The sequence below is a fragment of the Urtica dioica genome, unplaced genomic scaffold, assembly GCF_054948205.1.
Source record: "Urtica dioica subsp. dioica isolate 48M unplaced genomic scaffold, U.dioica_male_clone48M_v1_H2 Urtica_dioica_male_H2_contig_30, whole genome shotgun sequence".
NCBI lineage: Eukaryota > Viridiplantae > Streptophyta > Magnoliopsida > Rosales > Urticaceae > Urtica > Urtica dioica.
In genome coordinates, this window is record NW_028297225.1 from 4341 (window position 1) to 76429 (window position 72089).

A 72089-nucleotide genomic window follows, 5' to 3' on the forward strand; every position below is an offset into this window, starting at 1 on the left:
CTTTCTTACTCTCTTAATGATCTTAATGACGTCCTTAATAACCGCGAGCAGTTATATCAGAATATTTTGTATTAAATGTTTTATTTTCAGCATGTTAATGGGTGGGAACGGTTGGGAGGTTATTTTGGTATTTTTATCTATGTAAATAAATTGGGCTGGTTATTAACACGAAATTAACCAAATGTTGGCTAAATCCAAAACTGTCTAAACTGAGAGGCTATTTAGTTATATAACCCTTAAAAAAAATGGGTGCTTTAACTAACTAGCTTTTTTGAAACATAAAATTTGTGAAGTAGCCAACGTTTTGTTAATACTTGTTAATTAGCCAGCCCGAACTATTACATATGCAATAAGACGCTCTTGCCCTCATTTTTAGTTCCCCGCTCATTTCTTGCCGATATAGAAATTACATGAAAAAAAAAATAAAAAATCAAAGCAATAAGTAAAAAAAAAAACAGTTTTTAATTCTTTCTTTCTTTCCTTCTTTCGTTCACATCAATATTTTTTATTCACTTACTGAAAAAATGTCATTCCTTCTTCTTTCTCGACAAAATCAACCCAGAAAACATAAAAAAATAATAATAATAATAATAATAAAAAAAGTAATAAAACCAAAACTCCATACAACCGATAATCTGCATTATTTATCATGGTTATTACTGGTAAATAGGTTCTGCGATAATAGCTATTAACGGGCTACTAACTATTCTTCTAGCGCCTCAAAAGTTTTTTCGACCAAATCATGCCAGAAAAGCAGAAAAAAATGAAGAACAAAACTCCATTCAATCGAATATCTGCTCCGATTTTCATGGCTAGTACTTCTTAATAGAATCTGCGTCAATAGGTATTAACAAATATTACTGCTATAATATATATTAACATATTATGACCTGAATTTTTTCTGTGACAAAGAACAAATCAAGGTTCAAAGAATTGATAAATTTTACAGTGATGATCTAGGGGTGTGTGTGTGTGTGTGTGTGTGTGAGAGAGAGAGAGAGAGAGAGAGAGAGAGAGAGAGAGAGAGAATTAATTCAAAAAAGGAATTGTATTGAAGATGTGGAGATGATTAAGGAAATAACTAACAGATGGAAACAAATAGAAAACGTAATATATTATTTATTAAGTGAAATTCTTTGAAAGAGCTGTGGATTTGGAACTGCCGTAACTTGAGCACAATTCCAGTAGGACTCCCAAACTCTCTTCAAGTTTTGAAGATCTCTTATTTTCCTTCGACGGAAAACGAAAATCTCAAGAAGCTGATCAGTAGATTGTCCTATAGTAAAAGATCTATAGAAACGATAATCTCAAAAAGCTTGTGGATTCGATACTTTATTTCGAAGTAGCATTAAAAACGACTAAGGTCTTAAAAAACGACATTGTTTGCTTAAAAAAAACCAAAAAAGTCTCGATTTAAAAAATATAAAACGACATTATTCGTTTCGAAAATTTAAAAACGACATCATTTCAGAAAATAGAAAATTAGTCTTAAAAAACTACATCTTTCTTTTTAGAAAATAAAAAACGACATAGTCTTGAGCAACGACATCGATCGTTATGGAAAATTGATAGAAAACGACATTAAGGAACAGAATATAGAAAACGACATCCTTCAGTAGAAAACGACATAATAAAGAAAAGGACATCGTTTGAGACAGAAAATAGAAAAACGACATCGTTTCAATTCAAACAACGATCTCTTTCGCCGCGACATTCTCTTCCGCCGCGAGCTCCAGACGATTTCCTTCGCCGCCGGACTGGTCTTCTCTCATATCGTCAAATCCTCAGTCTTGTCTTCTCCAGACAATTTATTTCTGAAATGAATACGATGTTCAGTCACAATATATGACACAGATATTGCACTCGTCTGTGGAAGAGAGCTTAGTAAAGCAGTCATTTAGTATTTTTTTTATTTTTTTTGCACGATCAATACTGTAAGCTTATTAATTGAGGCCACAGAGTTCTCCAAACTATCTCAGCTTTGATCCACCACCGAACAGCTCTTTTCCTGATCGACCTGTAAATCTTCCATCAGAGATAAGGTGTTTTCCGGAGGAAGGATGACCTGTCACTCTCTTGAAGAAACGACAACGACATTGTCTTAGAAACGACATCGCTTCTTTTAGAAAACACAAAAACAACATCGTTCACCTCAGAAAATGTAAAAAGACATTTTTTTCGCTTTAAAAAAACGACAAAGTCAATATAAACGACATCGTTCGTTATAAAAAAAATAAACAAACGACAGTTTTGAAAAACGACATTGTTCGTTTCAGAAAATTAAAAAACGACATTAGTCGTTTCAGTAAATAGAAAACGACAGGTTTCATGACAGAATAGAAAACGACAGCTTCCAGCCACTCTCGCGTGTATTAGTTCAAAAGAAAATTTTGAACATTTTCTGGCTGCGAAATGAAGTTTAACGCTGGTGAGATCAAGAAGAGAAAAGCGGAGAAGAAGCTCAATGGAAAAGGCAAACGAAAGTTGATGTCAAAGACATCCCATTTTCTTCTTCTTTTTTAATTTTACTCTATTGATGGCCTTTCATAGTACATTTCGAGTTTTTAATTACTCTATTCCTAAAAGTACGATCTCCCCATTAATTTTGGACCAAAATCCATAAAGTCCAAATTAATCCAAATCTATGACTATATAAATTGGGCAATTACATTTTTAACAATTTTTTCTCTCTTTACCCAAATCAACGGAAAAAAAAAACTCAAATCAACAGAGGAATACCACCTCCAGGAAGAGCGTCGTTCTGTGATTCATCGGTGTCGAATCCAAGCATCTCAATCCACGACCCAATCGTCCTCTCCGCCGCTCTGAAGATCCTCCGACGCTAGAGAATTTTGAAACCACCTTCATTACTCGCCGGAGACTTCCCTCTCGGCCGCGCTGCATCGCCGGAGTTCAGACGACGCTGAGAGTTCCGGCGGAAGACCTCAACGCCGAGGCCAATGTCAATAAATCTTCAAAGGAATTTTCCAGAATTATTGAAGATTTATTGACATTAATGTCAATAAAAATGCATATTTATTGACATTAATGTCAATAAATCTTCAACGAAAACCCATATATTTATCAAGAAACTGTTTCTGAAAATTTCTGGGTTTTCTTTGAAGATTTATTGACATTGATGTCAATAAAAATGCATATTTATTGACATCAATGTCAATAAATCTTCAACGAAAACCCAGATATTTATCAAGAAACTGTTTCTGAAAATTTCTGAGTTTTCGTTGAAGATTTATTGACATCGATGTCAATAAATATGCATTTTTATTGACATTAATGTCAATAAATCTTCAATAATTATGGAAAATTCCTTTGAAGATTTATTGACATTGGCCTCGGCGTTGAGGTCTTCTGCCAGAACTCTCAGCGTCGTCTGAACTCCGGCGATGCAGCGTGGCCGAGAGGGAAGTTTCCGGCGAGTAATGAAGGTGGTTTTCAAAATTCTCGAGCGTCGGGAGATCTTCAGAGCGGTGGAGAGGACGATTGGGTCGTGGATAATGTATGGATTGGTTTACATTTATACCCCATTTCAAGTTTATTTATTGTTTTTAGGTTACAAAGGCTCTATATATAAGCTAGGGGCTGATTTTCGGAATAATCTGGACTTTAAATGAAATCTAACTGTCCAGATTTGCTCAAAGCAGATAATTAACCCTTCTGAAATCGACATCAGGGAGCCACACCACTCTACAAAGCATAAGGTGAATTGCTGCGCTCTGTTACATCCGTTCATCGCAGCGCGCTTAATGCCGCCACGCCGCGATGAATGTTGACTCTTCGATTCCCAGTTTTGACTTTTCTCAAAATGTGCCGTTTTGACCAGTGGCGGATCCACGTTGTAGCCTCAAGAGGCCTGCCCCCCCCCAAAAAAAAAAATTCAGGCTTAAATTTTTTTTTTTTTTTTTTTTTCCAGCCAAAATTCAGTTTTGGACCCCCACCTCCCGCCTTCCGAGTCTGGATCCGCCACTGGTTTTGACACCCGTGAGCTCGATTATGCACCTGAAACCTAAAATCATCACAAAACCCTGGAAATAACCATCAAATCCATCTAAGAATAAGCTAGATTCAAGTCGAAAAAGGATAGATTCGTCCGTATAAAATGTACTCATCATTTCTTAATCAATATCATTTTTTTAGTGTAAAATTATATGTAAATGTGGGGCATTATTAGGAGAAAAACATAAAAAAGAAACAGAAACTTACCATAGTAGGAATAATTAATGCCTTTTTTATCTCTTATTTTCTTTTTCAAGTGGCCGACAATATCTCTGTATAGAGAGAGAGAGATGGATATATTGAGTTTGGACAAGATAAACAATGATTTTAAAGAGAAAAAGAAAAAGAGAAAAGGACAAAGATCATGTATGGATCGGTAAAAAAAATAGCGGGAATGTGAAACACGTTGTTTACAACTCTCAAGTGGGAAATGGACACGGTTCCCTTTTTTGGGCGATTTCAAGCTTGTTTCTAAATCAATGTCTTTTTGTTAGTGTAAAATTATATGTAAATGTGAGGCATTATTAGGAAAAAAACATAAAAAAATAGAAACTTATCATTTTCAAAGTAGGAATAATTAATGCCCATTTTTATCTCTTTTTTTTTTTCTTTCTCAGGTGACCGAACAATATTTATGTATATAGAGAGAGATGGATATATTGATAAAAAAAAAAAAAAAAAAGTGGCCCAACCATAAACGAATGGCCATAACGCCTACACGTTAAAGTAAGGAAGGTAATGAAAAAGAGCGGGAAAGCAAAACGACATCGTTTTCAGCTCCACGCAAATTTTCCCCAGCCTATATATAGAGTCGGATAAATCGAGTAGTTTGGACATGAACAAACAAACAAACACGAAGAAGACAGAAACAAAACAATAAAAGAGAAATGAAGATGAATATAACGATGATGATGATGATGGGAGTGGCAATAATGATGGTTTCACCGGCGAGTTGTGGGCGCGGCTACACGTTCACTCCCATTCCCAACGAGCGGTGCCGAGTTCCGACGGAGTATTGCACTTTTTGGCAAGACAAGAATTGCTGCGGAGGGCTGTATTGTGCTGGCCACGGAATCGGTGGCACGTGTCAGCCCATACCGGATTGCGTCCAACCAGGTCAGGGTTGTGCTTTACTCAGTGGCCAATGTTGCTACCCCTATAAGTGCAGCAAATTCTCTGACGGAACATGTGTGCATAAAGGGAGTGACATTTTGTCTGATAAACCAATGTTGTCTCTCTAATATGCAACTACCCTCCGCTCTCTCTGCGTGCTGGTTTGTTTGTTTGTTTTTTTTTTTTTTTATTAATGATAAATAAAATGTGGGGGTAATCCATCTAGGAATAATATTCCCACTCCATGTGTGATGTATGATATGCACCTCTTATCATTAGTGTGATGTATGATATGCACCTCTATCATCTGGTGTTTTACTTTCTTCCTTTGTCTTTCTACTATGTGTGAAAATTAATCAACTATATATATTTCCCAGTTAGGGTATGTTTTCATCTATTCATTTTCTCTTCTTATCTCTCTTCTTACATTTTTTTTTCTCCACTCGTAAAACTGGAGTTGCAATCCGGCCAACGTTTCAAGCATGTTTAAAAGCTAGCCGACATGACCTCGTTAATCATATAGCACTTCAAATAATGATCGTCTCTAGCATTTTCATACGTTAATTTTGGTAATGGATAATTTACAAAAATAAACAAAAACGTTGGATATTTCCTTAAAATCAAGTTTGAAATTGGCTATAAATAGCTACATTGCCCTTAGAAAAAGGCGTTCTAGCTAAGTAGGTTTTTTGAAACATGTCAAGTGGCCAACGTTTTGGTAATACTTGTTAATTAGCCGGCTGAAACTACGGCTCAAACTATTACCTGATGCAATAAGACGCTATTGCCCATATTTTTAGTTTCCCGCTCATTCCTTGCCAAAATAGAAATTAAATGAAAAAAAATCAAAGCCATAAATAAAAAATAAAAACACAGTTTTTAATTCCCTCTTTCTTTCTTTCTTTCTTTCTGTCTTCTTATTTCCTTCACGTCAACATTTTTTATTCACTTGCTAAAATAAAAACATCATTCCTTCTTCTTTCTCGACCAAATCAACCCAGAAAATATTAAAAAAATAAGCCCTAAACTCCATACAACAGATAATCTACATTGTTTAACATGGTTTTATATTGGTGAATAGGTTCTGCGATAATAGCTACTAACAGGCTATTAACTACTCTTCTAGCGTCCCAAATTTTTTTCTTGAGCAAATCATTCCAGAAAACAGAATAAATGAAGAAATGATACAAGAAATCTTACAGCACGGCATGAATGGTTGTTTTCTACCAACACGGCGTGATACATGGAATCTTAAAGCTCAGGATTCCGTAATTATTAGAAGTGTGGGCCTAATTCACACTCAAAAGCTAGCTCAAGAGTGGAGGGATGCCAAACACTTATAAGGAGCACATTGCTCAAATACCCAATCGATGTGGGACATTCTAATAGTAATTTACCCCGGTGTTGGAGTGATTAAATAAATGAAGGAAATGAAATATTCATAGATTTGACTCTTGATTAAATATACGTGACACAGAGAGAAACAAGATACAAAATCGATATATAACATGAATAAGCTGTCTAGGCTGAAATATATATTTCAAGTCGCAATTCCTAACATCAGCTTGTAAAGTGAAGTTGACTCAAAATATTAACCTTTCGATACCATATCACACAAATAACACCAAAAAAACTAGATTGAAATTACGTAATTTGTGCGTATGTCACAGAATATGTTGTGACGGATTCTGCGACAAACACTAAAATTCGAGTGATCAAACAGAGAAATGCTGTAATTGCGAAATTATAAAGAACACAGGGATTGGTAACCCAGTTCGGTAATTCGTGCCTATGTCTGGAGGGCCTTTGTCCGGTTGAAAGCAATTTACTATGATAACGTGGTACAATAAGGATTTACACTCAACGACTCCCTCGCTAGCTACCCAACCTACGTCTATCCTCTTCAACAGCAACTTAGACTCCCCCTAAGCTCTAGATCTCCTCGATTCCCATAGAATATCTCTCCCGAGACTTCTAAACGTGTTTCCCAACAAAAACAATTGAAAAACCTAACCTCTAGCTTCTAATACAATCACCCGTATATAGGCAACAAAGCAAAGGTAAAAGACACCTTAAAAGCTTGAACACAGGTCGTTCTAAACTCTGCTAAAATACTCAAATAAATCTCTCAAAAGGTGTAAAAGAGTTTATGAAAGGAGGACACCACTTATAGTCTTCGAGACGAATTAGGGCGTCACAATTCAGTTGCTGGCATCAGGGATATCATATCTTCTGACCCTTGGAAAATCTCACGGATATTCGATGACTCCGAGAATGTCGCAAAATACGTCGCTATAAAATCTGCTACAAATCAAATATTCTCTGTCGTGTGAAGACTCTACATCAGCAACAGATATCCTCCTTTTATGAGCAATTTTGCCAATTAAATATCGTCAATAATTGCAAAGTAGTTGCATTAACATAGATGTCTTGAAATATTTGTGAGACCAGTGATTCATTGCACTGCCATATTCATTTCACTCGCATATTTTAGAGTTGTAGTTCCAGCTTGAATTTGTGAGTGTGATGCACGAATATATAGCAAAAAAAAAAAAACATTTTGTTTCTAAGCAAAAGCTGTTGTTATCCAATCATAATCCAACAAAAGCTTCATTGATAGGAAGACTAGCTAATTAATGGCAGATATATAGCTAAATACATTGCTGAATATTCAACATAGTCACACTCAATAATAGTGCTGAGAAGAGTCATACAGTTGGCTCATGCTGTATGAAATATTAAAATCACTCCACTACCAAAAAGTTATTCCATCCACATAATTATTTGTTTCTTAAAGCTACTTTTACCTTATTTATTTATTTGTTTGGCACCTTTGCCTTTGCCTTTTATATGCTCGTATATCTTTAGTCAAATCACAATAGAATTATGTCACAATTAATTAATGTATAATTTGCTAGAAATCTGATGGAAGATTAGGCACCAACACTCAATCATCATAACTGGTCATTCGATCAAGTGCTTTTGGCTAGAATGTATTAATACTTTGTCCTTGATCTTCGATTTCGAATCGGATGGGTCCCACGTTCCTGATTTCCTTGTCTCCCGGCCATTGATTTGCTTTCATCGAACATCCTGATTCGGAACTGTGTGATATGACAAAGAAATCTGGCTCTGTTTAGCAGGGTATAATTATCGCCAAGTTCGTTATAACAAACTCTGCCAGCTTGGCAGAGCTAACAAACGACATAGTGAATAAACGACAACACCAATATTACTAAAACGACAAAAAAGAGTAAACGACAATAGGAGATAAAGCATCACTAAAAGCCTCCTCAAGCTTTTTGCAGAGCATGGAGAAACGGGAATGGAAAGGACTTTAGTGATATCGCTGGCTTGTCACTCAGAAGGGACAAGTTAAAATTTTCAAGTCCTTAGCAAGGACTTTCTCGCAAAAAAAAGTGAACATCGATTTCGATATGCTTTATCACCGGATTCGGATTGGAGGCTAGAGAAACAACACCAACATTGTCGCACCAAAGGATGGGACTATCCAAGTTCCTTGAGCAAACTTTGAAGCTAAAATGGCTCCGAAGTAGCAAGACAACATCAAACAATTTTTAGAGTTCATAGTCGTATTAATGTTTTTTTAGCTGTTAACGACTTGTCGTATTTTCTGTCCTTTTGATCTGTTTTAGCTTTTAATGACGTGTCGTGTTGACTATGGTCATATCAGCTCTAACGGTCTTATTACTGTTGTATTTAAAAAGGGAATTGCTATTCTCTTTTCCCCCAATTAATGAAAAACTTAGTTCTTTTCTTTTTCCCTGAAACTCTTCGATCAAGAAGCTCTCTGCTTCTCTTCTCTTCTTCTTCTTCTTCTTCTTCTTCTTCTTCTTCTTCTTCTTCTTCTTCTTCTTCTTCTTCTTCTTCTTCTTCCATTCTCAGTTCTCAGATTCAAAGAATCAATACTTCTTCTTCTTCTTCCATTCTCAGTTCTCAGATTCAAAGAATCAATAACAATACAGGGACTTGAGCTTTCTGAAACAAATCTCCTCTATCAATTGACCCTTTGCGAAGTCGTGCAGTACAAGTTTCCATAACTTAGCCTTGTCTCGGAGTAAATTTAATGAATAATTGAGATGTTAAATAATATGCCATGTTACTCAAATATAATAAGTAAACATCAGATTTCTTGTTACTCAAGGTATCTGTGATCTAATAAGAGAGCTTGAGGCAAGTTTCATAGGAATCACAATCCGTAGAAACCTGAATTATGGCTTTAGCACGGATAATAAAATAATTTATGAGTAAAATAAAACATACCGAGGAAGCCCTGTCATTGTTGTTTATGTTCGTTTCAAAATATGGACGAAATCATAAAGTGTTTATGTTTGTATCAATAACAACTGTAGCAAAATTAGTTTTCTTGGGTTTAATATTCTCCATCAGCACCACCAGCTTGTAAAATGAAGTTGATCTTCCATTTTATTGCAATAAATCATTAATCTCTCATTTCTTGGGTTTTAAGTTATTACTCACTCTACCAGCAAAGTCATTTTGACTCGAAATATCAACCTCTCAAAACCATAACACGGAAATAACACCAAGAGAGCTTGAAAAAATTTGTAAGATGTAAAACTCCTTTTCAAGAGAGTTGAAATAGTTGTGTGTGTGATATTTCTATACATTAATATTTGGAAGAAGAAAATTCTTATCTGTAGAAAAGCAATCGGTGACGTGGTGTTTTGATTAATTTCTTTCCTTCTTTCATTCACGTCAATATTTTTTATTCACTTACTAAAAAAACCGTCATTCCTTCTTCTTTCTCGACCAAATCAACCTAGAAAACATTTTAAAAAAAAAACTCCATACAATCGATGATCTATTGTTTATCATAGTTGTTACTGGTAAATAGGTTCTGCGATTATAGCTATTAACAGGCTATTAACTACTCTTCTAGCGTCCCGAATTTTTTCTCGACCAAGGCCTCTCTATAATCACATGTCCAAATTTGGTATCATTACCGAATTCTCTGCTCCCAAACTCAATTACCTTACAATTACAAGATGCGATAAGTTGAAGTGTTGGCCTGAACAAATGCGTACTCTCTTCCCATCATCGGATTATCTGTCGATTTCGGAATGTCCAGAGGTGAAGTTATTAGAATTGATGGCGTATGTTTGTATTTGTTAGCGTGTTTGATGTATCTTAGGTGATAAGTTAGTTTTTTGTTTTAAACCTTTGCTTTATCAGATTACTACTTTACCCTTTGGTTTTATTCTTAAGTGAGGGTAACTTAGTCTTTTCTGGAAAACTATCTTGTTTAAATATCCTCTAGTTCTTCGGTTATTTTCAATGAAACAGTATTTTTCATTCTTCGAAATACATCTCTTTCCCTTTCTCTCTCTGAATAAACTCAAGCTTCAAATCGTGAAAGAAGTCGTTTCCTCAAGCTGGTTTGCCATCTAATCCGCGCACAATCACTATCGAAAACTGCGAAACACTCATCGAATCTCGCACAAACTGGAACTTGACGAGACTCACAAAATTCGAAAATGTTTACATAGCAAAATCTTCAGAGACGAGGTATTTGCTGGAACAGAGTGATGAGCTCAAGAAGCAGATCAGGGAATGTCCCAACGAAATATTCCTTGAGATCAGTCAGTGTTCTGCTCATATCCTACTAAAGGTACTTTTGTTCAACTGAATTCATGTAACCATTTTCCTCATTATTATTTACTGATCTTATGAAAGTTTTGGTGCGTATGAAATTTATTTTCTTCTATGGTACTTTATTTGGAATCTTACGGTGAAAATTGATAGACAGGGCATGAGGATTTGGTAATATTGGGAGAGTCATCTTTGCAGATTTCTAAACATTCCTCATTTTTACAAGGGTGGGCATATAATTATTTCCCTATCTGTTTTAAAATATTTGATTTTTGTTACTGAAATTGGATTCCTATTATATATGAAAATCGCAGGCTTGCAAACTCTATGACATTGATGCATTTGACCTCTGAGAATTCGAACTACAAACCAGTTATACGTATGTTTCTACTTCTTTTTTTTTTTTTTTTTTTGTAGTCCTCTGAACCACGGGTGTATTTTCCTATTTTTTTTTTCTTCTTCTTTTTATATTTGTGCATATCATACCATAACCATAATTTGGATTGCTTTAATACTGCAACAGGCTCTGATATTGTATTGTAAATGTGCACCACATCTTGTTGGCTTGAGTTTCAAAATAATAAAAAAAAAGTTTTGAATACAGCATTGCTTGTTCAGCTCTTTGGTGTTTTTTTGGTGCTATGGTTTTGAAAGGTTAATATTTTGAGTCAAAATGACTCTGCTGCAGTGTAGATTGTCTGCTTGTAGAGTGAGTGGTAACTAGAACCTAATTTTGCTGCATTTGTTATATTTCTTATTCTCTGTAGTATCCTAACTTGAGTACCTTGTGATTTCGGATAGGGAATCAGATGACAAGTTATGCCGAGGGAAATCCAATAGCTTTGAATGTTTTGAGCTCTTTCCTCCGCAGAAAGAATCCAGAAAATTGGGAACCGGAGCAGAAAAAATTTAAGTAGTGTCCGGAGGCAAAAGAAAAGTTATAAACAATTTGGGGACAAGTTATGACGGACTTGACAAAATGAAGAAGCCTGTGTTCCTCGACATCGCATGTTGTTAAAAAAAAAAAAAAAAAAAAAAAAAATCAGAGACGATTTGGAGAGATTTTTTGAAGTGCGTGGCATGCACCCAAAAAACGGGCCTTGATGATCTTGTTGACAAGTCTCTCATATCTTTCAATGATTTGATTCAACAAACGGCTCTGAGCGTTGTGAATCCTGCTGTAGAGCTCGAGAGTCACAATTGCTTGTGGATTTCTCAAGATGGCATTCACATTTTGGAGACTAGCAGAGTAAGATGAAGCAAAAAATGGCATTAGCCTTCTGCAATTTTTTTAGAATATTATTAATCCTTTTTTTTTATCTTTCTTTCTTTTACAGGGGACAAAAAAGATTAAAGGAATATTTCTAGACATGTCTAAGGTTTGAAAAATTGGCTTCGACACAGCTGTTTTTCAGAACTACGGGACAAGATACAGGTACTTAAAAAAATCAAACGCTATCGAAATTTAAATTAATAGATCAATATTCTAACTTTATGATATATTAAACGCAGCCATTGGAGAGTTTGCTGAAAATCGATTTGAGCCACTCGAAAAACCTCACCAAACTTCCGAATCTCTCAAAGGCTTCAAAGTTGGAGCATGTTTATCTCGAACATTGTACAAGCTAAAGTGAAGTTCATTCTTCTCTTGAAAACTCTTAATCTCAATGGATGCTCATCGATATACAAGTTTCCAAATCCTCCGAAAAGTATAGTTTGTTTGGTGTTGAGCGGAACAAATGTACAGATTTTGCCTCAGTCGTCGATTCAATCACACGATCATCTCGAGAAAACTAACTTATGATTACGGACAGTGAAACCGGAGCTCCAATGGTTTGCCTCACAAAAGTTACTTCTGAGATCCAATATAAATCCGGGCAAACAAAACAAGGTCGCCGATGCCTTATCCCGGGTGGCTTCGAGCGCTGAGATCACGTGGGAATTGCGAGCCCATGAGTTTTGGATATTCTATTTGAATTTTAACTGAATTTTAAAATTTTACAATGGCCTATCGGAGGTACTTTTGTTCAACTGAATTCATGTCACCATTTTCCTCAGTATTATAATTCGAAAATTAGTCCTGTTGTATATATTTAATTTAATTTATTTATGTACTGATCTTATGAAAGTTTGGGCACATGTGAAATTTGATTTCTTCTTTGCTACTTAATTCGGATTCTTAAGCTGAAAATTGATGCATATTCCTCATTAACAATAAGGGCAGGTGTTTAATAATTTCCCTTTCTGTTTTTATATTTCATCTCTATACTGAATTTCGATTCATATTATGAAAATTACAGGCTTGCAAACTCTAGGACAATGATGACATCTTACCTCTCTGAGAGTTTGAAGGCTTGATTTATCGCTGAAACCACTTACGCTTATTTTCTACGTTTATTTTCTATAGAAGTCCTTTGTGAACCACTGGTTTTTTTTTTTTTTTTTTTTTTTTTTGCTATATATTTGTGCATCACACTCCAAACAAATTCCAGCTGGAACTACAACTCTAAAATATGCGAGTGAAATGAATATGGCAGTGCAATGAATCACTGGTCTCACAAATATTTCAAGACATCTAGTTTTTTTCATTTAATTTCTATTTTGGCAAGGAATGAGCGGGAAACTAAAAATATGGGAAATAGTGTCTTATTGCATCAGGTAGTTTGAGTCGGCTAATTAACAAGTATTACCAAAACGTTGACTACTTGACTTGTTTAAAAAAAAAAACCTTCTAAGCTAGAACGCCTTTTTTTAAGGGTGATATAGCTATTTAGTCAATTTTAAACTTGATTTCAAAGAAATAACCAACGTTTTGTTTATTTTTGTAAATTATCCATTTACAAAAATTAACGTATGAAAATGCTAGAGACAATAATTTGAAGTGCGGTATGATTAATGAGGTCATGTCACGAAACGTTGACTAGATTGCAAATCCAATACAAGTGACCTAGTACGTTAGACGATTTTATTTTTTTAATAGATCCCGAAGGTTATATGACGAGTGGTAAAAAAAAATGTAAGAAGAGAGAGATAACAAGAGAAAATGAATAGATAAAAACATACCCTAACTGGGAAATATATAGTTGGTTATTTTTCACACACAGTAGAAAGACAAGGAAGAAAGTAAAACACCAGACAATATATACCCTCGTACCCAATGTTCTGGCTGTTGGGGATCCAACAGCTGATCACATTAATGATAGAGGTGCATATCATACATCATATACATGGAGTGGGAATATTATTCCTAGATGGACTATCCCACATTTATTTATCATTAATAATAATAAACCAGCACACATATATATATAGAGAGTGGATGTTTTAGAGAGATAATATTGGATCAGAAGCAGGTAATTGCACAATGTCATTCGCTCTACGCACACATGTTCCCTGAGAGTTTTTGGTGCACACATAGGGGTAGCAACATTCGGTGAGTAAGGCACAATGACCACCTGGTTTGCCACAGTCCGGTTTGGGCTGACACGTGCCACCAATTCCTCCGCCAGCACAATACAACCCTCCGCAGCATATTTTGCTTTGCCAAATCGTACAATACTCCGTCGGAACTCGGCACCGGTCGTTGGGAATGGGAGTGAACGTGTAGCCGCGCCCACAACTCGCCGGTGAAACCAACAATCCCATCATTGTTGCCACTAATATTGCCACTCCGATCATCATCTTCATCTTCATCTTCGTTCTTGTTCGTGTTTCTTGTTCCTCTCCAACCTCAATTTATCCATCTCTATATATAGGATAAAAATTGCGTAGAGCTGAAAACGATGTTGTTTTGCTTTCCCGCTCTTTTGCATCAATGATATTATTGATTGTATTGTATCACCAATATCCATGCATCTTTACTTTTTTTTTTTTTTTAAATTATTGCACGTTATCCATTATTGCCACTCCCATCATCAATTCATCTTCATCTTCATCTTTCTTGTTCATGTTTCTTGTTCCAGTTTATCCATCTATATATGTATAGGAAAGAATGCGTAGACCTGAAAACGATGTTGTTTTTGCTTTCCCGCTCTTTTGCATCAATGATATTTTTTTGATTGTACTGTATCACCAATATCCATGCCTCTTTACCTATTTTTCTTTTTTGATCACACCTTATCTTCTATTATTACCTACCTTGTAGGCGTTATGGCCATTCGTTTATGGGAATGGGAAAGGTATATTACTTTTTTTATCTATCAAACATCTCATCATTACCTTCATTTTCATAATTCATTTTTCTTTTTCTCTTTATTATCTTGTTTGTTTATCTTGTGTAAACTCAGTGTATCCATCTCTCTCTATATACTGAAATATTGTCCGGTCACTTGAGAACGAAAAAAAGAGAGATAAAAGTGGCATTAATTATTCCTACTTTGATAATGGTAAGTTTCTATTTTTTCTATTTTTTATTTTTTATGTTTTTTTTTTCTAATAATGCCCCACAATTACAAATAATTTTACACTAAAAAATGACATTAATTTAGAAGCGAAATGGATACCGCTCACAAAAAGGGAAACCGTGTCCATTTCCCACTAGAGATTTTTAAACAACGTGTTTCACGTTATTACATTTCTAAGTTAGTATAGATAGAAATTGGATTTGAGAATTGGAGAAAAACTAACTCTCATCTTGAATGATTGAGAGTGAAAATGTTTATTCCAATCTTGATAAGAAATATACAAGTATAAGGCTTTATATAGCCATGAGACATAAAGAAAATAAAGGAAAATACAATGAAAATAAAGGAAAAATAACATGTCGTACTTATCGTTTAAGAGACATAAACGACACGTATGAAAAATATTTGATCTCTAATACACATTCCCGCTCTTTTGTATCACCAATCCATACATGATCTTTGTTCGTTGACATCCTTTTCTAATCTTAAAGTTAGAATTTAGCACTGCCACTTTTCCAGCAAATTGATGCTGAGTGGTACAGCTCATTTCACGCACTTATAAGAAAGTTAACCTGTACGTTGTCAGTTACATCGTCTTCAAGACTTTCCAGATGAGATGATTATAAGGTTTAAATGGTCACTCACTGTTGTTGGGATTTCACACCTAAATAATCCCTTTGAAATAAGAAGACGAAAGATAAAACAATAGGAAAGAGCAAACACAAGATTTATAGTTATTCAATCTCAACATGAGATTTGCGTCCACTTTACCGTTGCAAATATCATTATAGATCTAAAGGTATTGGTGTTTACAAACGTTCTCTCTTTCTCTCTCTGTATCGAATTATTCAATCACTTCTCCAAGACCACGGTAAGTTATGGAAACTTGAGCTGTAAGATTTCGTGTAGAAAACAACCATTTTCAAGGTTTCAAATTCAAGATATCTTGGTTTTGGCTCAAACCAGGGATCGATCAGCCAGTTCCAAGCAATGACTTGTCAGTGGGAATTGCGAGCCCATGAGTTCTGGATATTCTATTTGAATTTTAACTGAATTTTAAAATTTTAACATGGCCTATCACTACTACAAAATACTCCTTTAGAGTCGCTCAAAAGTCGGGTCGTCACATAAGGCGTGCGCAGAAGGCTTATCATGCGCACATGAAAATACAAGCGCGCACTAGTTTTCACACCAATGCGACGTGCTGAATGCCTGGCGCGGCGCGCCAAGGGCTTTTTGACCTTTTTGGCATTTTTCTTCATGGGCTCGTCTTGGGTGGAATTTTTAGCCTTTGTGAGCTCGAATCGGAATTTTTTGTAGGCCTCATTTGGACTTTTGCATGAGATTCCTTGTAAGTCACAAGGAATTTAATATTTCCAAAAACGACCGACAACATTAGGCCCCCAAGTTCGTTGCTTGGTGGACTTCGAGCAGTGACCTTTCAGAATCTTCCCGGCTGTTTGAGAGAATTTTGCTCTCTTGATCTTCGTCTTTTAGCGAGTGTATCGCGTTGCATCTCATTGAGGTGGACAGCTTTGTTGCGCCTAATAGCCATCTTTAATGCACCACTTAGATGTTTTTGATGCACCACTTTGCTTTTTCTATATGTCATGTGTTGGCTTGTTCAATAGTCATTGATTTGATTGTGTCTCGGATGACAGTCTTTATTGCACTTCATTAGTGTCTTGGTAGATGATTTTTGTGCGCCTTGTTGGCGGCTTTATCAAATAAGAAATGATCTGTTCCTCTTTATTGCACCTTGTTGGTGTCTTCCTCTTTTATCAAATAAGCAATGATGACTATTCATCAATAAAAAGGCCACTAATGGACTTAAAAAACAATTTTTTTTTTAAAAAGGCCACTAATCTAGTAGTATTATTATTTAAAACATATTTATCTCAAATAAAAAACGTGGCCCAACGACCTTTGATTTATTGCTATTATAAATAGAGCATGAAAGGAGCGGTGAAAAAACACACAAACATATAATCAATTGATTACACATATATAGACATGAATATGATGATGATGATGAAGAAGAAGAAGATGATGATGGTGGTATTGTCGTCGGCGTCCGGATCATCAGACGAGAGCATAGACTTTGCTGATATGAGGAATAGGGTCCATAAGTAATACCTGAGCTCGAGCACGAGTGTATGAATCGTTGAGTCCCATAAGAAATTGCATAACATATTCTGACTCCTCAAACTCACTAATCTTGGATTTTCCTCCACAATTGCATGGACAAATGCATTCCGGTTTGAAATCACAAAGATCTTGATGAACCGACTTCAATCTGGTGAAGTATACTCCAATGGTGTTCTGATCTTGAGAAAGATTCACATACTCTCTCCTCAGCTGAAAGATCCGCGGTCCATTGGATTGTTAAAAGCGATCTTTGAGGTCTTGCCAGATGTCTTTAGCTGTTCCTCCAAAAAGGATGCTCGCAGCTATTTCCTTGGATACAGAGTTCATGATCCAGGTGATGATGGTGGAATTATTTATGCTCCATAGGCGTAGGAGATCTGGATCTTCTGGCTTCACGATAGTCCCATCGATGAACCCTAGCTTGTTCTTGGCTTCAAGAACTATCAGCATCGATCGACTCCACGCCTGGTAATTGGTTCCGATCAAGACATTGGAGACTAGACTTCCTCCAGACGAATCATAATGGTGGAGATAATAAGGTGAGAACTGGTCTTCAATTGTCGATCGCGATCGAGAATTTCCGGTGATACCGGTTATTGGGAGCTCCATCGACTTCATTTCAGGATCCGCCATTGACCTCGACAGATACAGGATTAAGAAATCGAGAAAAGGAGAAACAAAAAAGAGAAACGAGATTCTCAGAAGCGGAATCGCTCTGATACCATATTGATTTTGAGAACTCGAATCAGAGAAAAGAAATCCGGAGAAGAAGAGAATAACAGAAAACTGAAAATTGTATTACTTCGAGGATAACAAAATCCTTTTTATACAGAAAACATATCAAACTAACGACAAGTCGTTTTATACTAAAAGGAAAATAAAAACGACAAAAAACTTAATAAGCCTCCTGATTACTTATACAACAAGTAATCAGCTAAAACAAATGACTCAACCAATATTCTAACTGCTAAGCTCCAATACAAAATGACATTAATTTAGAAGCGAAATGGATACCGCTAACAAAAAGGGAAACCGTGTCCATTTCCCACTAGAGAGTTTTAAACAACGTGTTTCATATTCCCGCTCTTTTGTATCACCAATCCACACATGATCTTTGTTCGTTGACATCCTTTTCTAATCTTAAAGTTAGAATTTAGCACTGCCACTTTTCCAGAAAATTGATGCTGAGTGGTACAGCTCATTTCACTCACTTATAAGAAAGTTAACCTGTACGTTGTCAGTTACATCGTCTTCAGGACTTTCCAGATGGGATGATTATAAGGTTTAAATGGTCACTCACTATTGTTGGGATTCCACACCTAAATCCCTTTTAAATCAGAAGACGAAAGATAAAACAATAGGAAAGAGCAAACACAAGATTTATAGTTATTCAATCTCAACGTGAGATTTGCGTCCACTTTGCCGATGCAAATATCACTATAGATCTAAAAGTATTGGTGTTTACTAATAGACTACAGTCTACCACGTCAGCAGACACGTCACCAACGCTAGCCGATGATGGAGTCACGTGACAAGTTGGTGAAGCGGTTAGGTGGTTAGGCAAGTTAGTTAGACGAAGCTGTTAGTCATAGCTGTATTGATCTGTATTTATACTTGTATGAACAATTCAGTTGAATCTAATGAAAATCTGAGAGAAGTGATTTACTCTCTCAATCCAAACAAATATCTCGTTATAGTTTCTTCTTCCAAAACTTATCTTTTACAAACGTTATCTCTTTCTCTCTCTGTATCGAATTTTTCAATCACTTCTCCAAGACCAGGGTAAGTTATGGAAACTTGAGCTGTAAGATATCTTGGTTTTGGCTCAAACCAGGGATCGATCGGCCAGTTCCAAGCGATGACTTGTCAGTCTATTGGAAAAGTAGTTTGAGGATTTCAAGGAGTGTTTGTTGGGTTTGATCCTTGATAAAAATACACCGAAACAAATTACCGAAACATAAACGAACACACTATGTGTTTTACTCACACGGTGAAATGGTGAGGAGATAAATATAACCAAGACAGTATTCGGGACAATTTTCTCATCTATAAATGTCCTTTGCTGGATAAGGATAATCTCAAGAAGCAGATCAGCGAATGCCCCAACGAAATAATGCTTGAGATCACCCAGTGAGCACCGTCTATTACAGGTACTTCCCATTTTGTATCATGTAAAACTCATTACATTCTCTTCTGTACTGATCGTAAAGAAAGTTTGGGTATGTGGGAAAATTATTTTTCTTCTGTGTCACTGTCATTTGAGTTTAATTCTGAAAAACATATATTCACAGGCTTGCAGATGTATTCCCTTCTGATCTTGAATTGAGACTTTGCTGGCTGGAAAATGAAGTTGAACATTGACGAGATCAAGAAGAGAAAAGGCAAACAAAAATTAATGACAAAGGCATGCCTCCCCTTTCTTCTTCTTTTTAATTTTACTCAATTGATTCCCATTCATAGTACATTTTGAATGTTGCAAAGAGAAAAAGAAAATGCTTGTATGCTTAGTCTTTTTTTTTTTTTTTTTTTTTTTTTTTTTTAATATATAATTTTACTTTCAATATTTGTTCTGCTCCACACATTCCTCAATATTTTTTCTTCTTTGTTTTCGAACTGGGATTCGCATGATGAAAATCGGAAGTCTGCGAATATTATCACTGATGACATCTGACCTATTGAAATTTATTTTCTTTGGTGTCACTGTCATTTGAGTTTAATTCTGAAAATATATTCACATGCTTGCAGATATATTCCCTTCTGGTCTTGAATTGGGACTTTGCTGGCTGGAAAATGAAGTTTAACGTTGACGAGATGAAGAAGAGAAAAGTGGAAAACCAGCTCAATGGAAAAGGCAAAAGGAATCCGATATTGATTTGTGTTTCCCTGTTCTAATTTTGACTGCTGCAGAAAGAAAAATAAATGTGTGAAAGCTGTGCCTCGTCATCATGACACCTCAGCACAAAGTTCTACCTCATGGACTGGAGTTAGTTAGGCTGTTACAATGTATCTGGACCTCTTTGTAACCAGAGCAGTGTGATTTATAAACACTAGCCTGGATTGTTTGTTAAGACTAGTTTTGTTGTTGTTGCGAGAAAAAGAATCCGAGAGAGAGTGTTAGAGATTTAGAAGAGGGCTTGATCTCTGGGGAAATACTCGAGTGAAACCTGTTGTGAGACGTGTTCAAGGGTGCTGGGTTTGTAACTTGAAGGTCAAGATCAAGGGTTTGATTGGATTGCTTTGTAACTCGAATTGAAGATAGTGGATCATCGAAATAGGACTCTCTCGAGGCTTGACTGGATTAGGATTCTCTTTGAATCTGAACCAGGATAAAATCAGCGTGTCTTTCTCTTGTTCTTCCTCAATTTCTTTCAGTTTTGTTCTTCGCGCTTAAAATTCGCAGATAACTTCCTGTGCAAGTTATTTCTGGTTTTTGGTTTTGATCTGCGTTTACTGTTGAAAGTCTGTAGAATTGTGTTTTTCCGCGTTCAATTCTTAACAAAATGCTTAGTCTTTTTTTGTTCTTTTTCTATTTTCTAATTTTACTTTCAATATTTGTTCTGCTCAACGCATTCCTCAATATATCTTCCTTCTATTTTTTTACTGAATTGGGATTCGTATCGTGGTTGAGTACGGCCGGGTATCGCAATCTAGCTCTGATACATGAAGAAACTGAATTGTAAGGAGTGATATTCTCGTTAACCTTACGGTAAAATCGATTAGAGTACTGATCTAACTATCCAAACACATTTCTAGGATCAACACACACACACACACACACACACACACATATATATATATATATATATATATATATGTGTGTGTGTGTGTATTTATCTCACTATAAGCAAGCTAGGCCTAGGGCCCAAATTAACATTATCATGCTCAGACAGTATAATCCCAAACCAAGTCGTAGTCATTTCAGTTCAGACAGTAGACTTATGTCACAATTAATGTATTTTGCTAGAAAATCTGATGGAAGATTAGGTACGGCCAACATTCAAAACTCATCATCATAACTGGTCATTCGGTCAAGTTCTTTTGGGTAGAATTTATTTTTTCCTTGATCTTCGATTTCGAATCTCACGGGTTCCATGTTCCTGATTTCCAAGTCCCTCGGTTAATGACTTGTTTTCGTCGAACATCCTGATACGTAAATACATTTGCTTCTGTTGAGTTAAGAGATTGAAGGAGAACGAAGGAGATTTTCATATTGATGAATCTCAACGTTTAAAGTACATAGTCGCAGGGTATACTTATCTCCCAAGTTCGTTATAACAAACCCTGCTAGCTCGGCAGAGTAATGAAGCTAACAAACGACATAGTGAATAAACGACAACACCAATATTAAAGCAAAGAGTAAAACGACAATAGAGACAAAGCAGCATCAACATTGTCTAGAGAAGCACCAAAATTTGATTATCCAAGTTAGTTGAGCAAACTTTGAAGCTAAACAGACTCAGAAGTAGCAAGACAACATCAAACAATGCAGGGATTTGAGCTTTCTGAAACAAAATTCCTCTGCCCATTGACGCTTTGAGAATCTTGCAGTACAAGTTTCCATAACTTAGCCCTTGTCTTGCAGTAAATTTAAAGAATAATTGAGATGTTAAATGTATATGGCATGTATTGGACATAGAAAGTGAGACCTCAAATACAATAAGTAAACATCTGATTTCTTGGTACTCAAGGTATCTCTGATCTACGAGAGCTTGGGCAAGTGGAATAACAGAAATATATATATTGGAAATCACAATCCCTAGAAACTTGAATTATGGCTTTAGAATGGATGATAAAAGAAATTAGGAATAAAATAAAAATACCGAGGAAGCCCTGTCATTATTGTTTATATTCGTTTCAAAATGTGAACGAAATCATAAGGTGTTTATGTTTGCTTCACTATCACAACTGTAGCAAAATTAGTTTTCTTGGGTTTAATGTTCTCTCTCAGCGCTAGATTGTAAAATGGAGTTGATCTCTCACTTCATTGCAATGAATAATTAATCTCTCATTTCTTGGGTTTTAAGTTACCACTCACTCTACAAGGAGAGTCATTTGACTCAAAATATACACCTTTGAAAACCATAGAAACATATATAACCCTGTCATCCTTTCTTCAAAACAAAAACAAAACTAGTTTCCCAACACAAACAACACCAAAAAACTCATATAATATGTTTTGGATTTTTGGTTTATAATTTGGTTATATCTTTTATTCATTTGATGTTGCCTTAAGTGTTTTGATATTACCGTATTATATAATAGTTTATCTATTTATTTTGATATCCATATTATAGTTGATTTATTAATCACCATATCAAATTAATTTTTTTTAGTATAAAATTAAAGTAAATTTAATACTCATAAAGTGATAATCTAATGCTTTTGAAATAAATTAAACATCAAATTTAGCAAAATTACACATCAATGCCCAAAGTAGAAATTATGCGAACTACAACTTAATTTTTTTGAAATAACAGAAAAATTATATGAAATTTTTGAAAAATATATTTTATGAAATCATTGAATATTTGAGATATTCAACGTATCACCGTCTCCAATTTTGAAGGTATTTGTGGAAGTTCCCAATCTCCAAATTTACGCCAACTACATCTTCTAATATGTCAGTGAATTACTGGTTTCTTTTATTTATTTATTTTTTTATCATCACTCTCCAAACTAATTGCAACCTATATAACTCTACAATATGTCAGTGTGATGAAAGACTAACTTAGCCTTATCTTAGAGTGATTAAAATACTAAGCATTGTAAAGTTTGCCATTGTATTGGACATAGAAATTAAGACTCCAAATATGACAAGTAAATAAACTTTCACTTTTACATACTGGAAACAGAATTCTTGTTCAGATCAGCATCCGAAACTTGGTATCAGCACCAGCTTATAAAATGGAGTTTAATGCTAAGCATATTTCATTGCAATGAATATTGATATCTCATTTCTTATGTTTTAAGTTACTACTCACTCTACAAGCAGAGTCACAATATCAAAACCTCTCAAAACCATATCACCAAAATTTCTTATTAGGTTGTCACAGTGAAGAGCGAAAGCTCAGAGGAATCCTCGCTATCGAGACTCAGACGGTTCATCGATTAGAAGGGAAAGCTTCTTCAGGAAGCCAAGACCGATGGTAGTGTACACAGCCCCGGAAGAAGCAAGTGATTCTAAACAAGGTCAACTAACAAATATATATATATATATATATATATATATATATATATATATATATATATATATGTATGTATATATTTTGGAAGATGAATTCGAACGGATTTAACACAAGAGCTCAGGAAAAGGCTTAATTAGCTCAAAATTGATACGGTGATGGTATTCATTCTTCTACCGCCTCTTAACAAGATCATATATGCAATCTGGGCTTGAGTTTTCCATTAATCACGTCGTCTATTAGTAATTATGTTATTAGAGGCAATATGCACTAGTCTGTGGGAAATGAATAAATAAATGAAGAAAATGAAATACTCACAGATTTGAATCTTGGTTAAACTTAAATGCATATGATACAGAGAGAAACAAGATCCACAACTTATTTATGAAATGAATACGATGTTCAGTCACAATATATGACACAGATTAGAGACAATATGCAGTCATTTAGTACTTTTTTTTTTTGTACGATCAATACTGTAAGCTTATTAATTGAGGGAGTTCACAGATTTCTCCAAACTATCTCAGCTTTGATCCACCACCGAACAGCTCTTTCCCTGATCGACCTGTAAATCGTCAATCAGAGATAAGGTGTTTTCGGGAGGAAGGACGACCTGTCACTCTCTTGAAAAAACGACAACGACATTTCTTAGAAACGACATCACTTCTTATAGAAAACAAAAAACGACATCGTTCACTTCAGAAAATGTAAAAACGACATAGTGTTAAAAACGACATTGTTAGCTTATAAAAACGACAAGTCAATAGAAACGACATCGTTCGTTTTAAAAAATAAACAAACGACAGGTTTGAAAAACGACATTGTTTGTTTCAGAAAATTAAAAAACGAAATTGTTTGTTCCAGAAAATAGAAAAGGATATGTAGGGAAACGATATCGTTCGTCGCGGTCTATCGTTATGGAAAATAGAAAACGTCATTGATGAGAAAACAGACATTAGTTGTTTCAATATATAGAAAACGACAGCTTTCATGGCAGAATAGAAAACGACAGCTTTCATGGCTGAATAGAAAACGACATTAATGAAAAAACGACATTAGTCGTTTCAGTAATTAGAAAACGACAGCTTTCATGGCAAAATAGAAAACGACATTAGTCGTTTCAGTAAATAGAAAACGACAGCTTTCATGACAGTAGAAAACGACATAATCTAAGAAAAGAATATTGTTTGTCTCACGGATGGCCTTCCAGCCACTCTCGCGTTTATCAGTTTATGAGTGTATCAGTTTAAAAGAAAAGTTTTAACCTTTTCTGTCTGTGAAATGAAGTTTAACGTTGGTGAGATCAAGAAGAGAGAAGCGGAGAAGAAGCTCAATGGAAAAGGCAACAAAATTTGATGTCAAAGGCATTCCCTTTTCTTCAGTTTTTTATTTTTATTTTTTTAAATAAATTGTACTCTATTGGTGCCCACTCATAGTAGATTTTGAATGTTGCAGAAAGAAAAGAAATTGCCTATAGTCTTTTCTCTAATTTTTATTTTTTTATTTTTGTAATTTTACTTTCAATATTTGTTCTTCATATTCCTCAATATTTCTTTCTTCCTTGATACTGAACTGGAATTCGTATATGCGAATATTATGACAATGATGATGTTTGACCTCTTGTGAATTTCTAAAGCCTGCTATTAATCATGATCAACATCATTTATGCTTATGGTTCCACTTTTTGTTTTCATTTGCATTAATAGGTATTGGTATTCGTACTTCCTCGGGACTTCTTTGTGTATTACTGGTGATTTTTTAATTTTTTTTTGCTTTGTTATCGTCACATTCCAAAGTAATTTGAACCACTGTAACTCTAAAATAGATCTTTGAGATGAATATATCAGTGGACAGCTTGTTAAATGGAATTGAGATAAAGCATAATTCAGTATAAGAATCACTGGTATAGCCTATATAATGAAGCAGAGCCACTTTGACTAAAAAGACTAGTCTTTCAAAACAAGAGAGAGCCTTGTCTTCGGAATGATTAAATGTAAAGCCTTAATCTGATGCCAAATGGCTATGGATTGAAAGGCTATGAAACCTCTTTCGGAAATAGAGAGCAGTGAAAGACCAGGAGAATCGAAAACTCTAGCGAAGAAGCCTTTCACAGCGCTTTGAACTGCTGGTAGTTCCCGACTCGGCACCATAGAATCTTAGCTTTTAAAGCATCAGTGGAGATCTCGTCCAAGAGATTCTCTGCATCAGTGGATCAAAATCTGTTTTGAGATGGATGAGGAAGATCCAAATGAACATGGTAACGTCACACTTGTGTGTGTGTGTAAATATATATAGACAGATTTCAGATTGATAGCAGTAACTGTGAGAGCTGTTCGGTGGTGGATCAAAGCTGAGATGATTGAAGCTGGACCTGCTTAGTCAACAAATGATTCAAGGATGATTCAAAGCCTTCTGAAAATTAATCAAATATACGTTGATAAATATATTTATTTTATGAACGTATTTGTTATTTACATATAGACAGATTTGCAATTAATAATAAATTGCTGGAAGATGTAAAAAATGAAATGATAAACATAGATGTGCAGATATGAACAATATGGATACCTTTGCAATTATGTGAGAGAATCATCCATCCACACATTATTTGTTCAAATAATTAGCTGTTTAGCCATCTAAAACACTAGCAATTTGGTTTTAGCCAACCTTTCCTTAATTTCCCCATAAATAGCCATCTTGCTTACGTGGCAGCTTATTAATTGAATTAGTTTTACCTTTTTGTCCTTAAGCTATTTTAATAGGCATTTTTTTTTTAAAATTTCGAATTAAATATTGAAACCGAATAGGGAAGTTTTCAAATTTGAAATTTGAATTTTGAGCAGATTTTGAAAGTTCTCAGCCATTAATTGTTATGTATTTGGAAATTTTCAGCGTTGAATTTAGTTAATTAGTTTCTATTTTCGTTGCAATTCATTAGGTAATTAATTTCGAATTAATTCTTCATTCATTGATATTATTTTGTCTTCCATATATTCATAATTTCCAGAATTTTCGTGCTCAAAATATTTCCAGAATTTTTTCAGTTTATTTACACGAGTATACTGTAAATTGGCTTTCTATTTACAGTGAATATACTGTAATTAAGCTTCGTATTTACACGAATATACTGTAAATAAGCTTCGTATTTACAGGAATATACTGTAAATATGATTTCTATTTACACGAACATACTGTGAATATGATATCTATTTACACGAACATACTGTATTAAAAAAAAAACCATAAACTTCTCTCAGCAAGAAGCTTGTTGCTCGTCGCCGCCACCTTTGTCGCCACCAGCAGCAGCCCCACGCCGCCCACCGCCGCGTACCCCAAAATGGCCCGCGCCTTCGTCGCCATCCACTGCGATCCCCGCGTCACCTCTTCCACAGCGTCCTTCTCAGACTCGATCCCGATGCAGATTCAAACAATTTTCTACAGCAGATCCAAAAAAATAACGCCACTCACTCAAACAATACTATTGATTTCAAAAACAATGCCATTCTCATATTAAAAATCCTTAATTAACATTCTTGAACAAAAACATTAGGATGCAAACACAATTTCTCGGTAAAGTAAGAACAGCCTTTTTTGGAAAAAAAAAAAATTAGAGCAGCCGTAAAAAAAATTTAGAACAGCCATTTTTGAAAAAAAAAAAAAAACTCGGGATATTACCTTTTCTTTGTTGTCGGGTTCGAGTGTTTATGATCTTCAATTGCATAAAAGCTTCCGAAAACTCTTTAATCGCCGAAAAGTTCCAGAACTTCTTCATTTGCCGAGTTTCGATCTGAGTTTTTTTTTTTTTTTTTTTGCTCTGAAATGGTTTGGGTTTTTTTGTTATGAAATTGTGTTCGAGTGATTTGTTGAGGCTGCGTGATTTGGTGTATTAATTAATGACGTTCCTTGAATAGTGGGAGTAGTTATTGGCTTAATATTTGGTTTTTAATTTTTTAATATCTAGAGTAAAAATGGGCGGGAGTTATTTAAGGTCATTCATGTCTTTTAACATGCTGTAAATAGATTGTTGTGACTATTAACAAAAAATTAACAGAAAGTTGGCTAAAACCAAAATCCTTATAACCGTGTGGCTTATATAGCTATATAACCCTTATTTGTTTGGTGGACCACACATTTGTTTTTTTAGTGTTACTTCACCATTTTGCTATTTCACCTTGACCTTTATTTGCTTAGAAAAGCTTTCATGCGATGTCATGAAATCAAACCAGTACCGTGAGTTCCTATTTCATACTAGATAAGCGTAAATCTTCTTTTTCCATAGATGGTGCTTGAGGACTTATCTTCCCATTTTTGAAGTGTGTCATTCAAAATTTTTTAAAAAAATCCCAATACTTGGACAGCACGATCCCTCTATGCTTGAATGTTCAGAATGTGATGTGAGAAAATACATAAACCCCAAAAATTAAAGATACAAAGTATAAACCAAAGAACAAAGTTTGGCCGAAAATATGTAAACAGATTTGCAGTTAATAATAAGTTGAGGAAGATGTAATAATGAAATGATAACCATGGATGGGCAGGCAGGTGGATCGATCCATACCTTTGGAGCATCAACAGATTGTTCTCGTTCCGGTAAAGAGAAACGACAAATCTGGCACTGAAGATTATTAGCTGTGATAGAATTATTCCATCCACATTAATAAGTTGGTGGACAACACATTAGATTTTTTGTTGTTGTTAAACTAAATAAGTAGATGATATGTAAATATACATTTATAAGTTGAACAAGAATCCATGCCGGTGAGGCTGTGATTCATATTAGTTCAAATTCATATTGTAGAATTATGTCACAGCTCTTCCAAAATTAAATCTGATGCAGGATTATGCACCTTCATGGATATTTCTTTAAGAAAAATTAGTCTAACCCACTTAAAACGTTGATATTGCAATCTAGCCAACGTTTTATCCAAGTTTCTATTTTAGTAAAAAATGATGACGTGGCTTAATCATGTACGGAGTTAATTACTATATTATCCTCTACTAGAATTTGGCTAACAAAACTTGTAGCCAATGTTCGATCAACTAAATTTTGAATTTAATACACGTGATCTACTTTTTTCATTTTGAAAAAAATATTTATTCGGTATCCTTCAAATATACACGTTATTCTTCCTATTGAATGATTTATTTTATTCCTATTAATATTTTTTTTTTGTTATAATTAATGTTGCCACTTTTACACGCATGTGATTAGGAGAATAAATAAATGTTTATTTTGTTTCCTATATTATATTCATTCTGGTTAAACAGTCAAATTTGAATCAACCTGTGATGACGTTGTTGACTTTTAAAATCAATTATTATTTCTTCGATCTGTGGAGTGACTAGCCAGAAATTCTCGACCTCGTCGTTCTCGGCATCGAAGACGAACCAATGCAAACATTCTGTTCGAGAATCGCTACACTGGTGTTGTTATTGAGGAGCGGTGGATGAGGCGTGGGAGTGGGCGGTGGTGATTTCTCCATTCTTCTTCTGGGGAACGGCGATGGTGGCGATGAAGGAGGTTCCTCAATCAGAGGAATTTTAGGATTTTTTTTTTCTTTTTTTGGTTTTTTATTTCGGGATTATGGTTAGGTTGAGGAGCTAACAAATTAATGACTTTTAATTTTCTTCCTCGAATAGTGCGACAGTTATGATGACCAAATATTTGTAATTATGTTTTATTATTCAGTTTAAAATGAGCGGGATAGTTATTGAGGTCTGTTTGGTCTTTTAATTAGTTGTTAATTGGTGAGCGTGGTTATTTACTGAAAATTAACAAAATGTTGGCTAAAAACAAAATCTCTATAACCAAATGGCTATACACCAATATAACCCTTTTTAGTTTTTATTTTTTTTATTTTAATTTTACTCTATTGATTCCCATTCATAGTACATTTTGAATGTTGCAGAGAGAAAAAGAAAATGCTTGTATGCTTAGTCTTTTTTTTTTTTCATTCTATTTTTTTTTTTATATATAATTTTACTTTCAATATTTGTTCTGGTCTACACGTTCCTCAATATTTTTCTTCTTTGTTTTCGAACTGGGTTCGCATGATGAAAATCGGAAGTCTGCGAATATTATCACTGATGACATCTGACCTATTGAAATCTATTTTCTTAGGTGTCACTGTCAGTTGAGTTTAATTCTGAAAATATATTCACATGCTTCCAGATATATTCGCTTCTGGTCTTGAATTGGGACTTTGGTGGCTGGAAAGTGAAGTTTAACGTTGAAGATGAAGAAGAGAAAAGTGGAAAACTAGCTCAATGGAAAAGGCAAAAGGAATCCGATATTGATTTGTGTTTCCACGTTCTAATTTTGACTGCAGGAGAAAGAAAAAGAAATGCTTAGTCTTTTTTTTTTTTTTTTTTTTTTTTTTTTGTATTTTTTGTTCTTTTTCTATTTTCTAATTTTACTTTCAATATTTGTTCTGCTCAACACATTCCTCAATATATCTTCCTTCTATTTTTTTTTACTGAATTGGGATTCGTATCGTGGTTGAGTACGACAGGGTATCGCAATCTAGCTCTGATACATGAAGAAACTGAATTGTAAGGAGTGATATTCTCGTTAACCTTACGGTAAAATCGATTAGAGTACTGATATCGTTCGTTATGCCATCGATCGTTAAGGAAAATAGAAAACGCCATTAATGAAAAAACGACATTAGTCGTTTCAGTAAATAGAAAACGACAGATTTCATGGCAGAATAGAAAACGACATGTCGTTTCAGTAAATAGAAAACGACAGCTTTCATGACAGAATAGAAAACGCCATTAATGAAAAAACGACATTAGTCGTTTCAGTAATTAGAAAACGACAGCTTTCATGGCAAAATAGAAAACGACATTAGTCGTCAGAGTAAATAGAAAACGACAGCTTTCATGACAGAATAGAAAACGACATAATCTAAGAAAAGAATATTGTTTGTGTCACGGATGGCCTTCCAGTCACTCTCGCGTTTATCAGTTTATGAGTGTATCAGTTTAAAAGAAAAGTTTTAACATTTTCTGTCTGTGAAATGAAGTTTAACGTTGGTGAGATCAAGAAGAGAAAAGCGGAGAAGAAGCTCAATGGAAAAGGCAAACGAAATTTGATGTCAAAGGCATTCCCTTTTTTCATTTTTTTACGCTAGTGAAACCCATTCACAGTAGATTTTGAATGTTGCAGAGAGAAAATAAATTGCCTATAGTATTTTTTTCTAATTTTTATTTTTATATTTATAATTTTACTTTCAATATTTGTTCTGTTCTCCAATATCACATTCCTCAATGTTTCTTTCTTCTTTGCTACTGAACTGGGATTCGTATATGATTCTGGTTCCACTTTTTTATTTCATTTGCAACCGCTGTTAATAGGTATTGGTATGATATTGGTATTCGTACTTCCTTGGGAATTCTTTGTGTATTACTGGTGATTTTTTTAATGAAATTTTTTTTTTGATTTCTTATCGTCACACTCCAAAGTAATTTGAATCACTATAACTCTAAAATATATCGTTGAGATGAATATATCAGTAGAGAGCTTGTCAAATGGTTGAGATAAAGCATAATTCAGTGTAATGAATCACTGGTATAGCCTATATAATGAAGCAGAGCCACTTTGACTAAAAAGACTACTCTTTCAAAACAAGAGCGCCTTGTCTTGGTAATGAGTAAATGTAAGGACTTAATCTGATGCCAAATGGCTATGGATTGAAAGGCTATGAAACCTCTTTCGGAAATAGAGAGCAGTGAAAGACCAAAGCAGGGAATATTGTGCTTCTGAAATAGTAAAGAGTTCAAATAGTCGTGTGATATTTCTATACATTAATATTTGGAATTTTATCTGTAGAAAAGCAATCTGTGGTGGTGGTCTGATTTCATAAAGTATGAGCTCACCGTAAGACTTTTATCAGCCATTATTATTGAGTCGACCATCAATAGTGTAAATCGATATATTCTCTCACATTATTGAAGCCAGACTTTATTATCATATTCATCTACTCGCTCCTCATTGAATCTGAAACCTTTTAGCTTTGATCTTCCACCGAACATGATGCATGACAAACTAGATTACAGTTTTTTGGAGATTTGCGATTTCTGTAACAGAAAAGGACCCAGTGCTTTGCACTGGGATCGGGAGATTTAAGCCAAATTATGACGTTTAAGCCTTCAAAATGGCCGTTTTGTATTTTGTCTGTTTTTTTGTTGTAATTTTCAGTTTCATTTTTAATTCGATGTGTTAATGTTAATTAGCTATTATTTTCTGTTTAGTTTGGTCAGTTTTGGTATGTGAAAAATCTCAAGATGTACTATAAATCGTAGTGACTTGTTTTATGTTGGAGACGTTGATGAATACAAAAAAATTGAAACTTGAGAGTTTCCCCCAAATTCGAGCGCCGTGAGCGAGCTTCGAGTTGATGCCAGAAAGCCGGCATTCGTGCGCGAATCAACGGTGATTGGATGCCCCAAGTCTAGAATTCGTGCGCGAATCAATAGGCGAAGGAAGATTCTTAGATCGGGTATTCGTGCACGAATCAATGTTCAAGTTCGACTATCTAGTAACGTTTTCCTTTTATTTTGGTTCTTAGATTGGTTTTTGATCTTTATATTCACTGCTGCATCAGAATAATAGCTGTCAATTTTTTTTTTTTTTTTTGGCGTCGCTCGATTTTATAAGCGACGTTTCCTTTTTGTAGCAGTGATAGTGATTGACCATTTAAATCTTATCATCTCATCTGGAAAGTCCTTAAAACGATATAAAGCTTAACTTTCTTATAAGTGTGTGAAATGAGCTGTACCACTCAGCATGAATTTGTTTGAGAAGTGGCAAATGGCCCTAGACTTGTGTGGTATAGTTGTTTAGAGGGCATAGATGCTCATTTATACACTGCTAAATTCTAACTTTAGGATTGGATGCCGGAAGGAAAAAAAAAAAAAAAAGAGAAAAAGCAAACGACAAGGATAATGTATGGATTGGTGATACAAAAGAGCGGAATGTGAAACACGTTGTTTACGACTCTCAAGTGGGAAATGGACACGGTTGCTTTTTTTTTTTTAGCGATTTGCATTTATACCCCATTTCAAGTTTATATCTTGTTTTTAGGTTACAAAGGCTCTATATATATAAGCTAGGGGCTGATTTTTGGAATAATCTGGACTTTAAATGAAATCTAACGGTTCAGATTTGCTCAAAGCAGATAATTAATCCTTCTGAAATCGACATCAGCGTGCCACGCCACTCTACACCGTGCCACGCCAAAAATCAATCGCGCCGCGATGCACAACGTGAATTGCTGCACTCTGTTGCATCTGTTCATCGCAGCGCGCTTAATTCCGCCACGCCGCGATGAATGTTGACTCGTCGATTCCTAGCTTTGACTTTTCTCAAAATGTGCCGTTTTGACTCCCGTGAGCTCGATCATGCACCAAAAACCTAAAATCATCACAAAACCCTGGAAATAACCATCAAATCCATCTAAGAATAAGCTAGATTCAAGTCGAAAAAGGATAGATTCGTCCGTATAAAATGTACTCATCATTTCTTAATGAGATTTGTAAGTAACTAGGCCATTTTAAACATGTGATTTTGGATCTAGCCTATGTTTGACAATTTTTAGGGATATAACCAAATGACTTATGTGGCAATAATTAAGGTCTGATTTGCCCTTATTTATTAGCCAATTCGTCACTTTCTCTCTCCTATTTTTTTCAAATAATTTTTTTTGCATCAAAACTTCAAAAATTCGTATTTTTCTCATACGAACTCGAAATTGAGTGATTTCAGATCCTACAAATTCGTGGCGTCGAGATCTTCAAAAATAGACCAATTGTGTTTGATGAAAAATTATGTTTAATGCATCATAGTTACGTTTCCATTTATTTTTTGATAATTTCAAAAATTTCCAGTTATTTCCATATTTAAGGTAGTAACGTGATTTTTCTACATCTATGGTATTAAACATGATTTTTCATCAAATACAATGGATCTATTTGTGAAGATCTCGTCGTCACGAATCCGTAGGATTTGGAATCACTCAATTTCGAGTTCATATGAGATAGATATGGTTTTTTGAAGTTTTTATGTAAAAAAAAGTGTAAGAAAAAAGTAGGAGAAAGAACGCGACGAATTTGTTAATAAATAAGGGTAAATCAGACCTTAATTATTGCCACATAAGTCTGTTGGCTATTTCCCTAAAAGTTGTGAAACATATGCTAAAAACAAATTTCATAGTTTTATTTTGACTATTTCGCTACACTACCCTTTCTTAATCAATATCATTTTTTTAGTGTAAAATTATACGTAAATGTGGGGCATTATTAGGAGAAAAACATGAAAAAGATACATAAACTTACCATAGTAGGAATAATTAATGCCTTTTTTTATCTCTTATTTTCTTTTTCAAGTGGCCGACAATATCTCTGTATAGAGAGAGAGAGAGAGAGATGGATATATTGAGTTTGGACTTTGGACAAGATAAACAATGATTTTAAGAGAAAAAGAAAAAGAGAAAAGGACAAAGATCATGTATGGATCGGTAAAAAAAATAGCGGGAATGTGAAACACGTTGTTTACAACTCTCAAGTGGGAAATGGACACGGTTCCCTTTTTTGGGCGATTCCAAGCTTGTTTCTAAATCAATGTCTTTTTGTTAGTGTAAAATTATATGTAAATGTGAGGCAGTATTAGGAAAAAAACATAAAAAAAATAGAAACTTATCATTTTCAAAGTAGGAATAATTAATGCCCATTTTTATCTCTTTTTTTTTTTTTTTTTTTCTTTCTCAGGTGACCGAACAATATTTATGTATATAGAGAGAGATGGATATATTGATAAAAAAAAAAAAAAAAAAAAAGTGGCCCAACCATAAAGGAATGGCCATAACGCCTACACGTTAAAGTAAGGAAAGGTAATGAAAAAGAGCGGGAAAGCAAAGCGACATCGTTTTCAGCTCCACGCAAAATTTTCCCCAGCCTATATATAGAGTCGGATAAATCGAGTAGTTTGGACATGAACAAACAAACAAACACGAAGAAGACAGAAACAAAACAATAAAAGAGAAATGAAGATGAATATAATGTTGATGATGATGGGAGCGGCGATAATGATGGTTTCACCGGCGAGTTGTGGGCGCGGCTACACGTTCACTCCCATTCCCAACGAGCGGTGCCGAGTTCCGACGGAGTATTGCACTTTTTGGCAAGACAAGTATTGCTGCGGAGGGCTGTATTGTGCTGGCCAAGGAATCGGTGGCACGTGTCAGCCCATACCGGATTGCGTCCAACCAGGTCAGGGTTGTGCTTTACTCAGTGGCCAATGTTGCTACCCCTATGTGTGCAGCAAATTCTCTGACGGAACATGTGTGCATAAAGGGAGTGACATTTTGTCTGATAAACCAATGTTGTCTCTCTAATATGCAACTACCCTCCGCTCTCTCTGCGTGCTGGTTTGTTTGTTTGTTTTTTTTTTTTTTTTATTAATGATAAATAAAATGTGGGGGTAATCCATCTAGGAATAATATTCCCACTCCATGTGTGATGTATGATATGCACCTCTTATCATTAGTGTGATGTATGATATGCACCTCTATCATCTGGTGTTTTACTTTCTTCCTTTGTCTTTCTACTATGTGTGAAAATTAATCAACTATATATATTTCCCAGTTAGGGTATGTTTTCATCTATTCATTTTCTCTTCTTATCTCTCTTCTTACATTTTTTTTTCTCCACTCGTAAAACTGGAGTTGCAATCCGGCCAACGTTTCAAGCATGTTTAAAAGCTAGCCGACATGACCTCGTTAATCATATAGCACTTCAAATAATGATCGTCTCTAGCATTTTCATACGTTAATTTTGGTAATGGATAATTTACAAAAATAAACAAAAACGTTGGATATTTCCTTAAAATCAAGTTTGAAATTGGCTATAAATAGCTACATTGCCCTTAGAAAAAGGCGTTCTAGCTAAGTAGGTTTTTTGAAACATGTCAAGTGGCCAACGTTTTGGTAATACTTGTTAATTAGCCGGCTGAAACTACGGCTCAAACTATTACCTGATGCAATAAGACGCTATTGCCCATATTTTTAGTTTCCCGCTCATTCCTTGCCAAAATAGAAATTAAATGAAAAAAAATCAAAGCCATAAATAAAAAATAAAAACACAGTTTTTAATTCCCTCTTTCTTTCTTTCTTTCTTTCTGTCTTCTTATTTCCTTCACGTCAACATTTTTTATTCACTTGCTAAAATAAAAACATCATTCCTTCTTCTTTCTCGACCAAATCAACCCAGAAAATATTAAAAAAATAAGCCCTAAACTCCATACAACAGATAATCTACATTGTTTAACATGGTTTTATATTGGTGAATAGGTTCTGCGATAATAGCTACTAACAGGCTATTAACTACTCTTCTAGCGTCCCAAATTTTTTTCTTGAGCAAATCATTCCAGAAAACAGAATAAATGAAGAAATGATACAAGAAATCTTACAGCACGGCATGAATGGTTGTTTTCTACCAACACGGCGTGATACATGGAATCTTAAAGCTCAGGATTCCGTAATTATTAGAAGTGTGGGCCTAATTCACACTCAAAAGCTAGCTCAAGAGTGGAGGGATGCCAAACACTTATAAGGAGCACATTGCTCAAATACCCAATCGATGTGGGACATTCTAATAGTAATTTACCCCGGTGTTGGAGTGATTAAATAAATGAAGGAAATGAAATATTCATAGATTTGACTCTTGATTAAATATACGTGACACAGAGAGAAACAAGATACAAAATCGATATATAACATGAATAAGCTGTCTAGGCTGAAATATATATTTCAAGTCGCAATTCCTAACATCAGCTTGTAAAGTGAAGTTGACTCAAAATATTAACCTTTCGATACCATATCACACAAATAACACCAAAAAAACTAGATTGAAATTACGTAATTTGTGCGTATGTCACAGAATATGTTGTGACGGATTCTGCGACAAACACTAAAATTCGAGTGATCAAACAGAGAAATGCTGTAATTGCGAAATTATAAAGAACACAGGGATTGGTAACCCAGTTCGGTAATTCGTGCCTATGTCTGGAGGGCCTTTGTCCGGTTGAAAGCAATTTACTATGATAACGTGGTACAATAAGGATTTACACTCAACGACTCCCTCGCTAGCTACCCAACCTACGTCTATCCTCTTCAACAGCAACTTAGACTCCCCCTAAGCTCTAGATCTCCTCGATTCCCATAGAATATCTCTCCCGAGACTTCTAAACGTGTTTCCCAACAAAAACAATTGAAAAACCTAACCTCTAGCTTCTAATACAATCACCCGTATATAGGCAACAAAGCAAAGGTAAAAGACACCTTAAAAGCTTGAACACAGGTCGTTCTAAACTCTGCTAAAATACTCAAATAAATCTCTCAAAAGGTGTAAAAGAGTTTATGAAAGGAGGACACCACTTATAGTCTTCGAGACGAATTAGGGCGTCACAATTCAGTTGCTGGCATCAGGGATATCATATCTTCTGACCCTTGGAAAATCTCACGGATATTCGATGACTCCGAGAATGTCGCAAAATACGTCGCTATAAAATCTGCTACAAATCAAATATTCTCTGTCGTGTGAAGACTCTACATCAGCAACAGATATCCTCCTTTTATGAGCAATTTTGCCAATTAAATATCGTCAATAATTGCAAAGTAGTTGCATTAACATAGATGTCTTGAAATATTTGTGAGACCAGTGATTCATTGCACTGCCATATTCATTTCACTCGCATATTTTAGAGTTGTAGTTCCAGCTTGAATTTGTGAGTGTGATGCACGAATATATAGCAAAAAAAAAAAAACATTTTGTTTCTAAGCAAAAGCTGTTGTTATCCAATCATAATCCAACAAAAGCTTCATTGATAGGAAGACTAGCTAATTAATGGCAGATATATAGCTAAATACATTGCTGAATATTCAACATAGTCACACTCAATAATAGTGCTGAGAAGAGTCATACAGTTGGCTCATGCTGTATGAAATATTAAAATCACTCCACTACCAAAAAGTTATTCCATCCACATAATTATTTGTTTCTTAAAGCTACTTTTACCTTATTTATTTATTTGTTTGGCACCTTTGCCTTTGCCTTTTATATGCTCGTATATCTTTAGTCAAATCACAATAGAATTATGTCACAATTAATTAATGTATAATTTGCTAGAAATCTGATGGAAGATTAGGCACCAACACTCAATCATCATAACTGGTCATTCGATCAAGTGCTTTTGGCTAGAATGTATTAATACTTTGTCCTTGATCTTCGATTTCGAATCGGATGGGTCCCACGTTCCTGATTTCCTTGTCTCCCGGCCATTGATTTGCTTTCATCGAACATCCTGATTCGGAACTGTGTGATATGACAAAGAAATCTGGCTCTGTTTAGCAGGGTATAATTATCGCCAAGTTCGTTATAACAAACTCTGCCAGCTTGGCAGAGCTAACAAACGACATAGTGAATAAACGACAACACCAATATTACTAAAACGACAAAAAAGAGTAAACGACAATAGGAGATAAAGCATCACTAAAAGCCTCCTCAAGCTTTTTGCAGAGCATGGAGAAACGGGAATGGAAAGGACTTTAGTGATATCGCTGGCTTGTCACTCAGAAGGGACAAGTTAAAATTTTCAAGTCCTTAGCAAGGACTTTCTCGCAAAAAAAAGTGAACATCGATTTCGATATGCTTTATCACCGGATTCGGATTGGAGGCTAGAGAAACAACACCAACATTGTCGCACCAAAGGATGGGACTATCCAAGTTCCTTGAGCAAACTTTGAAGCTAAAATGGCTCCGAAGTAGCAAGACAACATCAAACAATTTTTAGAGTTCATAGTCGTATTAATGTTTTTTTAGCTGTTAACGACTTGTCGTATTTTCTGTCCTTTTGATCTGTTTTAGCTTTTAATGACGTGTCGTGTTGACTATGGTCATATCAGCTCTAACGGTCTTATTACTGTTGTATTTAAAAAGGGAATTGCTATTCTCTTTTCCCCCAATTAATGAAAAACTTAGTTCTTTTCTTTTTCCCTGAAACTCTTCGATCAAGAAGCTCTCTGCTTCTCTTCTCTTCTTCTTCTTCTTCTTCTTCTTCTTCTTCTTCTTCTTCTTCTTCTTCTTCTTCTTCTTCTTCTTCCATTCTCAGTTCTCAGATTCAAAGAATCAATACTTCTTCTTCTTCTTCCATTCTCAGTTCTCAGATTCAAAGAATCAATAACAATACAGGGACTTGAGCTTTCTGAAACAAATCTCCTCTATCAATTGACCCTTTGCGAAGTCGTGCAGTACAAGTTTCCATAACTTAGCCTTGTCTCGGAGTAAATTTAATGAATAATTGAGATGTTAAATAATATGCCATGTTACTCAAATATAATAAGTAAACATCAGATTTCTTGTTACTCAAGGTATCTGTGATCTAATAAGAGAGCTTGAGGCAAGTTTCATAGGAATCACAATCCGTAGAAACCTGAATTATGGCTTTAGCACGGATAATAAAATAATTTATGAGTAAAATAAAACATACCGAGGAAGCCCTGTCATTGTTGTTTATGTTCGTTTCAAAATATGGACGAAATCATAAAGTGTTTATGTTTGTATCAATAACAACTGTAGCAAAATTAGTTTTCTTGGGTTTAATATTCTCCATCAGCACCACCAGCTTGTAAAATGAAGTTGATCTTCCATTTTATTGCAATAAATCATTAATCTCTCATTTCTTGGGTTTTAAGTTATTACTCACTCTACCAGCAAAGTCATTTTGACTCGAAATATCAACCTCTCAAAACCATAACACGGAAATAACACCAAGAGAGCTTGAAAAAATTTGTAAGATGTAAAACTCCTTTTCAAGAGAGTTGAAATAGTTGTGTGTGTGATATTTCTATACATTAATATTTGGAAGAAGAAAATTCTTATCTGTAGAAAAGCAATCGGTGACGTGGTGTTTTGATTAATTTCTTTCCTTCTTTCATTCACGTCAATATTTTTTATTCACTTACTAAAAAAACCGTCATTCCTTCTTCTTTCTCGACCAAATCAACCTAGAAAACATTTTAAAAAAAAAACTCCATACAATCGATGATCTATTGTTTATCATAGTTGTTACTGGTAAATAGGTTCTGCGATTATAGCTATTAACAGGCTATTAACTACTCTTCTAGCGTCCCGAATTTTTTCTCGACCAAGGCCTCTCTATAATCACATGTCCAAATTTGGTATCATTACCGAATTCTCTGCTCCCAAACTCAATTACCTTACAATTACAAGATGCGATAAGTTGAAGTGTTGGCCTGAACAAATGCGTACTCTCTTCCCATCATCGGATTATCTGTCGATTTCGGAATGTCCAGAGGTGAAGTTATTAGAATTGATGGCGTATGTTTGTATTTGTTAGCGTGTTTGATGTATCTTAGGTGATAAGTTAGTTTTTTGTTTTAAACCTTTGCTTTATCAGATTACTACTTTACCCTTTGGTTTTATTCTTAAGTGAGGGTAACTTAGTCTTTTCTGGAAAACTATCTTGTTTAAATATCCTCTAGTTCTTCGGTTATTTTCAATGAAACAGTATTTTTCATTCTTCGAAATACATCTCTTTCCCTTTCTCTCTCTGAATAAACTCAAGCTTCAAATCGTGAAAGAAGTCGTTTCCTCAAGCTGGTTTGCCATCTAATCCGCGCACAATCACTATCGAAAACTGCGAAACACTCATCGAATCTCGCACAAACTGGAACTTGACGAGACTCACAAAATTCGAAAATGTTTACATAGCAAAATCTTCAGAGACGAGGTATTTGCTGGAACAGAGTGATGAGCTCAAGAAGCAGATCAGGGAATGTCCCAACGAAATATTCCTTGAGATCAGTCAGTGTTCTGCTCATATCCTACTAAAGGTACTTTTGTTCAACTGAATTCATGTAACCATTTTCCTCATTATTATTTACTGATCTTATGAAAGTTTTGGTGCGTATGAAATTTATTTTCTTCTATGGTACTTTATTTGGAATCTTACGGTGAAAATTGATAGACAGGGCATGAGGATTTGGTAATATTGGGAGAGTCATCTTTGCAGATTTCTAAACATTCCTCATTTTTACAAGGGTGGGCATATAATTATTTCCCTATCTGTTTTAAAATATTTGATTTTTGTTACTGAAATTGGATTCCTATTATATATGAAAATCGCAGGCTTGCAAACTCTATGACATTGATGCATTTGACCTCTGAGAATTCGAACTACAAACCAGTTATACGTATGTTTCTACTTCTTTTTTTTTTTTTTTTTTTTGTAGTCCTCTGAACCACGGGTGTATTTTCCTATTTTTTTTTTCTTCTTCTTTTTATATTTGTGCATATCATACCATAACCATAATTTGGATTGCTTTAATACTGCAACAGGCTCTGATATTGTATTGTAAATGTGCACCACATCTTGTTGGCTTGAGTTTCAAAATAATAAAAAAAAAGTTTTGAATACAGCATTGCTTGTTCAGCTCTTTGGTGTTTTTTTGGTGCTATGGTTTTGAAAGGTTAATATTTTGAGTCAAAATGACTCTGCTGCAGTGTAGATTGTCTGCTTGTAGAGTGAGTGGTAACTAGAACCTAATTTTGCTGCATTTGTTATATTTCTTATTCTCTGTAGTATCCTAACTTGAGTACCTTGTGATTTCGGATAGGGAATCAGATGACAAGTTATGCCGAGGGAAATCCAATAGCTTTGAATGTTTTGAGCTCTTTCCTCCGCAGAAAGAATCCAGAAAATTGGGAACCGGAGCAGAAAAAATTTAAGTAGTGTCCGGAGGCAAAAGAAAAGTTATAAACAATTTGGGGACAAGTTATGACGGACTTGACAAAATGAAGAAGCCTGTGTTCCTCGACATCGCATGTTGTTAAAAAAAAAAAAAAAAAAAAAAAAAATCAGAGACGATTTGGAGAGATTTTTTGAAGTGCGTGGCATGCACCCAAAAAACGGGCCTTGATGATCTTGTTGACAAGTCTCTCATATCTTTCAATGATTTGATTCAACAAACGGCTCTGAGCGTTGTGAATCCTGCTGTAGAGCTCGAGAGTCACAATTGCTTGTGGATTTCTCAAGATGGCATTCACATTTTGGAGACTAGCAGAGTAAGATGAAGCAAAAAATGGCATTAGCCTTCTGCAATTTTTTTAGAATATTATTAATCCTTTTTTTTTATCTTTCTTTCTTTTACAGGGGACAAAAAAGATTAAAGGAATATTTCTAGACATGTCTAAGGTTTGAAAAATTGGCTTCGACACAGCTGTTTTTCAGAACTACGGGACAAGATACAGGTACTTAAAAAAATCAAACGCTATCGAAATTTAAATTAATAGATCAATATTCTAACTTTATGATATATTAAACGCAGCCATTGGAGAGTTTGCTGAAAATCGATTTGAGCCACTCGAAAAACCTCACCAAACTTCCGAATCTCTCAAAGGCTTCAAAGTTGGAGCATGTTTATCTCGAACATTGTACAAGCTAAAGTGAAGTTCATTCTTCTCTTGAAAACTCTTAATCTCAATGGATGCTCATCGATATACAAGTTTCCAAATCCTCCGAAAAGTATAGTTTGTTTGGTGTTGAGCGGAACAAATGTACAGATTTTGCCTCAGTCGTCGATTCAATCACACGATCATCTCGAGAAAACTAACTTATGATTACGGACAGTGAAACCGGAGCTCCAATGGTTTGCCTCACAAAAGTTACTTCTGAGATCCAATATAAATCCGGGCAAACAAAACAAGGTCGCCGATGCCTTATCCCGGGTGGCTTCGAGCGCTGAGATCACGTGGGAATTGCGAGCCCATGAGTTTTGGATATTCTATTTGAATTTTAACTGAATTTTAAAATTTTACAATGGCCTATCGGAGGTACTTTTGTTCAACTGAATTCATGTCACCATTTTCCTCAGTATTATAATTCGAAAATTAGTCCTGTTGTATATATTTAATTTAATTTATTTATGTACTGATCTTATGAAAGTTTGGGCACATGTGAAATTTGATTTCTTCTTTGCTACTTAATTCGGATTCTTAAGCTGAAAATTGATGCATATTCCTCATTAACAATAAGGGCAGGTGTTTAATAATTTCCCTTTCTGTTTTTATATTTCATCTCTATACTGAATTTCGATTCATATTATGAAAATTACAGGCTTGCAAACTCTAGGACAATGATGACATCTTACCTCTCTGAGAGTTTGAAGGCTTGATTTATCGCTGAAACCACTTACGCTTATTTTCTACGTTTATTTTCTATAGAAGTCCTTTGTGAACCACTGGTTTTTTTTTTTTTTTTTTTTTTTTTTGCTATATATTTGTGCATCACACTCCAAACAAATTCCAGCTGGAACTACAACTCTAAAATATGCGAGTGAAATGAATATGGCAGTGCAATGAATCACTGGTCTCACAAATATTTCAAGACATCTAGTTTTTTTCATTTAATTTCTATTTTGGCAAGGAATGAGCGGGAAACTAAAAATATGGGAAATAGTGTCTTATTGCATCAGGTAGTTTGAGTCGGCTAATTAACAAGTATTACCAAAACGTTGACTACTTGACTTGTTTAAAAAAAAAAACCTTCTAAGCTAGAACGCCTTTTTTTAAGGGTGATATAGCTATTTAGTCAATTTTAAACTTGATTTCAAAGAAATAACCAACGTTTTGTTTATTTTTGTAAATTATCCATTTACAAAAATTAACGTATGAAAATGCTAGAGACAATAATTTGAAGTGCGGTATGATTAATGAGGTCATGTCACGAAACGTTGACTAGATTGCAAATCCAATACAAGTGACCTAGTACGTTAGACGATTTTATTTTTTTAATAGATCCCGAAGGTTATATGACGAGTGGTAAAAAAAAATGTAAGAAGAGAGAGATAACAAGAGAAAATGAATAGATAAAAACATACCCTAACTGGGAAATATATAGTTGGTTATTTTTCACACACAGTAGAAAGACAAGGAAGAAAGTAAAACACCAGACAATATATACCCTCGTACCCAATGTTCTGGCTGTTGGGGATCCAACAGCTGATCACATTAATGATAGAGGTGCATATCATACATCATATACATGGAGTGGGAATATTATTCCTAGATGGACTATCCCACATTTATTTATCATTAATAATAATAAACCAGCACACATATATATATAGAGAGTGGATGTTTTAGAGAGATAATATTGGATCAGAAGCAGGTAATTGCACAATGTCATTCGCTCTACGCACACATGTTCCCTGAGAGTTTTTGGTGCACACATAGGGGTAGCAACATTCGGTGAGTAAGGCACAATGACCACCTGGTTTGCCACAGTCCGGTTTGGGCTGACACGTGCCACCAATTCCTCCGCCAGCACAATACAACCCTCCGCAGCATATTTTGCTTTGCCAAATCGTACAATACTCCGTCGGAACTCGGCACCGGTCGTTGGGAATGGGAGTGAACGTGTAGCCGCGCCCACAACTCGCCGGTGAAACCAACAATCCCATCATTGTTGCCACTAATATTGCCACTCCGATCATCATCTTCATCTTCATCTTCGTTCTTGTTCGTGTTTCTTGTTCCTCTCCAACCTCAATTTATCCATCTCTATATATAGGATAAAAATTGCGTAGAGCTGAAAACGATGTTGTTTTGCTTTCCCGCTCTTTTGCATCAATGATATTATTGATTGTATTGTATCACCAATATCCATGCATCTTTACTTTTTTTTTTTTTTTAAATTATTGCACGTTATCCATTATTGCCACTCCCATCATCAATTCATCTTCATCTTCATCTTTCTTGTTCATGTTTCTTGTTCCAGTTTATCCATCTATATATGTATAGGAAAGAATGCGTAGACCTGAAAACGATGTTGTTTTTGCTTTCCCGCTCTTTTGCATCAATGATATTTTTTTGATTGTACTGTATCACCAATATCCATGCCTCTTTACCTATTTTTCTTTTTTGATCACACCTTATCTTCTATTATTACCTACCTTGTAGGCGTTATGGCCATTCGTTTATGGGAATGGGAAAGGTATATTACTTTTTTTATCTATCAAACATCTCATCATTACCTTCATTTTCATAATTCATTTTTCTTTTTCTCTTTATTATCTTGTTTGTTTATCTTGTGTAAACTCAGTGTATCCATCTCTCTCTATATACTGAAATATTGTCCGGTCACTTGAGAACGAAAAAAAGAGAGATAAAAGTGGCATTAATTATTCCTACTTTGATAATGGTAAGTTTCTATTTTTTCTATTTTTTATTTTTTATGTTTTTTTTTTCTAATAATGCCCCACAATTACAAATAATTTTACACTAAAAAATGACATTAATTTAGAAGCGAAATGGATACCGCTCACAAAAAGGGAAACCGTGTCCATTTCCCACTAGAGATTTTTAAACAACGTGTTTCACGTTATTACATTTCTAAGTTAGTATAGATAGAAATTGGATTTGAGAATTGGAGAAAAACTAACTCTCATCTTGAATGATTGAGAGTGAAAATGTTTATTCCAATCTTGATAAGAAATATACAAGTATAAGGCTTTATATAGCCATGAGACATAAAGAAAATAAAGGAAAATACAATGAAAATAAAGGAAAAATAACATGTCGTACTTATCGTTTAAGAGACATAAACGACACGTATGAAAAATATTTGATCTCTAATACACATTCCCGCTCTTTTGTATCACCAATCCATACATGATCTTTGTTCGTTGACATCCTTTTCTAATCTTAAAGTTAGAATTTAGCACTGCCACTTTTCCAGCAAATTGATGCTGAGTGGTACAGCTCATTTCACGCACTTATAAGAAAGTTAACCTGTACGTTGTCAGTTACATCGTCTTCAAGACTTTCCAGATGAGATGATTATAAGGTTTAAATGGTCACTCACTGTTGTTGGGATTTCACACCTAAATAATCCCTTTGAAATAAGAAGACGAAAGATAAAACAATAGGAAAGAGCAAACACAAGATTTATAGTTATTCAATCTCAACATGAGATTTGCGTCCACTTTACCGTTGCAAATATCATTATAGATCTAAAGGTATTGGTGTTTACAAACGTTCTCTCTTTCTCTCTCTGTATCGAATTATTCAATCACTTCTCCAAGACCACGGTAAGTTATGGAAACTTGAGCTGTAAGATTTCGTGTAGAAAACAACCATTTTCAAGGTTTCAAATTCAAGATATCTTGGTTTTGGCTCAAACCAGGGATCGATCAGCCAGTTCCAAGCAATGACTTGTCAGTGGGAATTGCGAGCCCATGAGTTCTGGATATTCTATTTGAATTTTAACTGAATTTTAAAATTTTAACATGGCCTATCACTACTACAAAATACTCCTTTAGAGTCGCTCAAAAGTCGGGTCGTCACATAAGGCGTGCGCAGAAGGCTTATCATGCGCACATGAAAATACAAGCGCGCACTAGTTTTCACACCAATGCGACGTGCTGAATGCCTGGCGCGGCGCGCCAAGGGCTTTTTGACCTTTTTGGCATTTTTCTTCATGGGCTCGTCTTGGGTGGAATTTTTAGCCTTTGTGAGCTCGAATCGGAATTTTTTGTAGGCCTCATTTGGACTTTTGCATGAGATTCCTTGTAAGTCACAAGGAATTTAATATTTCCAAAAACGACCGACAACATTAGGCCCCCAAGTTCGTTGCTTGGTGGACTTCGAGCAGTGACCTTTCAGAATCTTCCCGGCTGTTTGAGAGAATTTTGCTCTCTTGATCTTCGTCTTTTAGCGAGTGTATCGCGTTGCATCTCATTGAGGTGGACAGCTTTGTTGCGCCTAATAGCCATCTTTAATGCACCACTTAGATGTTTTTGATGCACCACTTTGCTTTTTCTATATGTCATGTGTTGGCTTGTTCAATAGTCATTGATTTGATTGTGTCTCGGATGACAGTCTTTATTGCACTTCATTAGTGTCTTGGTAGATGATTTTTGTGCGCCTTGTTGGCGGCTTTATCAAATAAGAAATGATCTGTTCCTCTTTATTGCACCTTGTTGGTGTCTTCCTCTTTTATCAAATAAGCAATGATGACTATTCATCAATAAAAAGGCCACTAATGGACTTAAAAAACAATTTTTTTTTTAAAAAGGCCACTAATCTAGTAGTATTATTATTTAAAACATATTTATCTCAAATAAAAAACGTGGCCCAACGACCTTTGATTTATTGCTATTATAAATAGAGCATGAAAGGAGCGGTGAAAAAACACACAAACATATAATCAATTGATTACACATATATAGACATGAATATGATGATGATGATGAAGAAGAAGAAGATGATGATGGTGGTATTGTCGTCGGCGTCCGGATCATCAGACGAGAGCATAGACTTTGCTGATATGAGGAATAGGGTCCATAAGTAATACCTGAGCTCGAGCACGAGTGTATGAATCGTTGAGTCCCATAAGAAATTGCATAACATATTCTGACTCCTCAAACTCACTAATCTTGGATTTTCCTCCACAATTGCATGGACAAATGCATTCCGGTTTGAAATCACAAAGATCTTGATGAACCGACTTCAATCTGGTGAAGTATACTCCAATGGTGTTCTGATCTTGAGAAAGATTCACATACTCTCTCCTCAGCTGAAAGATCCGCGGTCCATTGGATTGTTAAAAGCGATCTTTGAGGTCTTGCCAGATGTCTTTAGCTGTTCCTCCAAAAAGGATGCTCGCAGCTATTTCCTTGGATACAGAGTTCATGATCCAGGTGATGATGGTGGAATTATTTATGCTCCATAGGCGTAGGAGATCTGGATCTTCTGGCTTCACGATAGTCCCATCGATGAACCCTAGCTTGTTCTTGGCTTCAAGAACTATCAGCATCGATCGACTCCACGCCTGGTAATTGGTTCCGATCAAGACATTGGAGACTAGACTTCCTCCAGACGAATCATAATGGTGGAGATAATAAGGTGAGAACTGGTCTTCAATTGTCGATCGCGATCGAGAATTTCCGGTGATACCGGTTATTGGGAGCTCCATCGACTTCATTTCAGGATCCGCCATTGACCTCGACAGATACAGGATTAAGAAATCGAGAAAAGGAGAAACAAAAAAGAGAAACGAGATTCTCAGAAGCGGAATCGCTCTGATACCATATTGATTTTGAGAACTCGAATCAGAGAAAAGAAATCCGGAGAAGAAGAGAATAACAGAAAACTGAAAATTGTATTACTTCGAGGATAACAAAATCCTTTTTATACAGAAAACATATCAAACTAACGACAAGTCGTTTTATACTAAAAGGAAAATAAAAACGACAAAAAACTTAATAAGCCTCCTGATTACTTATACAACAAGTAATCAGCTAAAACAAATGACTCAACCAATATTCTAACTGCTAAGCTCCAATACAAAATGACATTAATTTAGAAGCGAAATGGATACCGCTAACAAAAAGGGAAACCGTGTCCATTTCCCACTAGAGAGTTTTAAACAACGTGTTTCATATTCCCGCTCTTTTGTATCACCAATCCACACATGATCTTTGTTCGTTGACATCCTTTTCTAATCTTAAAGTTAGAATTTAGCACTGCCACTTTTCCAGAAAATTGATGCTGAGTGGTACAGCTCATTTCACTCACTTATAAGAAAGTTAACCTGTACGTTGTCAGTTACATCGTCTTCAGGACTTTCCAGATGGGATGATTATAAGGTTTAAATGGTCACTCACTATTGTTGGGATTCCACACCTAAATCCCTTTTAAATCAGAAGACGAAAGATAAAACAATAGGAAAGAGCAAACACAAGATTTATAGTTATTCAATCTCAACGTGAGATTTGCGTCCACTTTGCCGATGCAAATATCACTATAGATCTAAAAGTATTGGTGTTTACTAATAGACTACAGTCTACCACGTCAGCAGACACGTCACCAACGCTAGCCGATGATGGAGTCACGTGACAAGTTGGTGAAGCGGTTAGGTGGTTAGGCAAGTTAGTTAGACGAAGCTGTTAGTCATAGCTGTATTGATCTGTATTTATACTTGTATGAACAATTCAGTTGAATCTAATGAAAATCTGAGAGAAGTGATTTACTCTCTCAATCCAAACAAATATCTCGTTATAGTTTCTTCTTCCAAAACTTATCTTTTACAAACGTTATCTCTTTCTCTCTCTGTATCGAATTTTTCAATCACTTCTCCAAGACCAGGGTAAGTTATGGAAACTTGAGCTGTAAGATATCTTGGTTTTGGCTCAAACCAGGGATCGATCGGCCAGTTCCAAGCGATGACTTGTCAGTCTATTGGAAAAGTAGTTTGAGGATTTCAAGGAGTGTTTGTTGGGTTTGATCCTTGATAAAAATACACCGAAACAAATTACCGAAACATAAACGAACACACTATGTGTTTTACTCACACGGTGAAATGGTGAGGAGATAAATATAACCAAGACAGTATTCGGGACAATTTTCTCATCTATTTATTTCTAAATAAAAACGTACAAGTGATAAGCTATTTATAAGACTACCTCGGATAAAACTAACTCCACTCACACATTAACATATCTAATAAAACTACCTCGGATTCCTAAGCGACTTATTCTAATGTGCCACATGCACCCACTAACACACGTAATAAATTGCTACCACTAGCCACTAACTCACTAACCCACGTTTCTTTTTCTTTTTTCTTTTAGAAAATCCTAAGTCTAGATTAAAAATAACCCACAGTATTGGCCTTTGGAGCTATCTTATTTGAGAAGGCAAGGAATGAATTATTCCATGAAAATCCTCTCTTCCGAGCATCAACGCCTTGACAGATTCGTTTTTACATAAAAATAGCCAAAGCATTAAGGGAATTAACAGGATTTTTTGTTTTGCAAGTTATTTGATGATACTAATTATTTGATGTTTAAGTTAAAGGATAGCTAAGATAATATTTTTTTTTCTTTTTTCATGCTTATTGTTTAAGCATATGTATAGAAGTATTTATGTCACATGTTATATATGTATGTAACGTAAACTTCAAAGTGAAAAGATAAAGATAAACAAAGGAGTCGTACCGCCTCGAGAGCTATTAAGGAGAAATTTCTCAGGCCGAGGCCCAAATGAGAAAATTTATCGGGCCGAGGCTCTAAGAGTTATAAGTTTAAAAGATGGAACGAAACTATGGGAGGCCGCACACTCGTAGCTCGTTTCCAAAGTGTACACTGAAATAAGTACGACTACCCTAGGGACATCCCAATCTAAAAAAAAATAGAAGACAAAGCTTAAGTCACGATATGCATGGTTTGAAAATATTAAGAACGCAATCATGCATTGCATTATTCTTATTATTTTGTGAGCTTTATATTACTCTCGCTGAGCATAAGCTCATTTCTTCGAAAAACTTTACGTCTGTATTATAGGTAAACAACATACAAAGAACTGAGCAGGGTGGATTAGCGGCGTCGATAGCGAGAGGGATGGGTTGCGGTTGTCATTCACGAAATAAGTTTTTCGCTACGAGTAATTAAGAAATCAATTTTAAGGTTTTATCAACAGTTACTTTAAAGTTATGAAGTTTCTACGAGTTTTATAATTCTGTTGAGATTTATATTCTACATTATATATTTTATTATTTTGCTACTATGTTTGGTTTTAAACTGGTACTTCGTATTTTCAATTTTGGTTAAGTACTTCTCATGAAACATTTAAAATGCAATCTTCATATTTCTTTTATGTTTTGTTTCTTTTTAAATTATTAAAAATTTGGTTCGCCTTATATACGATGTGTTTTTTTTATTAGAAATCCTTGATTTTCTAAAGTTTAAAAGTAAGATAAATAAGACGGTTTGAAAAGTCGGGTCGTCACACAAGGCGCGCAGAAGGCTTATCGCGCACACATGAAAATACAAGTGCGCGCACCAGTTTTCACACCGGCGCGACGTGCTGAATGCCTGGCGCGGCTCGCCAAGGGCTTTTTGGCCTTTTTTTTGGCATTTTTCTTCATGGACTCGTCCTGTGTGGAATTTTTAGCCTTTGTGGGCTCGAATCGGCTTTGTTGCGCCTAATAGGCGTCTTTAATGCACCACTTAGATGTTTTTGATGCACCACTTTGCTTTTTCTGTATGTCATGTGTTGGCTTGTTCAATAGTCATTGATTTGATTGTGTCTCGGATGACAGTCTTTATTGCACTTCATTGGTGTCTTGGTAGATGATTTTTGTGCGCCGTGTGGGCGGCTTTATCAAATAAGAAATGATGACTCTTCCTCTCTATTGCACCTTGATGGCGTCTTCCTCTTTTATCAAATAAGAAATGATGACTCTTCATCTATAGAAAGGCCACTATAGCAAACAAATTGAAAAAAAAAGGCCACTAATCTAGTAGTATTATTATTTAAAACATATATATCTCAAATAAAAAAAACGTGTCCCAACAACCTTTGATTCATTGCTATTATAAATAGAGCGTGAAAGGAGCAATGAAAAAAACACACAAACATATAATCAATCAATAACACAGATAGACATGAATATGATGATGATGGTGATGAAGAAGAAGATGATGATGATGGTGTTGGTGGTGGTTCTGATGGCGGCGGCGTTGTCGTCGGCGTCTGGAACATCTGACGAGAGCTGGAACAGGAAGATGGGTGACATCATCATGATGGTGCGGGGCCCACAGCCCAACGTCGGCGAGAGCTGTATCCCTTATGGAAAGAGTTGCCAGCCTGAATGGGTGAAACCTCCGTCCGGCGGTCCTGACTGCTGTGAGGGCCTTAGCTGCGTTCCTTTGATTATAGGAATTGGAGGATGGTGCTGGTGATCACTCACTCACTCACTCCTAGCCCTAAAATGCATGCATGCTTTGTACCTACAAATATCTCTTTTCTACGTACGTATTGTTGGCCATTTTATATGTTGGAAAATAAGGCCATATATATGCACCTACCTACTCTCTGTACTCTACTCCTTCACTTGAATATCCCATCTCGCTTTTAATATATAAAATATTTTCTTTCTTCTCTTCATCTCTCTCTCTCTCACTGTCTCTGGAATGCTTTCTTAATCTGTATTAAGACTATTATTATTTATTTTAATCATTTTATTATTACTGGTAAATGGTAATACTATATTGTTATATTTTGTACGTACGGAATAGTAGTTTTTGCAATTAGTGATAATGAGTTATTTTTTAACTGAACTTATGTTTCATAGGAATGCTTTCTTAATCTGTATTATTAAGAATTTCTTATTACTGTTATTATTTATATTACTAATTTTAGTATCACTGCCACTTGTAATACCATACTGTTATATTTTGTATGGTTGCTTTTCCCAAATACTCCAATTGACAATGAGTTTACGACAGAACAGCTTCAGACTGTTGTCTACTTTTGTATTATTTTTCAGTATTTTCAATTACTTTTATATAATATTGTACACAAGGATTAACTATTGTATTATTGAAGTCCTTGCAAGTCGAACAAGCAATACAAATGGTGTTATAAAGATTTTATAAACCAGCAACGTAGAAAAGATATAATATTATTTTGGAATTTGTAACTGACTAAACCTATTCAAATTTGAGAATTTCATTTTGTCATACGTTTTAGAATTTTTATTTTTTATTTTTAGCCATTCTACTTATATGGCACAATGTTTATACCATTTTTACCCTATTAATTAGTTCATATAATTTACTTTCGTAATTAATAAAACCTAATTTATTATTCAAAATTCCTAATTATTAGGATCTCAATTATCTCTCTTTCTATTTTTATGTTTACTCTCTCTCTCTCTCGTCAAATTTTTTAATCATGAACAAAGGTCAAAAACATTAAAAGCGCAATTGATAATCGTTAATAAATGTTAATAGGTTTTTGCTTCAACTAATAATCGGTAATAACTGTTAACAAGTTTATACCAGAAACCTATTATCAGTTATTACCGACTATTAACTGCGATGCTGTTGTTTTTTTACTTGCGTCATGGCTAAAAATGTAACGAAGAGAGAGAGAGAGAGTGAGGAAGAGAGAGATAGAGAGTATTTAGGTATAGATAAATTATTTTCATTTAATTTATTTTTGACAAAGAATGAGGAGAAAAAAAATACGGGTAAGTTTGTCTTATTGCATTAAAGATTGGTTAATTACCAAATATTACTACAACATTGGCTATTTAACAATTCTAAGTTTTAAAAAGGCTAGTACGCTAGAGCGCCCTATTATTTTTCATATGTCTTCTGTCTTTGTTTTGTGATTTCGAGTTTTACCAAAACAAACAAAATAGTATTAAAGGTTTTTTTTTTTCAAGCCTAAACTTCTTTATGTATTTTATTTTTTTTCCATACAGTCTAGCTGGTCATATGGGACCCACGAGATCCAATTTCCCATATTATTGATACAATGTGAAAAAAAACCATATTATGAAATGCGGTACCGGGACTTTTGTCCCTGAACCATCCGAGAAATGGGACGGAACATGGATCCCCTTTTAGCACCATGTAGTACCATGTTTTTAAGTTGTACTTATTTAAATTTTAAACAGAGGAATTTTTTCTTTTTTCAATTGCATTCATGATTAAAGTAAAAAAATATGGAAAATATGGAAATCCTGGAACCGCAAAATATGGTACTGGAAAAATTCCCGGTACCGTGAAAAATAGTTCCGAGATTTCTCTGTACCGTGTTTTACGGTTCCGAGGGTCCCATTTCCTGGGTTCCACATGGCCAGCTTGACGGTACAGTAGCTACAAAAATATCAAGCATAAGTTTTTAACTTGAGAGAGAGAGAGAGAGAGAGAGAGAGAGAGAGAGAGAGATGCTAGGCCGCGTATAATAAAGAGAGGGGAAACTTGAGATACTAAGTTTAATGTTACTTCACATTTGAAAATCAATCTCCATATTGAACATTTTAGGAAAATAAAGCTTTTGGGTAGGTAAAGGGAAACTTGAGAAATCAAGCTTGATGTTACCTCACATTTGAAAATCAAGCTCTATATATGTTGAACTCCTTAAAAAAAAAAACTAAAGCTTTTGGGTAGGTAAAGCGTCCAAAATACTCTTGTTAAAAAACTTCGAAACGATTAGAAAAATGAAGACAAAAACTTTGAAATAACTATAAAAATTAAGGCAAAACTTTCAAAGATAAAATAAAAATGAACGCAAAACTTCGAAATAAATTATTATGATACCACTGACTTCGTGATTTGCCTTCAATTTTTTAATCGTTTTACCAGAAAAATCAATAGAAAATACTCTAAACCCTAAATACAAAATACTTTTTTTAAATAATTTCGAAATCACTAGAAATACGAAGGTAAAAATATTGAAATCACTAGAAAAATAAAGGCAGAACTTTCGAAACGATTAAAAGATCAAGACAAAAAACAAAAGATCACGACAAAAGGTAAGGAAAAATATGTTGCGAAGGGCTATATTGTGGTGGTGACGGAATTGGTGGGACGTACGTGTCAGTACTTATGGAATGTGCCCAATCAGATGCTCATTGCGGCATACAGGGAATAATGACTATGTGAAATTAGCTGCTTCATCTTCTTCTCATCCAATATCATCTCTCTAGTGCTCCACTGATCTATGCGTGCTCGTTTTTTATTATTATTGATAAATAAATGTGGGGTACGTAATCCATCTAGGAATAATATTCCCACTCCATGGGTGATGTATGATATGCACCTCTTATCATTAATGTGATCAGCTGTTGGATCCCCAACAGCCAGAACATATTGGAACGAGGCTATAGTCTGGTATTTTACTTTCTTCATTGTCTTTCTTCTATGTGTGAAAAATAATCAACTATATATTTCCCAGTTAGGTTAGGGTATGTTTTCAACTTTTCATTTTCTCTTGTTATCTCTCTTCTTACATTTTTTTTTTCACCACTCGTCCTATAACCTTCGGGATCTATTAAAAAAAAAAAATCTAACATACTAAGTCACTTGTAACATTGGATCCCCAACAGCCAGAACATTGGCATGAGGGTATATATATATATATAGTGTGTGGTATTTTACTTTCTTCTTTGTGTGAAATCAACTATATCCCGGTTAGCGTATGTTTTCATTGTTTTGATCTATTGGTTTTCTCTTATCATCACTCTTCTTATATGTTTTACCACTCGTCATATAACCGTTGGGATCAATTAAAAAAACAAATAATTAGCTGTTTAGCCATCTAAAACACTAGCAATTTGGTTTTAGCCAACCTTTCGTTAATTTTCCGTAAATAGTCATCTTGCTTACGTGGCAGTTTATTAATTGAATTAGTTTTACCTTTTTGTCCTCACGCTATTTTAATTAGCCAGTTTTTTTTTTAAATTTTGAATTAAATATTGAAACCGAATAGGGAAGTTTTCAAATTTATTTTGAGCAGATTTTGAAAGTTCTCAGTCCATTAATTGTTATGTATTTGGAAATTTTCAGCGTTGACTTTAGGTAATTAGTTTCTATTTTCGTTGCAATTCATTATGGATAAAATCTATATATATATTCTTCATTCATTGATATTATTTTGTCTTCCATATATTCATAATTTCCAGAATTTTCGTGCCCAAAATATTTCCAGAATTTTTTCAATTTATTTATACGAATATACTGTAAATAGGCTTTGTATTTACAGTCAATATACTGTAAATAAGCTTCGTATTTACACGAATATACTGTAAATATGATTTCTATTTACACGAACATACTGTAAATATGATATCTATTTACACGAACATATTGTATTAAAAAAAAACATAAACTTCTCTCAGCAAGAAGCTTGTCGATTTGCACATGCGTTCCAGGAACAAGAATGAACTTGATTCCCAGGTTATAAAGGAAAACAAAATTCCTGAGAACCAAAATTAGTCGAGAGAAAAACAAAATCATAGATCGTTGCCTTGAGACACGGGATCGTCGCCACCAGCAGCAGCCCCACGCCGCCCACCGCCGCGTACCCCAAAATGGCCCGCGCCTTCATCGCCATCCACCGCGATCCCCGCGTCACCTCTTCCACAGCGTCCTTCTCAGATTCGAAATCGCCGGCGGGATCGAGACCAAGCGCGCCGGTGGTGGGATCGATGTGGATCACCTGCGTGTCGCGGCGCCCCACTCCCTCGATCTCTCTTTCTCGGCTCTCTCTCTCTCTCTCTCTCTCGGCTCTCTTTCTTCTTTCCTCTTTCTTACTCTCTTAATGATCTTAATGACGTCCTTAATAACCACGAGCAGTTATATCAGAATATTTTGTATTAAATGTTTTATTTTCAGCATGTTAATGGGCGGGAACGGTTGGGAGGTTATTTTGGTATTTTTATCTATGTAAATAAATTGGGCTGGCTATTAACACGAAATTGACCAAATGTTGGCTAAATCCAAAACTGTCTAAACTGGGAGGCTATTTAGCTATATAACCCTTAAAAAAATGGGTGCTTTAACTAACTAGCTTTTTTGAAACATAAAATTTGTGAAGTAGCCAACGTTTTGGTAATACTTGTTAATTAGCCAGCCCGAACTATTACATATGCAATAAGACGCTCTTGCCCTCATTTTTAGTTCCCCGCTCATTTCTTGCCGATATAGAAATTAAATGAAAAAAAAAAAATCAAAGCAATAAGTAAAAAAAAAAAAGCAGTTTTTAATTCATTCTTTCTTTCCTTCTTTCGTTCACATCAATATTTTTTATTCACTTACTGAAAAAATGTCATTCCTTCTTCTTTCTCGACAAAATCAACCCAGAAAACATAAAAAAATAATAATAATAATAATAATAAAAAAAAAAAAGTAATAAAACCAAAACTCCATACAACCGATAATCTGCATTATTTATCATGGTTATTACTGGTAAATAGGTTCTGCGATAATAGCTATTAACGGACTATTCTTCTAGCGCCTCAAAAAAATTTTCGACCAAATCATGCCAGAAAAACAGAAAAAAATGAAGAAAAAGAAGAACAAAACTCCATTCAATCGAATATCTGCTCCGATTTTCATGGCTAGTACTTCTTAATAGAATCTGCGTCAATAGGTATTAACAAATATTACTGCTATAATATATATTAACATATTATGACCTGAATTTTTTCTGTGACAAAGAACAAATCAAGGTTCAAAGAATTGATTAATTTTACAGTGATGATCTATGTGTGTGTGTGTGTGTGTGTGTGTGTGTGTGTGAGAGAGAGAGAGAGAGAGAGAGAGAGAGAGAGAGAGAGAGAATTAATTCAAAAAAGGAATTGTATTGAAGATGTGGAGATGATTAAGAAAATAACTAACAGATGGAAACAAATAGAAAACATAATATATCATTTATTAAGTGAAATTCTTTGAAAGAGCTGTGGATTTGGAACTGCCGTAACTTGAGCACAATTCCAGTAGGACTCCCAAACTCTCTTCAAGTTTTGAAGATCTCTTATTTTCCTTCGATGGAATACGAAGATCTCAAGAAGCTGATCAGTAGATTGTCCTATAGTAAAAGATCTATAGAAACGATAATCTCAAAAAGCTTGTGGATTCGATACTTTATTTCGAAGTAGCATTAAAAACGACTAAGGTCTTAAAAAACGACATTGTTTGCTTAAAAAAAACCAAAAAAGTCTCGATTTAAAAAATATAAAACGACATTATTCGTTTCGAAAATTTAAAAACGACATCATTTCAGAAAATAGAAAATTAGTCTTAAAAAACTACATCTTTCTTTTTAGAAAATAAAAAACGACATAGTCTTGAGCAACGACATCGATCGTTATGGAAAATTGATAGAAAACGACATTAAGGAACAGAATATAGAAAACGACATCCTTCAGTAGAAAACGACATAATAAAGAAAAGGACATCGTTTTAGACAGATAATAGAAAAACGACATCGTTTCAATTCAATCAACGACGTTCTCTTTCGCCGCGACATTCTCTTCCGCCGCGAGCTCCAGACGACTTCCTTCGCCGCCGGACTGGTCTTCTCTCAGATCGTCAAATCCTCAGTCTTGTCTTCTCCAGACAATTTATTTCTGAAATGAATACGATATTCAGTCACAATATATGACACAGATATTGCACTAGTCTGTGGAAGAGAGCTTAGTAAAGCAGTCATTAAGAACTTTTTTTTTTTTCGGTACGACCAATACTGTAAGCTTATTAATTGAGGCCACAGACTTGTCCAAACTATCTCAGCTTTGATCCACCACCGAACAGCTCTTTTCCTGATCGACCTGTAAATCTTCCATCAGAGATAAGGTGTTTTCCGGAGGAAGGATGACCTGTCACTCTCTTGAAGAAACGACAACGACATTGTCTTAGAAACGACATCGCTTCTTTTAGTAAACACAAAAACAACATCGTTCACCTCAGAAAATGTAAAACGACATTTTGTTCGCTTTAAAAAAACGACAAAGTCAATAGAAACGACATCGTTCGTTATAAAAAAAATAAACAAACGACAGTTTTGAAAAACGACATTCTTCGTTTCAGAAAATTAAAAAACGACATTAGTCGTTTCAGTAAATAGAAAACGACAGGTTTCATGACAGAATAGAAAACGACAGCTTCCAGCCACTCTCGCGTGTATCAGTTCAAAAGAAAATTTTGAACATTTTCTGGCAGCGAAATGAAGTTTAACGCTGGTGAGATCAAGAAGAGAAAACCGGAGAAGAAGCTCAATGGAAAAGGCAAACGAAATTTGATGTCAAAGACATCCCCTTTTCTTCTTCTTTTTTAATTTTACTCTATTGATGCCCTTTCATAGTACATTTCGAGTTTTGCAGAGAGAAATAGAAAATGCCTAAATGCTTTGAGTCTTTTTTTATATATATATATATATATATACTAGAAAGTAACACATGCTACGCACGTGATTATTATAGTTTTATTTGAAAAGAAAGAATTTAAAATTAATCCGTTTTTTCTTAACTAACATACATTAAAGAGATAATAAGAAATATAAAGCAAGTATTGTATTCACAAACAAATAAATAAAACTAATATTTCTCATAGTTTTTCAATCAACACACGCAATCCCAGAATGTAACGATAATGTGTGGAAGAAAAAAAGAAAAGCATAGAAAATGCATGATGTTTTTTTGAAATAAAATAAAAAATAGTTCAATCAAAGTCTAGGTTTTTTGTTGGAGGTGGATGTTGTAGGGGAGAGATCATCATCTTTGTTCTCCAATTCTTGGTCGATACAATTAATTAAGCTCGGAGAGGTTGTAAACTTGGCTAACGGTGAGTTGGTGTTGCATTCCTCTTGAATTTAGAATTCTCGTGTCTTGAACATAGAATGCTTTTGTGATAGTTTATTTGGCCTTGAATATTGATTTCAAGGAATCTTTTTGCGTACCCTGTTTTAGCAAATGTGAATTAGTTTTGTAAATTATTCAAAATAATTTAGATAAGCAATACACATTTCCATTTATTGATTAACATGCTCCAAAATTTTGGATATTTGTGAAGCCTTGCATGAAAAGATCTTTTCACCAGTGTAACCAAAGCATGCAGCTTCGAACTTCTCTGAGTCATCCGTCAAAATGAACTGAATGGGTAACCTACAAAGTACTTACATGCATGTGAGAGATATTGTTTCAAATTTTGAGTTCCACAATTAAAAAATTCTATGCATAGAACATACCACGGCACGACTTTGCTCTTTTCAGTTCTACAATTTTGGCATGTGAAACGTTTATTGATCGGAAAGGTTGTTCCTTTCTTGCAATTCGAACATGCATTGTAGTAGAAACGCTGTTCATAATTTACGACCGACGCCGTTGCTTTGACCCAATAATTTCCAGATTTATTCTTAGACAATGAAAATTTTAATTTAACAAATATAACGTAATAGTTTTCTTTGATACCTTCATCTTGGTATTTATGAATTCAGCAAGCAACAGTAAATCTTGTTCTTTGGGTAGTGGTATAGGTTGCGACGTTGGGTTCTTCTTTTGTTCTTTTGCCAACTTTTTTAGAGTTGATGCATTTTCCATATTCCTAGATTTAGAAAAGAAAAAAAAAGGTTAGTGTTAGCGAAAAAATAAAGATTCGCAATTTGAAGTCACATGAAACAACATGCATGTATATACCACAGAGAAAGAGATTTGGCAATGGAGAATTTAGGGTCGATATAAATTGTGCTCGACCCTTTCGTCGATAAGACGATGCCACCTAGGAAAAAAAAGCAAAAAATTAGTAAGCGATAATTCGTCATATGATATTAGAAATAGTTCCAAACAATTATTGAGTAACCATTATTAACAATCCTCAACCAATAGTATAGATTTATAGCAATTCACCCTAATCCTAATTATTACTTGTGTAAAATGTGTGTATACATATATATAGTTCGGTTTTGTGTCGAAATAGTAATAGCCGTTGAAACTTGTTTTGAATCTTGTTCATGCCGTAATCCAATCTGTTGTGGCCATATTCAACAATTATTTGTATTTCGTAATCACTAATCTACGTAAGCTATATTATAATATTTTATGCCATACACATATGATGTAAGAAAGATGGACCTACGAGCCATTCAAAACAGAAGTAATGGAACTAATTACGCAATTATAGTTTACCTTATTTTCCAAACATAAACCAATATTTAAAAGTTTTAAAAGTTAAATACTTAATTATATATGTGTGTTATTGGTGAAAATCTACATATTTTTACGTACAACAAGGAAAGTTTACCTTTTTTTTCTTTCTTTTCTTTTGCTATTTCACCTTTAACTTTATTCGCTGAGAAAAGCTTTCATACTATGTCATGAAATCAAACCAGTACCATGAGTTTCTATTTCATACTAGATAAGCGTACATCTTCTTTTTCCATAGATGGTGCTTGAGGACTTCTCTTCCCATTTTTGAAGTGTGTCATTCAAAATCATCTAAAAAAAATCCCAATACTTGGACAGCACGTTCCATCTATGCTTGATTGTTCAGAATGTGATGTGAGAAAATACATAAACCCCAAAATTAAAGATACAAAGGATAAACCAAAGAACAAAGTTTGGCCGAAAATATTTAAACAGATTTGCAGCTAATAATAAGTTGAGGAAGATGTAATAATGAAATGATAACCATGGATGGGCAGGCAGGTGGATCGATCCATACCTTTGGAGCATCAACAGATCGTTCTCGTTCTGGTAAAGAGAAACGACAAATCTGGCACTGAAGATTATTAGCTGTGATAGAATTATTCCATCCAAATTAATAAGTTGGTGGAGAACACATTAGACTTTCAAATAATTGGCTGCGTAGCCATCTAAAACACTAGCAATTTCGTTTTAACCAACCTTTCGTTAATTTCCCATAAATAGTCATCTTGCTTACGTTGCAGCTTATTAATTGAATTAGTTTTACATTTTTGCCCTTACGCTATTTTAAATAGGCAGTTTTTTTTTTTAAATTTCGAATTAAATATTGAAACCGAATAGGGAAGTTTTCAAATTTGAAATTTAAATTTTGAGCAGATTTTGAAAGTTCTCAGCCCATTAATTGTTATGTATTTGGAACTTTTCAGCGTTGACTTTAGGTAATTAGTTTCTATTTTCGTTGCAATTCATTATGGATAAAATCTGTAAATATATTCTTCATTCATTGATATTATTTTGTCTTTCATATATTCATAATTTCCAGAATTTTCGTGCCCAAAATATTTTCAGAATTTTTTTCAGTTTATTTACACGATTATACTGAAAATATGCTTTGTATTTACAGTGAATATAATGTAAATATGCTTTGTATTTACAATAAATATACTGTAAATAAGCTTTGTATTTACACGAATATACTGTAAATATGATTTTTATTTACACGAACATACTGTAAAAAAAAAAAAAAAAAAAAAAAAAAAAAAAAAAAAAAAACTGTTCTTCGCGGAGTCCATAATATCGATCGGGACCTTTGGACACATATTCTTCTCTTCTCGGAAAATTCAAACAGGGAGCACTAGAGAAAAAAAAATCAGAGCCTGCGATTGAAATTAAGCCTTCAATTTTAACTAACAAAAATCAATTTAACAACTTCAATTCATCCAAACCCATCAGACCAAACAGGGAGCACGAGAGAAAAAAAATCAAGGACAAAGCTTAACCAAGCAAGAACGATACAATCATTATCGAGAAAGCCCCAATTTTATTGTAATTCGGAACCCAAACCCTTGGGTTCAAGAGATTCACGGGAAATGCCTTCTCAATTTGATGAATTCCGACGGCTCTCTTTGATTCCAGCCGAACTCCTCGTCAATCTTTTCTCGGCAACTCCCGGCGACTCTCCGGTCCGAGCGCGCGCGGGTTTTGGGTCTGCTCATGACGGGGTGTTTGGTGGTGGTCCGGTCGAGCGTTCTCTTCTTCCTCGAGCTCTCACTCCCTCGATCTCTCTCTCGGCTCTCTTTCATCTTTTTTTTTTTAAAACAATAAATGAGAGCGGTTGCGTGTGAAGTGTGAACGCATCTATATGGTTTTAATTACCTCCTCGATTTGCGCGAGCATTAATGACGAAATCTTTGAGCTTATTATGTGTAAATGCGCTGATACAAAATGGGCGGGAATAACAAAGGGCAGTCTCGTCCTATTTTCGCTGTAAATAAATCCTCATGGCTATTTACCATTAATTAACAAAATGTGGTCTAAAAATAAATTGCTTATTTTCAGGAGGCTATTTAGCTTAATTACCCTTAGATTTTTTTTGTTGTTGTTAAATTAAAAAAGTTGAAGATGATATGTAAATATAAAATTATAAGTTGAACAAGAATCCATGCTGGTGAGGCTGTGATTCAGTTTAGTTCAAATTCATATTGTAAATTAGGTCACAGCTCTTCCAAAAATATATCTGATGCAATATTATGCACCTTCATGGATATTTATCTAACATTACTAAATTTATTTTGTTTTCCATATCTATCATTCAAGATACTATTTAATTTTTTTCTCTCTTAAAACGTCAAATAGTTCTGCAGGAAAATCATTTTGTTTCTAAGCAAAAGCAGTTTTCATCCAACCATAATACAATAAAAGCTCATTGATAGGAAGACTAGCTAATTAATGGCAGTTATATAGCTAAATACATTGCTGAATATTCAACATAGTCACACTCAATAATAGTGCTGAGAAGAGTTTTACAGTTGGCTCATGCTGTATGAAATATGGAAATCACACCACTACCAAAAAGTTAATCCATCCACATTATTTGTTTCTTAAAGCTACTATTACCTTCTTCTTTTTTTCTTTTTTTTGGCAATCTTTACCTTTGCCTTTATTTGCTTGTCCCATGTTCCTGATTTCCATGTCTCCCGGCCATTGATTTGTTTTCATCGAACATCCTGATTCGGAACTCTGTAATATGAGGAAGAAATCTGGTTCTGTTGAGCAGGGTATATAATTATCCCCAAGTTCGTTATAACAAACTCTGCAGAGCTAACAAACGACAACACCAATATTACTAAAACGATAATAAAGAGTAAACGGCAATAGAGATAAAGCATCACTAAAAGCCTCCTCAAGCTTGTTGCAGTGCATGGAGAAACGGGAATGGAAAGGACGTTAGTGAAACTATCGCCGGCTTGACACTCAGAAGAGACAAGTTAAAATTTCCAAGTCCTTAGCTAGGACTTTCTCTCGCGAAAAAAAGTGAACATCGATTTTGCTTTATCACCGGATTCGGATTGGAGGCTAGAGAAACAACACCAACATTGTCGCACCAAAGGATGGGACAATCCAAATATCTTGAGCAAAATTTGAAGCCAAATTAACAGGCTCCGAAGTAGCAAGCAACATCAAACAATACAGGGACTTGAGCTTTCTAAAACAAATTTCCTCAATCAATTGACCCTTTGGGAAGTCTTGCAGTACAAGTTTCCATAACTTAGCCTTGTCTCGGAGTAAATTTAATGAATAATTGAGATGTTACTCAAATATAGTAAGTAAACATCAGATTTCTTGTTACTCAAGGTATCTCTGATCTAATAAGAGAGCTTGAGGCAAGTTTCATAACAGAATGATACATATTAGAAATCACAATCCGTAGAAACCTGAATTATGGCTTTAGCACGGATAATAAAATAATTTATGAGAGAAATAAAACATACGGAAGCCCTGTCATTGTTGTTTATGTTCGTTTCAAAATATGGACGAAATCATAAGGTGTTTATGTTTGTTTCAATATCACAACTGTAGCAAAATTAGTTTTTTTGGGTTTAATATTCTACATCAGCACCAGCTTGTAAAATGAAGTTGATCTCCCATTTCAGTGCAATGAATCATTAATATCTCATTTCTTGGGTTTTAAGTTATCACTCACTCTACTAGCAGAGTCATTTTGACTCAAAATATCAACCTCTCAAAACCATAGCACGGAAATAACACCAAGAGAGAGCTTGAAGGATGTGTAAGACGTAAAACTCCTTTTCAAGAGAGTTGAAATAGAGTTGTGTGATATTTCTATACATTAATATTTGGAAGAAGAAAATTCTAATCTGTAGAAAAGCAATCTGTGGTGTTGTGGTTTGATTAATTTCATAAAGTATGAGCCCACCACAAGACTATTTTATCAGCCATTATTATTGAGCCAACCATCAATAGTGTGGATCGATTCAATATCTCACATTATTGAAGCCAGACTTTATAATCATATTCATCAGCTCGCTCCTCAATCGAATCTGAATCATCTCAGCTTTGATCTTCCACCGAACTGATTTTTCCCGTAACGACCTGTAAATCGTCCACAAGTACTATTAAGATTTGACAAGGATGTCGGATGAAAAAAAAAAAAAAAAAAAAAAGCAAACGACAAAGATCATGTATGGATTGGTGATACAAAAGAGCGGAAATGTGAAACACGTTGTTTACAACTCTCAAGTGGGAAATGGACACGGTTGCCCTTTTTTTAGCTGTATCAGTATGCATATATGCCCAATTTCAAGTTTGTTTCTAAATCAATGACATTTTGTTAGTGTAAAATTATATGTAATTAATGCGGTACATTATTAAGAGAAAAACATAAAAATAAATTATCGAAACTTACCATTCTCAAAGTCTTCTTTTATTCTTTCTCAAGTGACCGGACAACATTTCAGTATATAGAGAGAGATGGATACATTGAGTTTGGACAAGATAATAAAGAGAAAAAGAAAAAAAAAATGAATTATGAAAATGAAAGTGATGATGAGATGTTTGATAAAAAAATAAAAAAAAGTACCTTTCCCATTCCCATATACGAATGGCCATAACGCCTGCAAGTTAACGTAAAAAAAAGGTAATAATTGAATATAACGTGCAATAAAAAAAAAAAAATACAATCAATAATATCATTGATGCAAAAGAGCGGGAAAGCAAAACAACATCGTTTTCAGCTCTACGCAATTTTTATCCTCTATATAGAGATGGATAGATTGAGGTTGGAGAGGAACAAGAAACACGAACAAGAACGAAGATGAAGATGAAGATGATGATGATGGGAGTGGCAATATTAGTGGCAACAATGATGGGATTGTTGGTTTCACCGGCGAGTTGTGGGCGCGGCTACACGTTCACTCCCATTCCCAACGACCGGTGCCGAGTTCCGACGGAGTATTGCACGATTTGGCAAGGCAAAATATGCTGCGGAGGGTTGTATTGTGCTGGCGAAGGAATTGGTGGCACGTGTCAGCCCATACCGAACTGCGCTCAACCAGGTGGTCATTGTGCCTTACTAACCGAATGTTGCTACCCCTATGTGTGCACCAAAAACTCTCAGGGAACATGTGTGCGTAGAGCGAATGACATTGTGCAATTACCTGCTTCTGATCCAATATTATCTCTCTAAAACATCCACTCTATATATATATATATATATATATATATATATATATATATATATATATGCGTGCTGGTTTATTATTATTAATGATAAATAAATGTGGGATAATCCATCTAGGAATAATATTTCCACTCCATGTATATGATGTATGATATGCACCTCTATCATTAATGTGATCAGCTGTTGGATCCCCAACAGCCAGAACATTGGGTACGAGGGTATATATTGTCTGGTATTTTACTTTCTTCCTTGTCTTTCTACTGTGTGAAAAATAATCAACTATATATTTCCCAGTTAGGGTTATGTTTTTATCTATTCATATTCTCTTGTTATCTCTCTTCTTACATTTTTTTTTACCACTCGTCATATAACCTTCGGGATCTATTAAAATAAAATCTAACGTACTAGGTCACTTGTATTGGATTTGTAATCTAGTCAACGTTTCAAGCATGTTTAAAACCTAGTCACATTTAGTGACATGACTAATCATATAGCACTTCAAATTATTGTCTCTAGCATTTTCATACGTTAATTTTTGTAAATGGATCATTTACAAAAAATAAACAAAACGTTGGTTATTTCTTTGAAATCAAGTTTAAAATTGACTAAATAGCTACATCACCCTTAAAAAAAGGCGTTCTAGCTTAGAAGGTTTTTTTTTAAACATGTCAAGTAGCCAACGTTTTGGTAATACTTGTTAATTAGCCGGCTCAAACTACTGTTGCGAATTTTCTCGCACACGCAAGTGCACGTGGTCGCAATAGTAATAAATCGTAAGAACGAGTCGATCCCTCGAGGATTAGCTAAATAAGGAATCCGATAATCACAATCTAATATAGCACTAAATATAGTTGATGGAAATGTTGTCACAAAAAATTCAATAACACGTCACAAAATTAAACAACTAAATGCACAAAAATTCTATTGGATAAAAGGAAGGACTATGGTTCACGGGTTCACAAAACAACTTGGATTCGCTGAGTTAAGAAAAGAAACAAGCTATTGAGATTCACACTTTTTACTACTCATACTCACTCTAATAGACTTGATAGATCTCTCTCAAGCATCTAACAACCTAAACCGATACTGTAATATCATCTTTAGATCTCAACTCCTAACAAGCACGGCTAGCATTAAAAACAAGAGCATTCTCACGAGTCTAAAACAACCTAACTATATCTAGTTTAGGAATGAATTCTAGTAACCCACACAAAAACACAACAACCTAATCTTTCTCAAGCATTAGAGTTGAACATAAAACAAGCATGAGTTCATGACATTGATACAAGCATTAAGCATAGTTATGGATTAAGTAAAAGTGATGAGAAAAACAACAACCTAACAATTCTAATACCATGAATCCTACATCGTAATGAACCCGCTACACCATAGCCCTACATGAGACTAATTCATATTAATAACCATGAAAATAAAAATACTTAAAGATGAACACAAGAACAACACATCAAGAAACATCATAAACATATGGAGAACTTGAATTAAAAAAATAAGAGTTTAGAGAATAAAACACTTTGATTAGGATTGTAGCAATGGTAGAACTCTGCAGCTCTCTCATTCTCTTCAAATTGGAGCCACAAAGTATGAACAAGTCTGGAAAATTTATGAAAAATAATGAAAAACTAAGAAAAATGAAAAGATGTTCTTAATAGATTCTACAAAATCTCCTTCCATGCATGCCTTCTTCTGAGTACATTGGTCTTTTTAAGGTTGAATGGGCTTGTTTTCTGAGCAATCTAAGCCTTCAAATCTCATCCAATGGCTGAGAATCGCTAAAAAAATGAAGATAACGCAGAGCATTCATTATTCAATACAAAAAGAAAGAAAAAGAAAAGCTTTGCTTTGTTTCTTTTTATTCATCTTTGTAACTTAACAAAAGAAACATTTTTTTTTCGGTTGGGAACAATTTTTCCCAATGCACCCAAGCTGATTTTTGTTTGCCGTGGGTCTCAAACTCTGTTGTGGTAATACTTGTATGTGGCTATGGCTTCTTATTTAGATGAGAAAGTCAATTTATCACCCTAAGGCCATACTAAGCTCATCACATCAAGGACGACCGCGCGCCGCGCGCTTCACCTTGCGCGCCCCGCGGTCCTTCTTTTCGCTTCCGCGCGGTTCGTGCGTAAGACTCTGTGGCTTTTGATGCAGAGATCCCACTCCGCGCGGCGCGCGAAATGGACCTCGCGGCGCGCGGAGTTGGAAAAAGTGTTTTCTTCGCTTCTTTCCTTTGTTTTTACTCCGTTTTGACTCCAATTAGCTTATTTTTCCATATTGAGACCCCAAACACTAGTAAAACCCATATAGACCTGAAAATCCATCAATAACACTCTAGAGATAATTAAAATCCTTGAGGACTCATTGGTTTTAAGCTCGGGAGATAGGAGTTTATGCGTGATTAACGCACCTATCAACTACCTGATGCAATAAGACACTAGCCCATATTTTTAGTTTCCCGCTCATTCCTTGCCAAAATAGAAATTAAATGAAAAAAAAAATCAAAGCCATAAATAAAAAAACAAAAAGCACGGCGTCCTTCTTTCTTTCTTTACGTCAACATTTTTTATTCACTTACTAAAAAAAAACGTCAACATTTTTTATTCACTTACTAAAAAAAAACGTCAGTCCTTCTTTCTCGACCAAATCAACCCAGAAAATTAAAAAAAAAAAAAAAAAAAAAAAAACTTAAACTCCATACAACCGATAATCTTACAGCACGGCGTAAATGGTTGCTTCCTACGGCGTGATACATGGAATCTTATAGCTCAAGATTCCATAATTTACCCTGGTGTTGGAGTGATTTAATAAATGAAGGAAATGAAATATTCACATATTTGACTCTTGATTAAATATACGTGACACAAAGAGAAACAAGATACAAAATCGATATATGACATGAGTAAGCTGTTTAGTCTGAAATATATATTTCAAGCCACAATTCCTAGCATCAGCTTGTAAACTGAAGTTGACTCAAAATATTAACATTTCGATACCATAGCACACAAATAACACCAAAAAAACTAGATGTCTTGAAATATTTGTGAGACCAGTGATTCATTGCACTGCCATATTCATTTCACTCACATATTTTAGAGTTGTAGTTCCAGCTGGAATTTGTTTGGAGTGTGATGCAACAATATATAGCAAAAAAAAAAAAAATTTTAAAAATTACTCCAGTGGTTCACAAAGGACTTCTACAGAAAATAAACGTAGAAAATAAGCGTAAGTGGTTTCAGCGATAAATCAAGCCTTCAAACTCTCAGAGAGGTAAGATGTCATCATTGTCCTAGAGTTTGCAAGCCTGTAATTTTCATAATATGAATCGAAATTCAGTGTAGAGATGAAATATAAAAACAGAAAGGGAAATTATTAAACACCTGCCCTTATTGTTAATGAGGAATGTGCATCAATTTTCAGCTTAAGAATATGAATTAAGTAGCAAAGAAGAAGTCAAATTTCACATGTGCCCAAACTTTCATAAAAACAGTACATAAATAAATTAAATTAAATATATACAACAGGACTAATTTTCGAATTATAATAATGAGGAAATGGTAACATGAATTCAGTTGAACAAAAGTACCTCCGATAGGCCATGTTAAAATTTTAAAATTCAGTTAAAATTCAAATAGAATATTCAAAACTAATGGACTCGCAATAAAATTCAAATGATGGGATTGTTGGTTTCACCGGCGAGCTGTGGGCGCGGCTACACGTTCACTCCCATTCCCAAGTACCGGTGCCGAGTTCCGACCGAGTATTGCAGCACGATTTGGCAAGGCAAAATATGCTGCGAAGGGCTGTATTGTGGTGGCGACGAAATTGGTGGGACGTGTCAGTACTTATCGAAATGTGCCCAACCCGGCGCTCACTGCGGCATACTCACCCCATGTTGCTACCCTTATGTCTGCACCAATCAATCTCAGGGAACATGTGTGCAATCATCTGCTTCTTCTGATCCGATATTATCTCTCTAATGCAATGCGTAATAAATGTTGTTACTTTTGTGTTGTTGGCTTAATAATATATAAATGTGGGATAATCCATCTAGGAATGGTATTTCCCACTCCATATGTATGATTGTATGATATATATATATATATACACCTCTACTATTAATCCATCCAGAATGGCATGAGGGTATATATATATATATATATATATATATATATTATCTGGTGTTTTACTTTCTTCTTTGTCTTTCTACTGTGTGAAATCAACTATATCCCGGTTAGGGTGTGTTTTCATTGTTTTGATCTATTCGTTTTCTCTTATTATCTCTCTTCTTACTCGGAATCTATTAAAAAAATGAGCGCTCTGACTTACTAACTTTTTTGAAACATAAAATTTGTGAGGTAGCTAATGTTGGAAGGAAGTTTTGGGTTGGTGGAGAAAGTGTTTAGATATTTTGGGTGTTTAGGGAAGAGGTTTAGAAATTTGGAGGTTGGGGTAAAAACTAGAGAGGTAGGAAATTTCTTTGTAGAAAGGAGAACTTTTTATTTGGCTTGATGCAAAAGTGTAGGATTACATCCCTATTTATACTAGTCTATGGAAATCTCTAGATGGAACCTTTTCTAGAGAATTCTCCTAATTAATGACTATCCTAGATATTACAAGATTATTCTAGAATTTGTTCTCTCTAAGCTCTCTAGACATATCAAGAATATTCTAGATAATAAGGCTACTTAACTAGGCCCAAAATATTAAAGGCCCAAATTACAATTAGAAATAATTAGGCCCAAATACTATAACCCAAAATCAAGTTTAATTATTCAACACCCCCTCTTAAACTTGATTTTGCTACTCCAAGTAAAGTTCTTAACTTGACAAAGTCTTCGCGCTTGAGGGGCTTGGTGAAGATATCGGCTACTTGGTCATGGGTCTTCACGTACTCCAATTGCACCTCTTTTTGGGTAACACACTCTCAAATGTAGTGATAGCGTGTGTCAATGTGCTTACTCCGATCATGGAAGACTGGGTTCTTCGCTAAGGCTATTGCTGCTGACTTGTTGTCCACGAAGATCTTAGTCGGCTCCTCTTGTGGCAAACTCAACTCCTTCAATAAGTTTCGTAGCCAAATTGCGTGACAGACACATGAAGTGACAGCTACGTACTCCGCCTCGCAAGTAGAAAGAGTGACAATCGGTTGTTTCTTCGACATCCACGTGAAGGCTGTGTCTCCAATGTAGAACACGAAGCCACTTGTGCTTTTTCGATCATCTATATCTCCACCCCAGTCGCTATCGCTATATCCAAGAAGCTTGTAATCATTAGAAACAATGTAGTACAAGCCAAAGTTTGTCGTACCTTTGATATAGCGAAGAATCCTCTTTGCTGTCTTGAAATGAGTAGTAGTTGGATGCTCCATGTATCGACTGACGACTCCGACTGCATACAAGATGTCAGGCCTCGTACACGTCAAGTATCGCAAGCTTCCAACCAAACTCTTGAAGATTGTTGGATCCACTTTTTCTCCTTCCTCGTGGTTTGACAACTTGATTCCACATTCCATTGGCGTGCTGACTGGGTTTGAGTCATCCATCTTGAACTTCTTGAGCACTTCTTTGGCATAGCCTTCTTGACTGATTAGGATTCCGTGGTCTTCTTGTTTTACTTCAATGCCGAGGTAGTAAGACATGAATCCAATGTCAGTCATCTCAAACTCCTTCGTCATCTCTTTCTTGAATTCCTCGAACATGCTTGGATTGCTCCCTGTGAAGATCAAGTCGTCTACATACAAGCATACAATCAATATATCATCGTTTTGAATTTTGATATAAAGTGCATGCTCGTATGGACACTTGATGAAGCCTCTTCCTCTGAAGTACTTATCGATTCGAGCATTCCAAGCTCTTGGGGCTTGCTTCAGCCCATAGAGCGCCTTCTTCAGCCTCTAGACCTTGTCTTCTTCTCCTTTAACTTCATAGCCTTGTGGTTGCTCAATGTAGACTTCTTCTTCAAGAACTCCATTTAAGAATGCCGATTTGACATCCATCTGATGTATCCTCCATTTGTTTTGAGCTGCTAGAGATATGATTAGTCTAACAGTCTCTAATCGAGCAACAGGAGCAAATACCTCGTCATAGTCGATGCCGGCTCTTTGGCTGTATCCTTTCGCCACCAATCTCGCCTTGTATCTTTCAACTTCTCCTTTGGAATTCTTCTTTGCCTTGTAGACCCACTTCACACCGATCGCCTTGTGCCCTTTTGGAAGTGAGGCTAACTCCCAGGTATCATTCTTCTTTATTGCCTTGATCTCTTCATCCATGGCGTTTCTCCAAGTCTTCTTTTCTAAGGCTTCTTGAAAGTTCATAGGCTCGCAGTCCGCAAATAGACAAAAGAGGGTAAGGTTGTCTTGATTTTCTGTTACCTCGTATAACTCTTGCAAGCTTCTAAAGTGGGGAGTCCTTTCACTTGAACTTTCGCCTTCTTGAGAACTCGGAGTTGGTGAAGTCGGTGGGGTAGCCGCATCTTCTCTTGGTTGCTCTGGCTGCTCCACATCATCTTCTTCAAATTGTGGAAAGAAGTTAAGATTTTCATTGCTCGATCTCCAATCCCATTCTCTTTCTTCATCGAAGACGACATTTCGGCTGATGATTGTCTTCCCCGTATCTGGATTGTAGAGCTTGTAGCCTTTGGAGTTGGTGTCGTAGCCGATGAAGATGTACTTCTCGCTCTTGTCATCTAGTTTGCTTCGTTTCTCGTCTGGTACATGAGCGTGAGCTATGCTTCCAAAGACTCTGAGATGAGAAATTCCGGGCTTTCTTCCACTCCATGCTTCTTGTGGAGTTTTTCCCAGTACGCTT

At 35.1% G+C, this 72089-nt stretch overlaps 1 protein-coding gene and 2 long non-coding RNA genes across 3 annotated transcripts; 2 read left to right on the forward strand and 1 right to left on the reverse strand.

Moving 5' to 3' along the window:
• Window positions 1–4704: 4704 nt before the first annotated feature.
• LOC149376232 (uncharacterized) lies at window positions 4705–35174 on the forward strand. The gene is made up of 2 exons (XR_016295411.1): window positions 4705–5437; window positions 35040–35174. It is a non-coding gene; the product is annotated as an uncharacterized LOC149376232 (long non-coding RNA).
• On the forward strand, window positions 19356–20591 carry LOC149376233 (uncharacterized). Its single transcript, XR_016295410.1, has 3 exons — window positions 19356–19459; window positions 19601–19713; window positions 20055–20591. It is a non-coding gene; the product is annotated as an uncharacterized LOC149376233 (long non-coding RNA).
• Window positions 35175–47174: 12000 nt separating the features above from the next.
• On the reverse strand, window positions 47175–47570 carry LOC149376234 (uncharacterized). The gene has a single exon (XM_089606529.1). The coding sequence runs from the start codon at window positions 47568–47570 to the stop codon at window positions 47175–47177; it is 396 nt and encodes a 131-aa protein (XP_089462655.1).
• Window positions 47571–72089: the final 24519 nt, after the last annotated feature.

Bases quoted from the DNA above. Each gene is read 5' to 3' on its own strand.
- LOC149376234 (XM_089606529.1), bottom strand. From the start codon at position 47,570: ATGGCGGATCCTGAAATGAAGTCGATGGAGCTCCCAATAACCGGTATC.